Raw genomic sequence first — 72,089 nt, forward strand, 5'->3', positions numbered from 1 at the left:
AATGCTCGAAGAAATGGAGGAACAAACCAAGGCAATCCAAAAGGATATTAAAGCTGCCCAAGATCGACAAAAGCATTATGCTGACAACAAGAGGTCTGAAAGGATCTTCAAGGAAGGAGACAGAGTTCTTCTACGAGTGCGACCCAAACAAAGTTCTCTATCACTTGGGAAATATAAGAAGCTCAGCCCTAGGTATTGTGGTCCTTATACAGTTATCAAGTGTCTAGGTAAAAGTGCCTATAAACTCCAACTCCCAACCCATATCAAAGTCCATAATGTATTTCATGTAAGTTTGTTAAAACCATATGTCCCCAGTCTCGATCATATTCTTGATGATGAACAAGTTGTAATCCCTACTCAAGGAGTCCTTGAATTACAGCCTAGTAGCATCATAGATTCTAGGGAAAGGAAACTCCGAAATAGAACTCTTGTAGAACATCTAGTACAGTGGAAAGGAAACTCCGAAATAGAACTCTTGTAGAACATCTAGTACAGTGGAAAAATTACCCTGAAGAGGATGCAACTTGGGAAGATGAAGCTACACTCTTAAAGGATTATCCCCAATTCATGACGAGATGAGGACATCTCGATTTCTTTAAGGGGGGAAGGATGTAACATACCCATCTTTACTTCTAATCAAGAAATGTCCATGTAATTATGAGTTTTTATGGTATAAAAATCAATGATTTTATTATTTGAGTCATTTCTACTTAGAATCTTCAAATTCTGAGCCCAAATTTAGAATCTACGCGTGATTTTACCCTAATATAGGATTTTACAGCATCCAAAACGGACACCGGATCAAGCCTATACGTAAATTTCAGTCATTTTGGTTAAAAAACGGCGACCTTTAAACCTTAATAAATGCACGACCGGGCGTCCGATTGACGAACTGTCTGAACCCCAACGACCAGAAAAACCTCCCGGATAAAAAAAATTTTCGCTCCCCGGGGCGGTCCGGCACACAAATTGAGGCGGGCACCCCAAATTTGGATACCCCGCCCCAAAATTTGGTCCGTACACACTTACTAGGATGCCCGTACGATGGCCGCCCAAGGACCAAAGGATGGCCGCCCACTATGTGGTCCACACGTACCCTTACGTGGACACCCATGCTGCCCCATACTAGATAAGGTACATGCGTACCACTCCTTTCCCGGACAACTGACACCGTACCTTTCCCCTAGACCCATGCAGGCCACTGATCCATAGCCTTTGACCGTACACCGTCCTTTCATCCTTGCTTTGCGTAGCGCCCGTATCCTCACTCCTCAGCTATATAAACCCCCCAGACAGCACGCATTTCTGTGCAGCGTATGCCCTGTTGTACCGTTGTCTGTACCACCATCTGTTGTCCTTGCTGTAGTACAGCCGTCCCTTGCAGCCCCCTCTCACACCCCCTCATTTGCCTCTTTTCAGATAAGCCAATTTCCTTCCATCCCCCTCTTGCTAGGAGCCAGTGTCCTTAACTCTTCTCCCCTCCCGTGTGAATAGACTTACAGCAGCCCTCTCAGCCCTCTCAGTCCTCTCAGCCCTCCTCCCCGTGTGAATAGACTTACAGCAGCCCTCTCAGCCCTCCTCCACGTTTTTGCCCTTAAGGACATCTCACAATCCCCCCCCCCCATTTGCGTAGACTTTAATAAGGGTTTTTTGCCTTAAGAAAGGGTTCGTGCGTCATACTATTTTGCTCATACGGTGAGCAAACGAATTCAGAATTCAGATCCGACTGAAGCGTTTCGCTCGCAGAGCAGCGCGCTCTACAAGGCGATGCCTAAGATGGCCTCTTCTCGGAGACGTCAAAATATTGCCTCAAGAGGAGCGCGCAATAACGAGATTAGGGAAGATGCTCCCAATGCGGCTCTTGCCCTCCCTTTTCAAGCTTCTCAAGGAAATGGTGGCCAGGTTAGCTTGGTTAATTTTTAAAAGAAGAGATTTTTCTTAAATTAGTGTTAATGAATGATATCTTTTCTTTTTAAAATGACGACATAAAAATTGTATGAAGTTACGAATTATGTGATGCTGTATTCGATAAATTGCATTGAAATTGTTATCTTCACGAATTGTGAATGCTATATTTAATAAATTGCATTGAAGTGTTATCTTTAGAATTCAAGATTTTTTTTGGCTTCAACGCTAACTCCGTTCCGTGCTTGTGTAGCTGGGCGGCGTCGTTAGCAAAGCCCGAGCATGGCCCAAGGTATCCCTCATACCATTAAGAGAATAAGGATCGCCGATTGAGGCGAGAGATTATGAGGCTGCCTAGTTCTGAGGGCCCAGGCTAGTGCGGTAAATAAGCCCACCCTAGTGTGCAGACATCCCTCTGAGGGGTGGGAGGATCAAGCGATGGAGCCTGAGAGGGCGACAGGCCGGCTTGAGTCCTCGCCACCAGCAGCCGCCGACGATGAGGTGTATGGTCCCGTAGGGTTTTGCCCAGCATGTAGAGGCTGGAAGGCCGAATTCTAGATCATCGGTAGTATAAGAATAAGAGAGCCGGTTTGGCTTGTATGGAATTGATTCATGTATAAACTTTTTATATAAATATATCTTATCTTTGGTATGATTGTATTGTGTAAAAAGATTGTTTTAACAAACCTTGTGAAAAAGGGCCTTAATTAAGGAATATGTTTATTTATGTCAAACAGTGTGGTAGGATTAATTAGAAAACAAATTGATGCGTGAGTAGGGTGGAAAGTGGGAGGATGGAATGCCCCGACGGCACCATCCTACGGACGGGTGGACCCGATTAGTCGGGTAGCTTTCCAACAGATTAAGTGAAAGCCCTACGCTAGATAATTAGGTTCTTGGGCAACTCTATTCTAGAAGACTAGGCCAGCGGCTGTGCCTTACATAAGATGAGGAAAAAAGTGTTGTCTCTAGAAATCAAGTCTAGTAGTTGCCCAATTTATGATCAATTTCCCTATGGGTGATTTGATGTTTAGAAAATCATGCTCCCCCTGCGAGATAGAGCTAGGTTATACCTATGAATCGTATCCTTGAATCTCTACAGGGTCAAGGTGTCGATGAATAGGAAATTTTTCCCCAAGATAAGACTTAGTGGACTATCTTAAGTGTTTCCCCCATTTTGAAGGGAGGAACCTTACACATGACATACGTTTGGCATCGGATGGGGATAATGATTGGCACGAGCCTCCATGGTGATGGGACTAACATGCGTACCAAGTTTCACTCCCTTTCGATGTCGAACATGTGTACGCGTGCATTCGGAATGCAACTTCTATATAACGAAAATCCCAACTAGCCCAACAAATACATCAGGGTAAGGCCCTGTCTCTGGGGATGAAACTTGGCAAGTAGGGGTAGGGGACCTAGGAAGATATTCTTACAAAGTCTCATTGCCATCGTACACCGACGAATGGTCAGGATGGGGCGTTATCCTAGCGTATTTTTACCACGTATCGACATGGAAAAATACATCAGGGTAAGGTTCCGTCTCATCGATTTGGTGTCCGATGGGGATGAAACTTGGCAAGTAGGGACAAGGGAACTAGCAAGATATGCTTGCAAAGTTTCATTGCCATCGGATATCGAATGGTCGGGAGGGGTGTTACCCTAGTGTATTTTTACCACGTGTCGACATGGAAAGATTTTTCCTAGTGAGAATTCCACCCCCAACAATAACCTTGAAGTTTAAATTTTCATGGAAGGTGAGTAATATCTCATTACCCCTTGAATTTGTGATATGTACAATTATTAGTTGCCAATCTTTAGGACATGCTTCAACAAGAGGTAGTGGCACAATTAAAACCTCAATCCTAGAATCAGTCAAAGAAGAAGACACCTCAAGCTTGGATTTTAATAGCTATATCAGCTCTCATGTAGGCTTGATTAAACTTGAAAACCCAAGCTTATACATTAGACAATCACCAACCATGTCATTAGCTAGTGGTGCTTCTAGAGATAAAGATCCTATCGGAGATCCTAACTTGATTACGCCAACATTCTAGGTTAATGATCACTTAGGTGCTATTATATGCCTTAGCCCTTTGAATAAGACTTATGCCATGGAAGATTTGCTAGGAATCTTGAAACAAGAAAGCCCATTCTACATTGTAGAAAATTTTGATTGTCAAACATATGCAGTGAAATATGGAATGTTGTTCTACCATACCAGGTCCCCCACAAGAGTGAGCCAATACACTGTCTCACAGAGTTGACTCTTGAATTAGACACTTCCCAAAAGACTAGTAAAATGGTAAACCCTCTTAAGGAGGATGAAAAGGTGGACAAGGCCATGGAGGAGTGAAGGAAAAAAGAGGAACATAAATGGAAACAACAAGAAGGGAGAGGGAAAGAAAAAGTGCCAAGTGATGGTGGATTGCCAGACAAAGTGCCGAGTGATGATGGATTCTCAGATGTCTTCCCATCAAAAGACTCTTGGAAGGACAAGTGGAGACAAGATTAGACAAGCCAATTATGTACATTGATGCTTGCAAAACCTTGTGCCCCACAACAATGAAAGAGGGAAGAGAAATCAATTGCGAATGTCACATTACTTAAGTTCTACATAGCTCATGAGATGATTCTTTTATTTTATTGGGACAATGAGTCACTGCTGTGAATACTTGCCATATCCCAACATACACAAAAAGACCTTACGTATATATGATGAAGCAAGGATCAATTCCTAGGGTGTGATAAAGAGAATCTCATATTAAAGTGCAAAAGAACAAAGAGAGGCCAAGGAGAGATCTAGAGCATAAGAATCTATGTCTACTAGGAACCCACGACTCGTAGCCACAAAACTATTTGAGGATCTGTGGGGAAAAGGATCATCTCTTCATGAGGAGGACATACAATAGATATGGGTGGTATAAGAGGTTACTTAGCCACATTCTACATAGATTGGCCTAGAACTCTTGAATGATCATTTTCAAAAATATAGTTGTCTCATATATGGAAAACCAGAATAGGGGCTAAAGGGATGAAGGGGAGAAATGCAATAATTATTGCCACAAAGTAGGCTTAATGGACAGGCGATTCTACCTTGATTACCTTGAATGTTGATGAAGGAATAACAAAGGCATGTAAGCAAGTTCATCTTGGAGTTCTATTATGTGGGATGCATGCATTGTTGCAAAGAAGAATTTATGATCAATAATACATTAAGTGGCTTGAAATCTTGCAATTGGCACAAGCTTTTATACTTTGTGATGCAAATTTCCAAAAATGCTCCCAATTTGAAAAAATACTTGCCTCAAAAAAGACAAGAGAGCCACAATTTTCAAGATTGTTGTAGTGGTGCGATAGTTATCAAACAAGGAAACAAGAAAAGGTAAGTTGTATGAAGTAATCATCATTTCTAAGAGCTCCCATCTAATAAAAATCTTAACCATTTAAATACAGCTACTTTTTTATGTTGTTGAGATGAAGTTGTTGGTTTATCCATGGGTGATGGATATTGTTCCTCCATAGATTTTCTAAGAGATTGATCAATTAACTGTTTAGAAATGGGGTGGCTTGTAAATGTCACACATGCAATGGCTATAGTTACAAAAAGATAGTGTTGGACTCATTGGGGCAGGCCTCAAGGACCAAGCATTGAGAGATTGATGGATGTGTCCTTGCATGATAGAATCAATAAAAAATTATCTTAAACGCATGTGAAATAGAAAAATGGATTAAGAAAAGGTACAGTATAGTCAAGATTTAAAGGACCCAAGCTTCCTTATAGTGTAGGAAGAGTTGGACAAGTCAAGGGTTGAGAGAGGGTTGCTATGATAAAATGATCTTGCACACACTCCAAAATTTTGTTCTTTGATGCATTGAGCTCTAAAGGTTACTTTCATCCATTGATTTAGCTACTCAACGTTAAAAGACTTGGATCTCCAAGGAGAGTCAAAAGAAGGGTAGTTGAGCCAGAACTAGAGCTCCCACAACTCAACCAGTTGAACCACCTTCTACTCCTAGACAAGGCCCATTAATTGACAAAGATGCAAATATTTTTTAAAAGAAATAAACATTTTTTGGTGATGGATCTAACTTACGAATAGATAGTACTATGACAATGTACGGTGCCATTTTAAGAAACTAACACTATTAAAATATCTCTTGCTTTCTATATCTCTCTCCCTCTCTCTTTATTTCTATCTCTCTCTATCAACTTACATAATTTTAATTTTTTATGCAACTTATAAGGCTTCCAAAATAATAAAACAAGGTGAGAACTAATTCTCACGATGGCCTGCCTATTTTTTATTTTATGAGTAAAAGGTCATTCAATTTTATTTTTTAAAAGGTATTATTTTTTAAGCTCTTAATAGCCAAAATCCAAATTGATTAACAAGGCTCTCTCTCTCTCTCTCTCTCTCTCTCTCTCTCTCTCTCTCTCTCTCTCTCTCTCTCTCTCTCTCTCTCCCCCCTACAAATTATATATATATAAATGGGCATTTTATATTTTTCTTTTATTTCTATCTAATCTTAAGAGATAATATTTCTTTTTTCCTTGAAAATAAAATTGATTAAAAGCCATTTTTTTCTAGTAAATATTGAATAGTCTCTCTCTCTCTCTCTCTCTCTCTCTCTCTCTCTCTCTCGCTCACTCTCTAAATTTTCTATGTATCTGTATAGAAATAAAGAAGATCTATTTTGGCCAGGGGTGGATTAAATCTTGGCATCCGACTTTAAATGTTTTGGCCATGTGTTAATTAGATTAGGCATCCTATAGTGCATGCCCTTGAGGCTTGGAGGCTTTGTTTTGCAAGAATTTTGTGAGGCTTGGTCCCACTACAGGGCCTGGATTTATAAAAAATCAGGTCATGGCCGATACGCATTTATTGCACACATGCAAAAAAAAATCAGCTAGTCATGGCATTTTACTGTGGAATTATATTAAGATAGCATTTAATTGGCCACATATCACATGAATTTAATTGGCCACATATCACATGAATTTAATCAAATGAATTGAGTTGATTTTAATAAACTATGATGTATATGAATTTGATTGAATTTTGTATGCTAAAGTGGATTGTAATGTGCTAAACTGATTTTGATGGCTTCATTTAACTGCTGATACTTTATTTGTGTATGTGTGTGTGTGTGTTATTTTTGTTGTTCAATATTATTCATTTACTAGCCATGCATCTCTTAATGTACTAGTACATGCATATAATTTTTGGTCTATTTGTTGAGTTTCTTGAGTGTGAATGTGTGTGTGCGTGTGTATAGTAATGCATAAAGTTTCTAATATATTTTTATAATTATTTGACTTTCAAATTATATATTATAATTATTCTAATTAATAACAAAATATGTTTAGTGTTCTTAAAGTGCATAATCCTTATATTATAGTATCATATATTTTGTAATTTTGGTCTTTATATAAAAGAATCTCCAAGGTACTATCAAACTTTCACAAATATGAACTTGGGAAATTGTAATGGTTCTCATCGATTTCATTAATAGAAGATTCCATTGTATGTTACATACTACAAGACTACAGTATAAAAAAACTCATGTGATTATTTTTAGATAGAAAGTAAAAGGTGCCTAGACCAATCATAAGAAAATATTTTAATAGCAGAGCAAAAGACTCTCTTTCTTGAAGTAAGGCATAATTTATTACTATTCTGAAAAGCATTGTGAAATGGATCTTTTCCCATGTCCGTATGCATTCTTTCATAATAAGTAAATTTTCTTTCTTTCTTTTTTGTTTTTTTAAAATTATGGATTAAATTTGAGTGATGACTTTATAAACCATATATTGTAAACCATTGGATTCTCTTTTTCTTAGAAAGAAAGCCTTTGACGAAGAGAATATCCCACTTCACCACTCAAGTCCCACAAAGGTAAGGTCCAATTTGCAAAGGACAAGACAACCTTGAGATAGATTTCCAAAGGACAACTATTAGTTCAAAAGAGATAAGCATTCAGAGTTGAGAGTACATACTATAGTGTAAAGTTTAGATACTCAGAGTGTACACTCTAAAGCTTCTGAGACTTTAGTGTACACAGCAAGGCTCAACAAAAAGCTTTTTTGTGAACCCTTAAAATTAAAGGCAACCCTTGAATCCACCTCTTACGTTATGAAATTTTTTAGTGAAATGCAAAAATTAAGCCCATACATGTAAGGGTGCACTAGAACTCTAGCTGGTTTTTTAGAATTTGAACCAGTAATTTTATATGTAACGCGAGTTTTTTTGAGCACTAGCACCATTTTAAAGCTAATGAGAGTTGAGTGTACATACTTAACTATGTAAATTTTAGACACTTTGAGCTTGGGAATACTTTGATTCGCAATATCCTAGAAAGGTATTCATAGTAGAGAATCCAAGTGAAAGTTTGGTAAAGGGAAGAAAATAGGTCAAAGTAAAAAAAAACAGCTTAGAATATGATAGGCAAAGTGTGCTTGTTCTAGTGGCTATAAGGGGGGTTGCTTGTTACCTAAAGGTTCCAAGTTGGATCCCTCACTAGACACCCTATTGTAGCCTTGTATGGGTACATCTCTAATTTTATAGCTAACACATCCTAGTGGAGTGAAGTTAAAACTTTATGTTTTTCTTTTTTAATGGAAAAGATAGTATCCAAGATAATTCTAACACCCAAAGGGTGATGGAAAGGTCTAAGAGAATCTTTCAAGATGCCCTTGGAATCTTCATAATTATTTCTCTATCAACTTTCTCTCTCACCCTTTTTTGTTATTTGCAAGAAATATCATAGAGAGAGAGAGACGCTCTCTCTCTCTCTCTCTCTCTCTCTCTATAGCGTTGCCTCACATAATATGTGTCATCTCTCTGTCTCTCTCTCTCTCTCTCTCTCCCCCTGTCCTTCAAGAGGTAGCACTTTCAGGTTTGCAAAAGTGCAAGCAAGACATGCCAAGGGGGCCTCCACAAGCACCAAAAGAGACACGCAAGCTGTTGACAAGACACAAAAGGTGAGAGAGATAGAAAGAGATAGAGAGAGGAGAGGGAGGCAATAGAGGGAAAGGCAAACCTAAACAAGTGTGAGGCAAAATGAATGTGTGTGTGTGTGTGTGTGTGTGTGTGTGTGTGAGAGAGAGAGAGAGAGAGAGAGAGAGAGAGAGAGAGAGAGAGAGAGAGAGAGAGAGAGATCATTGTTTGATACTCAATCTTTGTTTGCTACTCATGGCGGTGTAGGCTATTGAAAAAAACGTAAGTGTAAAGTACAAGCATTACAAAAACTAAAATTGCACGATATAGGGAATGGCCATCATTCTTCTCCAATTACCACCTCTTAGGACACTCTCCAATGAGAGCTTAATCCAAAGTGAGATGAACTATGATTGGTTCTATGGGGACTGATAAGATAGGGACATCCATTTAAACAACAACTAAACTACAAATGAAAGAAAGGGAAAGCCATAAATACAATGGGGAGCCTCCTCCTAGTATAAGAAAGAGGGCTTATAGCATACAAGGCTACTTGTGCACCTTTTAGTCTTATGTATGCAGAGAGAGAGAGAGAGAGAGAGAGAGAGAGAGAGAGAGAGAGAGGAGATAAATTTCATCGTTAATTTTTGTTGAAGATCAATTTAAACATCCACTTAAATGGCTACATTTCTTATCTTTAGTGGTAAACCAGCCTATATAGAAGAGAAACTTAAGAGCAATTCAAATAGCTCCTACCTTGGCACTCTTCCATCCCTTAGATTATGCCCATTCCAATTAGACTCAAAAAAAGGGTTGATAAAGAGGCAAAGGATGGGGAGATAGATAGACAAATACATAGATGGATAGATGATAGATAGATCTCCTCTCTCTCTCTCTCTCTCTTGGAGGTCGAATACATGGGACAAAAGAAAAACATATGTCATTTTTTGAGGTGGAATCTCTCTCTATGAGCTATTATGGCTGTAATGAAGGTGGCAAGGGAGAGGCAATTGGATTGTTGGGAAAAGGGATGTGTCAATGGTGTGAGCCACTTGAAGTAGGTAAGGGAAGCGTTCATGAATGTGCTCTAAGGTGGGACACTTAAAGGGGTGTGTAATCATGGGGCATAGCATACATAAATGGTGTGCTTCTTCTCTTACACCTGGTTTCATAATGAAGTGTATGTGAATTAAGGCACATAGCCACAATGACATAGATCATTGAGATAGGTACAAGATCTTCCATGTAGGCAGGGGCATGAGATCCTCTCTCAAAGCAAAAGGTGTTCCTATAGGTAGGGGCAATGTGGGTGGTGTGATGGGAGTCCCTTCGTAATCCCATTCAGTGATACATTGTCATTGGAGGAAGGCTTCATTGGCCATGGGATCTAGGGAAGTGTATTGCATCCCATTACGCAAACCACTTCTTTCTGGCTTGCCAACCAGCGCTCAAGATCTTACTCTTGTAGGTTTTTTGTAGCTTGCAACTTTCCTCCTATGTGATGCATGGGAGTGTATGCCATGGTAGTTGTTGATGAGGTATTGCACGACTTGCTTTGTGCCCATAATTTAAATGGGTAGAGCTTTGGATTCCAAAAAAGGTATGGCAAAGTTCGTAAGAAAGTGCTTTTGAACTAGAACAAACTTCTTCCAAGATGCTACGCCATAGAGAAGAACAATTACAATGAACTCACTCTCATCTATCCCCATTCTGACAGACACTCATCAGAAGGAGAAGCATATCACAGGATAGCCCCTTCACCCTTGACTCAAAGAGGGTCATAAAAAGCACATATGTATCAATGATGCTAGCCTATACTCCGGGCTTCACGTGGAGATAGTTTTACAACCCTTGTATTTAGCATACAACCTTCACTCTTTAGTTGTTTCCAATTGGCTATCAAAGCTTCTTACCAAAGCACATGGTTGGAAAAGAACTATTGTCTATTGACTTGTTTGCGGCAATTTAAAAAAAAAGATCTCTATGTTCTCTTTGTTTTCTCTCATACATGAAGATCCTAACTACTCTTATATATATATATATATATATATATATATATATAGAGAGAGAGAGAGAGAGAGAGAGAGAGAGAGAGAGAGAGAGAGAGAGAGAGAGAGAGAGAGAGAGAGAGAGTCACAATTATATTGGCTACAAGAAAACCAACAACAACATGAACACAATCAACCAAATCACATATCATTAACGTAATTCGCAAGAAGGAGGCGGAAGGGGTTTTGGTTTGGGGGGGGAGGGCACTCTTCGGGGTTTTGGAAATAGGCTCTCCTCTAATGAGAAAAGAGGCAATTATTATTGTCAACTTCAAGAAAAAATAGAATGTTTGCATTGACAAGGACATTGAATGAGCACTATTGAAAGTTAAGAATACTCACATACTATACCCCCATTCACATACTAAAGCCCTTGGCATTAATTTAAAAAGGTTAAAGTCTACATCTTCTCTCTCCTCTTTCTATCCATTCTACACACTCCTCTCGCCCACCCTTTTTGGGACCCCTCCTATCTCTTCACACACCCCTACAAGTGCCCACCCCATGCACCATGGCCGTTTCCCCACCTAACATAGAAGACCACAGAGAGAGAGAGAGAGAGAGAGAGAGCGTTGGAGGTCGATGCCCAAATAGAGAGAGAACTACTCGCCTTCACTTAAATAAAAGACTTAACCTTCAAGAACACAAACACGAAGAGAAAAAGTTGAGAGAAGGGAGCTAGAACGCTCCTACACAGAGAGATTCTCGGGCCCCAAAAATCGTGGCACGATTCAACTTTGAAGATGCGTGCGATACTTCTTTCTGCCCACGCGTCAAGTAGCCGTACGCTTCTTTCAACCCACGCTTCTTCATGTTTGCTTCTCACGCGTGGGCCAGTCTTCACATTTCCTTCTCACGCTTTTTCCCTTGCGACTCTACCCACATTTTTCTACTTTCAACACCATGCTACCCTCGTATGCTCTCAGCAGATCTTGCGTTGCTTGGTGACATTAACCCCCTCTTGACATCATAGTCATCCTCGACTGTGGCTTTGTCAGTAAAATTGTTGAGGGTCTTCAAAGAGAGAGAACTTTATGTAACCACTCTTACACTCTTGTAATCCATCTCTTTTTTTAATTTTACCGCTCTAGTTCCTCTACGGACAAGGAAGTCTTCCCCTTGAAGTTACGTAAAGACCTTGTAACTCCTTTGGGCCGAAATCTCCTTTTTAGTGTCAAGTTATTTGAAATTGTCTGATCTCGTCTTCTTCGAGGCTGCTTGAGACTGCCCATCTTTTTTCACTTACATCCCACTGAAATTCCTTTCCTTGGATCCTTTGATTCCATCAAGATTTCCTTGGTCTTCAGAGTACCTTTTTAGAAGTTTATTTCCAAGCCTTCACTTGACCACAATCACCACTGCAAAACATGTAGCGGCTGAAAACCCTAATTTTACAAACCGTCACAATTAAAATTTGTTCACGTCATTAGGTAGATATTGCAAAAAGAAGCAACTTTCCCTTCTGCCTCATCTTCAAATTCCCAACGGTCTAAGAGATTTTCAAGATCTTTTCTCTCTCCCAAAAAGCGATCAAAAGCAGTCAAAATCTTGCTTTTGGATGCAAAAAGCTTGCTTTTTAGCCTCTATATATATAGAAACTTCCTCTTGTCCATACTAAGAGACCACTTTCTATTGCTTTTGACTTTGGTCAAACCTAGTCAAATCTGGTCAAACAATGAATTCTGTTGCTTTTTCTTCTTCTTCTTCTCCTCTTAATGCGGAAACTCAAGGTTTTGATCCGTGAAGAAGGTTTCTCTCTCTTGGATCGAGATTTCTCGTAGAAAACCCCTTTCTCAAGAGGGGATTTTCATGGATCTCCTGTAGTCTTTGCGTGAGATAACAAACAAGTCGAAAGTCTTTATCCTTCACCGCCTCGCTTCAAAGATCCCGCAATCTCTTCAATCTCTACTTGTTATTCTTGCGTTCCTATCATGCTCTGTACTTGTATCAGGGATCTCGATGGAAGACGATCCCAAGCTCTGCTCTGATACGAATGTAACTCGCCTTCACTTAAATAAAAGACTTAACCTTCAAAAACACAAACACGAAGAGAAAAAGTTGAGAGAAGGGAGCTAGAATGCTCCTACACACAGAGAGATTCTCGGCATTTCTTTACTTTCCACAAGCTCGAGTACAATCACAGCCACGTGACCTTGCACCAGTTTGGCCTTTGATCTCCACGATCAATTGGTCTTCACGACCCTCGATCTCCATGACCACTTGATCTCCGCGATCACTAGAGATGCCTGATTACAAGACTGGGGGCTTTTTCCCTTTATAAGGCCACCCTTGTGCTTTTTTAAAAGAGATCCGCTTTGTTACATAATAATAGGACTTTAAAATAAAGCTCTAAGCTTTATTTTACTTTTTTATTTTAACTCTCTCTCTCTCTTACTTTCTTTCTCTCTCTAACTTCAAAGAATAGCTTTTTAATAAATCGTGAGATTCAACTTTGAAGATGCGTGCGATACTTCTATCTGCCCACACGTCAAGTAGCCGTACACTTCTTTCAACCCACGCATCAATCTTCACATTTCCTTCACACTTTTCCCCTTGCGACTTTGCCCACATGCTTCTGCTTTCAACACCATGCTGCCCTCGCATGCTCTCAACAGATCGTGCGCTGCTTGGTGACATATATGCACTCAAAAAAGATTGCCATGAAAAAAGAGGAATCAAACTCAAGACCCTACTTTGCAGAGAGTGGGAGGTTGTCATTACATACGAAGGCATTGAGAAAATGAGGGTGCCAAGATAGAGAAAAGAGAACAAGATTGAGAGGGAGAGGGAGAGAAAGAGAGGTCACACCTGACTACTCACATCGTGAAATCAAAGCTCTCCTACCTTATTTACCTTGATACAACTCTCCCAAGCCACCATCGTCTTTCTGCTCCTCTGTACTTCTCTGCATCACACTGCAAATATACACAAGCAAGCTCCTCTTTCCAGATCCGTCTCCTTCCCCTTCTACTATAAGCAACTCACCTTGATACAACTACCACTATTCTCCTAAGCCATCGCCTTTGTGCTCCTCTGCATTGCGCCTTGATACGCATACCACTCTTCTCCTAAACCATCGCCTTTGTGCTCCTCTGTATCAGACCCCAATGACACATACACAAGCTCCTCTTTCCAGATCCATCTCCTTCCCCTTCTCATACACACACACTCTAAGCCACTCATACACACACATGCAAAGACCATGCACCCTCTCTCCCCACCCCCACTTTCTTTACCCAAAATACACTCCCATGCCAAATAACTTCATGAAAACAAGGAAAAGAAAATTGGTTGCTCGAGAAGAAAGCCAAAGTAAGAATAAAAACATAAGATTGGTTGTACAAGAGCATAGGATTGGTTGTACAAGAGCATAGGAAAAAGTTGTATATGCATAACCTCAATAGTGAGGTGGAAACCTCACTGAGGATGCTATTTAATCTCTCTAGAATTAGTCTAATCTCATCAATTGTACTTTTGAAATCTACTCGTCAAGATCTTCCCCACATATATATTCCATACTATTGTTCTCTCTCTGTTTTTGAGGTTTGTTTTACCAAAAAATTACCAATCACGGATATATATAACTTCTCATATAACCAACAGCAGTAAAAGCAACTTAAAAGAAACAGATATGATATGATGATAAGACTTCTACACGTGTGAATGTGCACACCACACCAACCTATTAGAGCGCCCTGTTACTATAACCGAACTCCCCCCCCCCAAAACAAAAAAACAAAATTCTTTACCATAGGCGCTAACTTCCATTGAGTAAACAGCTCCACTTCAACAAGCAAAACCTTCATCTGCAGAGACGAGCACAAAAATCTTCATCTTGCTCTTCTCTGCAAAGACGAGCTCCCAAAATTCCTAGACACACAAATGCTTACTTCCCAAAATATTAACTCCAAAATTACTAGCCACTAAGTGCAATTGTACAATGCCATTATTGAAAGAGCAAAATTGATTACTCTTTAATAACAAAACCAAAACACTGTGTTGCTTACTCATTATTAAAAATAATAGCCGACTCTTAAGCTAAGCTCTACAACAACAATAGTAGCATGATACCTAATTTTACTTCTATTTCACTCCGTAAGAGTAGAAGGTGATGCACCAAATCCTCCTCCTCCACGTCCAAAACCTGGTCGTCCACCAGGACACCCTGGAAAACACAAAAAGCACATGTGGAATGAGTGCACTTCTTTGCATGAAAAACACTGTGAAACAAAAACAAAATGTTGTAGCAACCACCCTTACACAACGCAGAGAGACGATCAACCAAAAGTGAGAAAGAAATGAATGCAGTCACACACACACGCTGTCGTAACGTGGACGGTGTCGTTGGGAAAGTGCGAGACTTCTAGCTGTGAGAGTAGCTTTCAAATCCAGCAAGGAAACCAAAAACACATAACTCTTCAAGAAGCATAAGACATCTCCACCTTTGATGACATGTACATGTGCCAATTCACTTCAATACATCCCCAAATTCAGCTTGAAGATTGCACATAAATTGTGTGTCAAGAGCGTGACCAGTTCCAAGCATAGATCTCCTGACCCTTTATCCAAGTGCCTCATACATATCACATGTAGGCATAACACAATCTACAAAAGATTTCCATATACATGTGACCATTCACATCACATATTTCATATATTGCCGACTCCACCATTTCAAGATGACTCTTGATCTCATAAAAACCTGCTTTCAGAATCCAAGAAATCACAAAGCAAAAGATGGCATATGGCATATGTACAACATATTCATGTGATTTTAGGAAATTCCATGTCTAGCATTCCAAAATCCAACCGAGTAGAAAAATAAAATTCAAATCCCAGGAATTTCTTTGTATTTTGATGCTTTCTTATTCCAAGGTTCTCAAAAACCATAAAAAACTTTTTCCCAAAACCTTCTCGTTCTCAAAAACCTTAAAGGGATCTTACATTATACAATTTTTGAAATCGTAAGTAAAAAAAAGCACTTATCTCAGAGTAAAAAAAAGAAACGAATTTATGGATTTCGCTATTCCCATACGGCTGCTTCACTGCAGTATGCGCCAGAATCACCATTCGTAGAGCTTTTAACATCATTTCCCTTGAATACTATGAGATTTTTTGAAGAACATGACGTTGGATAGAGCTTTATTTCTTCTTTAATTCTAATCCCAAGATGCCCTAAACAGTAGCGCTCCTCACAGTTTCAGGATCTCTGGTCGATTTGCTCTCTGGTTCTGATTTTCACACACCTCTCTTCCCCGTATGTGCCATCCGTCTCGTTTTTCTCTCTTTCCCCATTTCTTTCCCGCAAGAGAATCGCGATTCTTCGCCTTTTGCAGCTAAAATTTCGAGTTTCCCCCGATTTGAAAATACTGCGCCTCCTTTTCTTTCGTAACTTTGCCACGTAAGCCACCACCTCTTGCCAGTTATTGAACCTTCCATCGTCACGTAGAATCCGACTGTACAGCTGTAAGGATTGCTTCAGTCGCACAACCTCTTCATGCAAGGAGTCATGTTCTGTCAAGTGACAGCTGTACATTGTAAGTACGTCAATAGCAGCATCAGGTCCCACAGACAATGTAAGCACAGTAGAAGAGCAGTCAACTCCTGGGCAATCCTTATCACACGTGTCTTTGAGGCTTAGTCTCCGTCTCATTCCTCTGTTTGAGCTCTTTTCACTCAACTCATAGCAGGACTTTGCTGCACAACAGTTCTTAAGATCAGCTTGAACATCTTCATTGTTGTAGCAACCGCCACCATCACATGACCTCGACTTGCAGCAAGCTGGACCCTCAAAGGTCTTTACCTTTAAGCAACAAGGTTCCTTCTCCGAGCATTTTTTACTGCTCTTTAGGCTCCTTTGACAATGTTCGCTTTTATGCTTATGGCCAAGCTTATACCCTAGACAAGTTCCATCTTCATTTCTTTCTAGCAATTGCATACTATTGAAGATTACAACCAAACAAGTGCCCACATCTACGACAAGTGCACCCCACAGAGATGCGTAGCCTACTGCGGCGGCGAGGACAATCACTAATATCTTGGTTGCAAAAGATAAGAAGATATTTTGTTGAATCTTTCTACGGGCTTTTCGACCAAGTTTCACAACAGTTGCCAACTTTCTGAGATCATTTGTCATGAGGGCAATGTCAACAGTCTCCATAACAATAGCAGTACCAGCAACACCCATAGCAATGCCAGCATCAGCAGCAGCTAAAGCTGGGGCATCATTAATCCCATCACCCACCATACCAGTCAGAGTTACTAGACCAAGCTCACTCACATTCATCTCTATTACGGTTCCTTTTGTCATTACACCAAAAGATGTGTACATGGAACCATTTGGATTCTTTTTCAGCCCGATTATCTCCAAATTGAATGTGCACTTTAGTTCAGAATGAGTAACATATGCTTTGGTGAAGCATAGCCCAGAAGAAACGTTCATAATGACATTCCATCTTCAACCATATTATCTAATCCCTCTTTGTTGTTAGCCCCATAAGGAAGTGATGCTGGCTTTGGTTCATTGATAATTTGTACTACCTCAAGGTTTACCTGGCTCAGCCTCAGCTCGTCTTATTGAACCTCATTTACAATATGAACATATGTACTTTGACATCATATAATGACTCAAGTCATGGCACTTAATCCCATGCATCTGGATTTGCATTTAATGGCCGCATACGCATGGTTTCACACCATAGACGTGCCATGGCACGACATCCACCCCCTCTAAACCTACACATCCTCTGGTATGTGCCAAATCGTCATCAAGATCCACATATATCTGGATGTCGTCTTCATCTTCTACATTATCAGGGAGATCATCCTCTTCCTCTTCAACCATATCCATGCTATCACTATCAAGCCTCTCATCCTGAGTCTCCTATGAATCAAAAGGATCACTGTCATGCCTTCTTTTAAACATCTTGATCCTTTTGCCTCCTACAAGATTCTTTATCTCTGTTCCATCAAGCTCACACAGGGTATACGTGGCATTTCCATACACATGCTTGACAATGTAAGGGCCAAACCATCTTTTTGCAAACTTCCTTTGCACAGTAAACTGGTTGTCAAGACTACTATCATATATTAGAACCCAATCACCTTCTTCAATAGGTTTTGGCCGGAGTCTGTGTCTTCTATCAAATCTTTCTTTATTTTTCAACCTTGCATCTTTCAAACGAGCTTTAGCAAGCTCTACATCTTCAGGCCTCCTCTCCAACTGTCTTATTCGCAATGCAAGGAGATCTTCTCTATTCAATTCTTCCACCCAGGGTAATACATTCCAAGTTGGAACTACTTCTTCAACTGGCATTACTGGCTTCTGACCATACATTAATTCTGCAGGCATGTATCCTGTCACTGAGCTATGAGTTGTACGGTCAGCCCACAAGGCATATGGTAGTAGCCTTGGCCACTCTCGCATTCTTCCTCTGCATGCCTTAGCCAAAGCTTTAATGATTGGTGGATGTCCTCGCTCACTTTTACCATTGCCCTCAGGGTTGTAAGCACATGTTAGGGATAATTTGATGCCAATTCTAGAGAAGAATTCCCTTGCTTCTTCAACATCTAGCTCACCTCTGTCAGCTGTTATTTTTCCAACACAACCATACCGGCAAATCACATCTTCCAAGAGAAATTTGCATACTGTTTTCGTACTCTATGTTTTAAGAGCACGCCCTTCCACCTGATTTGTCAAATCTTCTCTTGCAACAAGTGCTATGTACCGCATCTGCCAAATTCCCAAAGGCATTGTAACTAGATCCACTACCCATTTGTAATGCATTGTAGGTGGGTAGGTTGGTTGTAAGCCATCACGATGTCGCACATTTGAGTACATTTGACATACCATGCATGTTTCCACATATTGGGAAATATCCTTGTACATTCCTTTCCACCAATATCTTTCCTTTGTTTTGGTAAAGGTGGCCCACACACTTCGATGTCTAGCCCAGAGACTCTCATGGAATTCTTTCATGAGCTCCCTTTTAGTCTCTTTATCACATATGACTCTCTGTGGCATAGCATTCCTCTGCTTAGGATGCTTCCACAGGTACCCATCCTTTAGAAAATACCCATATGCCTTTCTGCGGATCCTCTTAAATTCTGAGTCAGACCAATTTTCCTGTCTTGTCAAAGTACTCAAGTATTGACCAATAAGCAACCAATCTCCTTCATACATTTCCTCAGTAAAAGACTCAAGTGCATTTGATAAGCAAGTATGGTGCCCTTTTGCATATGCAGTAGTATAGAACTTTGTACCTACATCATCAGTGTCACTAATCATCCTTTCTTCATCTTCATACCTGGCTCTTGATAGCATATCTGCAACTGGGTTATCTTTTCCTGCAATATGCTCAAACTCAGGATTTAGTGACTTGATATAAGCAATCCACCTAAGCATAGCGATATCTGGAGTGGTGCAGCTTGCAATCATCCCAAGGAGTGGCAAGCAATCAGTTTCCACAAGTACAGATGCCCCAATAAGATATTCCTTTTCACATTTTAGAGCAGTGACTATTCCCCATAACTCCCTCTTGATCTGCGGATATTTTCGCTGACGAATGCTTAATACCTTTGCTCCAAATCTGATTACATACCTGTGATCATCCTCATCATCTTGCCCTACTGCCCATCCTATCCCAATAGGACTAGTATCAACTGTAACAACCACAGGCCTGCCACACTCATAATCTGCCTTCCTTAGAGTAGGTGATGAGATTGGAGCAGATATTTCAGCTCCCGCATAGCTTTAGTATGTGCTGCATTCCACAAAAATTTTTGATTTTTCCTCAAAAGTTGATAAAGAGGATCTGCTACATGTGCATAATGTGGGATCCATATAACATAAAAGACACATGCACCAAGAAATCTCCTTAGCTCTGTAACATTAATGCATATCTCTTTCATTCTTTGTATTGCATCTATCTTGGCTGGACAAGGTCGACGTCCACTAGTACTACAAAGATGCCCCACTATTAGCACTTCACCAACCCCAAACACTAATTTCAATCCAGATAAAGTAAGATTCACCTCTTCAAGCCTGGATAGAATCATATCACAATCTTTTATATGATTCACCACAAACTTGTGGCACCCCCTCGAATCCAAATCCCCATCTTTATTTTTCTCATCACAGCCTTTTATTGGCACATCATCCAGAAAAGGCATAGTTATTTGTGGTATGAAGTCTCGCAAGACTTTATTCATTCCATTCATCATATGCACCACTGAGTTGGTGGCTCCCTCTGGTAAGGTACACATTCTTACCAATCCCAAAGGAGTTTTCATTGTGGTCAAGTCCCTGCTTTGTATATCCAGCTGAAACTGATCATATCCCGAATACAGATCACCCATAGAGTATATAGCTTTCAAATGCTTCTGCAAACTCGTCCACAATCGAACCTGCTCCCACATTCCTGATTGTGACCTTGTTTACAGGTTGCATGTCTTGAATGAAGCGCAATGTTCTATTTTTCTTTGACACGGTAAACCATCTGTTGGAATATAGCTTTCCCTGCAAATGCTTCTGCAAACTCGTCCACAATCGGACCTGCTCCCACATTCCTGATTGTGACCTTGTTTACAGGTTGCATGTCTTGAATGAAGCGCAATGTTCCATTTTTCTTTGGCACGGTAAACCATCTGTTGGAATATGGAGCGCATGATGGCTCCAAAATTCCCATCCTGATCTTTTCTTTTAGTAATTCCATCAGCTTTGGCAAGAGAGCCTTTGGTACTGGAATCGGCCGCAGGTTCCAGGGCACATGTGGAACAGTGAAGATCACCATTGGCGCTGTTACACTTGGATCAACACAACCTATCTCATGCGACTGAAAAGCAAAGGCTTTCCCATGTTTTACAAGCATCTCCTCAAAGCATTCCCTTTCAACTGGCAACAGAAAATCCTTTTCACCAATCTTCAGCTCTTTTAGGGTTTCCTGTGTAAACTTATGCCCAATTTTCTTCGGATCTCTGAGATTCGGTTGCATAGAGGCTTCATCTATTTTCTCCTTGCTTCCTGGTGGCAAGGGCACGGCAACTGGTTTCACCTTCTTTGCAACCGTTTTATACTTTGTATCAACATGAGCATTTGTCTCACAATTCATGTTTTTACATTCCATCCCTTCAAATTCCCGGATTATATCATACATCCCCATAGATGACACCTCTATCATCTCATTTCCACCCTGTAAGCATACTCTTTCCATAGCAAAAAGCACATCCATAGTATCCACAAATGACACCTCATCAAGCACCCCTGAAATAAACTCATTCTTCTCCAAAAGACCACACTGCTCAAGACTTTTTTGTTCATTTTGTACATGTCGACGCATGCCACGCTTCAAATCCTTACTTTTTACAAAGACCAGTGGCCCATAGCTAGAAAATCCCTGAAAATTTGCTGAAAAGTTATTTACATTGATTGAGTCCTGCGAGAACTCATTTTCCCTTGTACCATTGGAATCCCGCTTTACAATGGCACCTGGCCAAAATCCCTCATCTCCCTGTAGTTCATGAATTCTCTATTTATCTTTGGGAGTGATTGTGCTCGAAGAGACTCACGGTTCCTTTCATGATTAATGCAAACTGTCAAGAACTGAACAGCTTTCTTGCCATCTTTACTCCTTATTCTTGCATATGCCGAGCCATCATCCAAAACTTTTGTTTCCATCCTCACAGCTGTAATGTAGGGTTGCCCAAGGATGAGGGGATACGATGACATCTCCTGAACAAAGAAGTTCTGATCATCTTTCACATCCCCTATAGTTACCTTTACATTTGGACATGCTGCATAGAGCTCTCCAGATGAGTTATTAGCTGCTTTAATCATCCACCCATGATCTACATCCATTGGCCACTTACATTTGTTGTAGAGATTTTTAGCCATAAGATTTATTTCAGACCCATGGTCGATTAGAGCGACATACGGCTCTTCCAAGTCACCTATCTTGACAAGGGTTTCAGTGGTGACCCTTTCCCAATGGCTCCTCGAGTAATGACTCTTTGTAAGAACTTCTTTTTCATCATCCTCTTCCACAAAGCGCACTTGTCGTGCCCCTTCAGCAGAGTGATTACATTCCACCACATTCTCTCTTTCTTCCTTTTGCTGTACCTGTATTCCATGAGTCTTGGAAGTGCTTGTCTCCCCTTGTGATGGAATAGATTCAATTATGGACTGCCTTTTCCTTCGTATAATATCAATTATCTCATCATGGAATTCTTTCTTTGCAATCCCCAAGACTTCCCCTAGTGTAAATTCCACCCTACTGTTTAGAATCCTCTCTTCAAGCACCTTTTTGAGGTCTGTTTGCGGCTTCAATATCAGATTGAAGCTTGTAGAGTGGACTTTTCCCTTTACCCTTCTCCTTCTCATGCTTCATTTTTGCTGGCACTTCTTCCATTGATACTTCCTGTGGAGGTCTTCTATGCGGTGGAGGCATATGTGATGGCCTAGGATCCTTCTTTTCACTACCACGAGTGACCCTTTTTGATGGCCCTCCTTCCTCATTTTCCCTCTTACGCTTTTCCTCTACCTATGCCTCATTATTCTGGCATTTTGCAATGTAGGCATGAACAGATAAAGAATCCACAGGCTCTTCCCAGTCAGTCTCAAGACGTATACAGTCACCTGCCTCATGTAAAGCCTGCTTAGACACCTTCTTTGATGCAATTAGTTCCATTGTTGATGGCCAAAAATCTTCATTCTCATAATCTTCATCATTCTCAAATTCCTACTTTGATTGACCAGCCTTTAACCCATAGGTTGCTGCCTCAACCATAGAGATGGCATGGCTAGCAGCCATATCCTCAACCAGCTTTTTCATCCCTCCTTTCCCAAAGTTTGTGCTTAATGGAAGATCAGTCTCTGTAAGGTGGATTTTCCCATCTTTGAAAAACACAAGTTGATTTCTGAGGGCTTCCTTATAGCTAGCACAGTCTTTCTTTGCATGTTCTGGGTCATCACACCATATACATCTGAATGTAAACCCTTCTTTGCTTTGAGGCCTTTGCATAGAAGCCTGCCCTAATGGTAGCCCTTTTTCTTCAATCCTGGACATCTTCAATTTTAGGTCTCGCATGCCCTTAATAAGCTCTTCCATCGGCCCTTCTACCTTTGGGATTGCAGCAGCTGGTTTTGGTAGATTCTCAGGGGTAATAGCAGTTATAGGAGTTGCCGAGCTCATCACCATTTTATCCCTCCTTCGCTGCCGCTTTGCTAGCATGGTGACCGCATCCTCGACATCATTCCAATCACTCTTTAGTCCCTGCTCTGTATCCTTATCCTCAAGGAGGATTTCCAGTTTCTCTTGAAGAACTTTCCCAGCTGCTTGTAAGAAGAGCTCTGTTTTTTCCCTGTCCAAAGTTGTGCGCTCTATCCTTGACAGCTGGGCATAGCGCTTCTCAAACTCTCTTAGCAACTCTGTGGCAGAAATTCCCATTTTGGGTTTTGTGACCCATTCCAAGAAAGTTCGTTTGGTCACCCGCTCGGAATCCTCCATGAAATATTCATCCTTCAAGGCAAGCTTGAACTCCTCCCAATTTCTACCACCATGTGTCTGTAATCCTCTTATGCGCTCTCTTATTTTAGGAACACATACCAGCTCAAAGCTTCGAACCATATCCTCCTCAGTCACCCTGTTTAGCTCCATTTCCTTTGTGTAATTGCGCAGGTACTTTGTGATGTCCTTACCATCAAATTGATCCACCTTTTTCACAATTGACTGCAGTGCTTTAGTCGTGGAAATTTGCCCCCTCTCAGCAGCTTGCTGCTGTTGCATATACATAGTAAACAGCTGAAACATTTGCATAACCCCGGGGTCAAAATGAACCCCCTGTCCCTCAGGATTCTCAGCCATAGCTTCCCTGTGTATTTCACCACACTCTCACCCCAGCGGTTTCACGTCGGGTTCACCAAAAAGCTGTCGTAACGTGGACGGTGTCGCTGGGAAAGTGCAAGACTTCTAGCTGTGAGAGTAGCTTTCAAATCCAGCAAGGAAACCAAAAACACATAACTCTTCAAGAAGCATAAGACATCTCCACCTTTGATGACATGTACATGTGCCAATTCACTTCAATACATCCCCAAATTCACCTTGAAGATTTCACATAAATTATGTGTCAAGAGCATGACCAGTTCCAAGCATAGATCTCCGGACCCTTTATCCAAGTGCCTCATACATATCACATGTAGGCATAACACAATCTACAAAAGATTTCCATATACATGTGACCATTCACATCACATATTTCATATATTGCTGACTCCACCATTTCAAGATGACTCTTGATCTCATAAAAACCTGCTTTCAGAATCCAAGAACTCACAAAGCAAAAGATGGCATATGGCATATGTACAACATATTCATGTGATTTTAGGAAATTCCATGTCTAGCATTCCAAAATCCAACCGAGTAGAAAAATAAAATTCAAATCCGAATCTCTTTGTATTTTGATGCTTTCTTATTCCAAGGTTCTCAAAAACCATAAAAAACTTTTCCCCAAAACCTTCTCGTTCTCAAAAACCTTAAAGGGATCTTACATTATACGATTTTTGAAATCGTAAGTTAAAAAAAATCACTTATCTCAGAGTAAAAAAAAGAAACGAATTTATAGATTTCGCTATTCCCATACGGCTGCTTCACTGCAGTATGCACCAGAATCACCATTCATAGAGCTTTTAACATCATTTCCCTTGAATACTATGAGATTTTTTGAAGAACATGACGTTGGATAGAGCTTTATTTCTTCTTTAATTCTAATCCCAAGATGCCCTAAACAGTAGCGCTCCTCACAGTTTCAGGATCTCTGGTCGATTTGCTCTCTGGTTCTGATTTTCACACACCTCTCTTCCCCGTATGCGCCATCCGTCTGGTTTTTCTCTCTTTCCCCATTTCTTTCCCGCAAGAGAATCGGGATTCTTCGCCTTTTGCAGCTAAAATTTTGAGTTTCCCCCGATTTGAAAATACTGCGCCTCCTTTTCTTTCGTAACTTTGCCACCTAAGCCACCACCTCTTGCCAGTTATTGAACCTTCCATCGTCACGTAGAATCCGACTGTACAGCTGTAAGGATTGCTTCAGTCGCACAACCTCTTCATGCAAGGAGTCATGCTCTATCAAGTGACAGCTGTACATTGTAAGTACGTGAATAGCAGCATCCAGGTCCCACAGACAATGTAAGCGCAGCAGAAGAGCAGTCAACTCCTGGGCAATCCTTATCACACGTGTCTTTGAGGCTTAGTCTCCGTCTCATTCCTCTGTTTGAGCTCTTTTCACTCAACTCATAGCAGGACTTTGCTACACAACAGTTCTTAAGATCAGCTTGAACATCTTCATTGTACGTCAATAGCAGCATCCAGGTCCCACAGACAATGTAAGCGCAGCAGAAGAGCAGTCAACTCCTGGGCAATCCTTATCACACGTGTCTTTGAGGCTTAGTCTCCGTCTCATTCCTCTGTTTGAGCTCTTTTCATTTAACTCATATAGCAGGACTTTTCTGCATAACAGTTCTTAAGATCAACTTGAACATCTTCATTGTTGTAGCAACCGCCACCATCACATGACCTCGACTTGCAGCAAGCTGGACCCTCAAAGGTCTTTACCTTTAAGCAACAAGGTTCCTTCTCCGAGCATTTTTTACTGCTCTTTAGGCTCCTTGAACAATGTTCGCTTTTATGCTTATGGCCAAGCTTATACCCTAGACAAGTTCCATCTTCATTTCTTTCTAGCAATAGCATACTGTTGAAGATTACAACCAAACAAGTGCCCACATCTGCGACAACTGCACCCCACAGAGATGCGTACCCTACTGCGGCGAGGACAATCACTAATATCTTGGTTGCAAAAGATAAGAAGATATTTTGTTGAATCTTTCTACGGGCTTTTCGACCAAGTTTCACAGCAGTTGCCAACTTTCTGAGATCATTTGTCATGAGGGCAATGTCAGCAGTCTCCATAACAATAGCAGTACCAGCAACACCAATGCCAGCATCAGCACAACAGCTAAAGCTGGGGCATCATTAATCACATCACCCACCATACCAGTCAGAGTTACTAGACCAAGCTCACTCACATTCATCTCTATTACAGTTCCTTTTGTCATTACACCAAAAGATGTGTACATGGAACCATTGGGATTCTTTTTCAGCCCGATTATCTCCAAATTGAATGTGCACTTTAGTTCAGAATGAGTAACATATGCTTTGGTGAAGCATAGCCCAGAAGAAACGTTCATAATGACATTTTGCATGGATCCATCTTCAACCATATTATCTAATCCCTCTTTGTTGTTAGCCCCATAAGGAAGTGATGCTGGCTTTGGTTCATTGATAATTTGTACTACCTCAAGGTTTACCATAAGCATAAAACTCCATGATTCACACCACACTTATGTACATAGGCTTTGAGACCTGGCTCAGTCTCAGCTCGTCTTATTGAACCTCATTTACAATATGAACATATGTACTTTGACATCATATAATGACTCAAGTCATGGCACTTAATCCCATGCATCTGGATTTGCATTTAATGGCCTCATACGCATGGTTTCACACCATAGACGTGCCATGGTTTCACACCATAGACGTGCCATGGCACGACAACGCACGCGTGGTGAGACGATTATGAAGGAAAGAACGCCAAACAAGGAACCAACAACTGAACCAAAACAAGGCATGTGCAATACTTATACCCTGAATGAAGGTTGGAACCCCTCGGCGGGTGCTCCCCCATTGTCACCAAATCCACCTGGACTGCGTGGAGGGCCACCGCGATACCCATCCCAGTCTCCATACCTTGGCATGTCACCACCTTCACGGGGAGGCCCTCTGCCCAAAACACAAGAGTTCAAGATGTGCTGGAGAGAGAGAGAGAGAGAGAGAGAGAGAGAGAGAGAGAGAGAGAGAGAGAGAGAGAGAGAGAGAGAGAGAGAGAGAGTGAGTGAGAGAAAGAGAGAGAGAGAGAGAGAGAGAGAGAGAGAGAGAGAGAGAGAGAGAGTAACATCAAAACCCAAAGATTGGTGAAAGAAAATTAGCACAATGGTATATACAAGCGAATAAAACAAGTAAAAACCCAGTCACACACCTTGGTCGGTCACCCGAAGGTCCACCCATAGGCCTGCCTGGGGGCCTGGCAGACTTCTTCAGAGTAGCAGGAACGATTTCTGAAGGCAGGTTGAGGTAGGTTCGAAGGTACTCAATGCCATCATTAGTCAAGTACCAGTAATAGTGCATCCACGCAAAATTCTCTTTCACATACTCCTTGGACTTGAAGCTCTGCATAAGCTTTATAACTTGCAAGTTCGGAACATCACTGTCAGGATGCTTGGGCAAATTGAAGTCCTTCTTCACATAGAGTACCCCCTCTGGACACGCATAACATTAGAGAGTTGGGTACGTCACAAAACCAAATGTATTCTTGAAAAGACCAAAAACTCAATACGACAAGAGACGTTGGTCCATTTTTAATAGCCGATATTTGTACCTTTGAAAAGGTACTTGTAGACTTCCACCCGATTTTTCTTGGAGATCAACTGTCGTGCAACAAGCAGATAGTGCGTAAGTCTACCATGTTCATACAACTTGAAAGCAACTCAAGCTCCAGTTCATCACATACCTTAACATTTTGATTCATCAAATTGTCTACCTAGCCCAAAAAAACCAAGACTGCACATGTTATCTGGCATGAGAAAATGCCCAAAACTTCTTATGTAATATGAATGACAAGCTTTAAGTCTAACCGAACATAATTCACCACTCAGACACAAGACAAAATAGCAAACCTAAAAAGGAAATGACACATGCTTCTATATTTACAAGACTAATTGCTTCATACAAGAAAACTACTATATGAAATATAAGATCATCCATGACATGGACAAGGTACTCCCATCATCACTTCCCGAGATCAGGAGCAAATTAAGTCAAGAAATAGGACACACAAGATGTACTTTGCATGTCCCCTTCGACACAAGCCATCCCTATACATAACTATTACACATGATACGATCGGGTTGTAGAGTGGCGAAGGTTGGCCTTGTGCTAGTCTGTGTTGTCCTGCCTTACAATAGTTAAGAGCATGTCTATTTGCAGCCTACAAGTGCCTGCCAACGTATCCACCAGCCATAAAATAGAGTAGTAAAAGGCTCTTACAAAAGTGGTCTCCTGCATTCTGGTAAATCTCAACAATTAAGTGGTAGATAGGTTATTATTCTTGCAAGGTTGTCAAGCAAGTAGTTTGCTTTTGTTTAAGATGTAGCTTTTTTATTCTTGATGAACAGCTCCACACATAGTGACAATCACAACATGAACCCCTAGCCATGCTGGGGGCAAGCACGTCATCCTGATCAAAGTTATTTGACTATCCAAAATGGTGGTATTCAAGAACAAAGCCACAGACAACTAATCGCATTGATGTAACAGCCTATCTCTAACAGCTAAAAACACTCTAAACAGCCTGTCTCTAACAGCTAAAAACACTTTTCCCCCCAAAATTCAAATTCGAATAAAGTAGCCGTTTTGAAGCTTCTAATTAGAAAACGTTTCTTCTTAAGAGAAAAGGTTTGACTCCTTAAACTGCCAAATAAAAGGGCCCAAGAAGACTCCATTGAGGTCCTAATGTCCTTTGGAACCTTCTCATTTAGGTGACCGATTAATAAGATGAACAGCTGTATTGACAGCATCTGCCCAAAAACCATTAGGTAATCTAGCATTGGACAGCATGCTATGAATCCTCTCTTGAATCGTACGATTCATCCTCTCAGCTATGCCATTCTGTGGAGGATTATATGGAGCAGTCAACTCTCTCTTAATGCCCTTCAAGTCACAAAAGTCCTGAAAGGCTTTAGAGACATACTCTCCACTATTATCTGTGTGTAAGCACTTACGCTTTTGGCTACAATAATTCTCCACTAGTGCAACAAACTTTTGAAAGGCTTCATCCTTTCACTGAAGAGGATACACCCACACCTTCCGTGTGTAATCACTTACGCTTTTGGCTACAATAATTCTCCACTAGCGCAACAAACTTTTGAAAGGCTTCATCCTTTCACTTAAGAGGATACACCCACACCTTCCGTGTGTAATCATCTATAAACGTAGCAAAATATGAAGCACCTCCCAAAGACATAGTAGGCATAGGCCCACACACATCAATATGAACCAAATTTAGAGGCTCACTTTTCCTCTTGCCACTTCTTTTATGTGTTGACGTGGTTTGTTGCCAAACAAACAATGATATAAATAGAAAAATCTGAAAAATTAAACTCAAGAATATAGCGGAAACGAGACAAGATTTTCATTCCCTTTTGGCTCATATGGCCTAACCAGAGATGGCACAAAGAAGTAGACGGCTACTCGGTCATTGCACAATGATATGATTTTTAACACTAGACACATGTACCAGACTTAGAACCACAAGCTACAACAAAAGAACCTTTGGATATCTTCCATGAACAATCACCAAAAGTAACATGATATCCACCATCATCAAGCTGTCTAGGTGCTAACCAAGCTATGGCACATGTCTCACTTTCTTGAGCATATACGAAGAACCATTGGCAAATCTAAGATGCACATCTCCCACTCCAACAATCTCATAAGCATAGTCATTGCCTAGTCATACGCATCCTTTCCTACTTGCATCATACAAAACAAACCACTCTCTATGTGGAGTAACATGAAAAGATGCACAGGAATCAATGATCCAATTTTGTGACAACAAGAAATGCATAGTCAAGTGTAGAGGCATAGCAAATGTCACCATCATCACTGCCATGGACAATAGTGTTTACCTCTTCAACCTTTGCCTTGCCTTTGTCATCCTTCTTGGCATCATCATTCTTTCCACCCAACTTCTTTTGCTCTCTTTTCCACTTGTAGCAATCCTTTTTAACATGGCCTTTCTTGCCCGCAATGATAGCGCTCAATGAGTTTGTGACCACAAGACTTGCTATGAGATCTGCCTCTCTCAATAGATTTCCCCCTTGCATTAGATCTTCCTCTAACACTAAGAGCATTGCCACCTTTTGAAGCATCAACATTCTTGCGGGCGGTTAACTTCCTCAGTGAGTAAAGAACTAGCAACATCTGGCATTTTCAGTCCATTCGCGGCTACACTATTACTAATTGTCATCCTGAAAGTGTCCCAACTCTCTGGCAAAGTAGTAAGTAGAAACATAGCTTTCAACGGATCTACAATTGGAACCTTCTGTGCATGTAAGTGACTAAAGATCGCATTGAATTCATTCAATGCGATCATTCAAATGATCTGAGACTATCGTCCGTCCCTTCATTCGACAATCCACAAGTTTCTTTAGCCAATAGACTTGAGATGCAGCACTCTGCTTCTCATATGCACCACCATCTACTTCTTCGACATTGAAATAGACTGATTTTGACAAAGAAAGTCTAATGGTAGACTTTGCTAGCTCATCCCAATTATCTTCAGACATATCTTTGGGCTTTGCTCCTTGCAACTTTATCGGCTTAATCTGCATTTTCTGCACTAGAACATCCCAAATTTGCTTCTTCCAATATGAAAAGTTGGTGCCATCAAACTTTTCAAAGTGTTCTTTGACGAAGAAGAGGCCATAACTGCTGCTTAGAAAACAAGATGTCTAAGCAAAATTCAATAGAATTTGGCAGTATATCGACAATACAAACCATAAAACGATCAATGCCAAACTGAGAATGACTGCCAAACTCACTATTGTCAACGCATCATGAAATCAAATGCATAAACTCACTATCTGTGGGAAACAACTCTGATCAGTGAACGCATAAGTTGTATGATATCAATGCCACATAGCAAAACTAAGCACATGCATACCATACGTTGTCCTATCCACATAATACATACATCCGTCATCCCATAGCCATAAGGCGTATGAGGTCTTTGGCGAGGCTAGTCAAGGGCACACTCTAGTACCTAATCCACCCCAGAGGGGCTTCACACAAAAACCTCACTCGGTCCTCATAGATGGATGCACATTAAGATCAGGTACATGGTCACCACATAAGATATACATTTAAACCACAATGAGAAAATGTTGATGTAATACCGCCTAGTGGTTGTCCACTAGGAACCCACAATGAACATACATTAGCTGTCAATCAATGTCTGCCTACAAACCACTGTGTGCATGAGGGAAACCTCGCGGGTGAGCCCGTCAAGAAATGGGGAATAGTGCCACGCGGGTGTGGAACCGCCGAGACGTAGAAGACTCGCTGTGTGTGTGCTCACCGAACGAGCACACACTCATGTATACGTAGATATAAAACCAAGAGTATCAATGCTCCCACCTGGACTGAAGATAATAGGTTAATTGAGACTTGTGGAGCAAGTTTATCCACTCTCTACCTTATCCCACCCCTTGGGCCATGTTCCCCCGCTCCCGGGTGACTTCTGACACTTAATTAATATGTTTCGAGGTCGTTCCTAGGACATTTTGATTCTCGTAAAACATGTTGGAATCCCTAGGTCATTAGCTAATGGCTTATGAATGTCTTTAATTACTTCTCGTACTTCATGTCCATTCACGTTGAGCTCTAGCTCCTGTTAAGGTCTTCTGGAGTATTTTCTCTCTCTAGGTCTAGAGAGAGAAAATCATTGTAACTAGCAACATATGAATGTGCATTACTTAGCTAGCGGCTTATGAATGTCTTTGAGCTGATCTAGTGCTCCATTGTCATTTTCGCTGCATCCTAGCTCCCCTTAAGGTCTTATGGAGCATTTTATCTCTCTAGGTATAGAGAGAGAAAATCATCGTTTTAGCTTCATCTAACAACTTATGAATGTACTTCTGCTCTTATGGCCTTCCATAGACCAGCATTACATTCTTGTTAGTTGCCTTACTTTGTTAGAGTCCTTTCATGTACTTTCTCTCTTTAGATCTAGAGAGAGAAAGTCATCTTTTATGAGTCTCACTTTATTTTGATGACATGTATGCATTGTGTGTCCAGCAAAATAAAGTGCTGAGGTCATAAAAATATTGGTAATGTATCAAAATGATAATTTGATGACATTACCCCGCCCTTAAATCATAGTCGTTCCTCAACTATGCTTCGTTAAAGGTGCCTTAGCCCATCTTGCTTGGGATCCACATTTAAGCAAAACACTTTCCACAGTAGATGGCTAATCTACTCGGTGCTTGAGAGACACAGCCTGCCGCAAGCTTGTTCTTTCTTATGTAGCCATGACACCATCCCGCAGTAGATTGTTAGTCTACTCCGTCAGTGCTTGAGAGACAGAGTCTGCCGCAAGCATGTCCTTCATGCATGCATGTCCTTCATGCATGCACATTAAAACATAATGAAGACAAGAGAGACGAGAAAAAAAAACATTTCTTCATTAACATTTTTATACATCGATGTCTTGAGAGGCACTCAACCCCTGGGAATGAGCTGCGGCTCCATCATTCCTTTAGAATCGTCAAAATGATCATTTTTAAACTTAATCAATACTTACGGAGCACCTTACCATTTCGCAACAACTTGTCCTTGTGCCTAAGGATTGCTTCAGGCTACAATATCTCCTCAAGCTCATCAAATTCAAGAGGATCTTCATCGATTGGTTTCATAGGCAGAACACCTTTCAAAGGCTTCAAGAGGCTAACATGAAAGGCATTGTGAATTTGCCAACCATCCTTCTTTTGCACTAGTAACACTGGAGAGCAGAAAGGAGATGAGCTGGGCTATATCATCCCTTTCTCCAATAGTTCATGCACTTGAGTCATAATTTCGTCCTGCTGGGCAGCAGGAGAGACTCGATAAGGTGGCTTGTTGGGTGGTGCGCTTCCTAGAATAAGCTCTATCTTATGATCATCTACCCCTCGTGAGGGAGGTAGTTCACCTGGAATAGAGTCGGTAAAACAGTCTGAATATTCATCTAGAAACAACTTTAAATTTGTATCTACTTTGATGAATCACTTGTTTCAGACAAGAGAGAGTTATCAACTTTAGAAGAATCTTTGACAAAAATCGTATACACAGAAATAGCAAACTTTATTGATTTATGTAAAGCTTCCTTAGATAGATAGAATAGGAATCATATGTCCCTTGTCGTCATTAACTTCTAAGTTAGTCTCTCTACCTTTATGCTTAATAGCAATTACTCTTTCTGGGAACTTAAGATGAGCTGCCATCCTATGAAACCATGGCACACCCAACAAAACATCTTGGTTCTTAAGAGGGGAAATGAAGAAATCCTCTTGATCAACATAGCCCTGCACATGCAGTCGGACCTTTCCAATGAAGGGAGTGACTAGGACTACTGGACTATCAAAAGCACCATCAACATCCATAGTAAGACCCATTTCATGTGTGTGGATGCCCAACTTCTCCGCTAACTCCCTTGATATGAAGTTGCGATTTGAGCCTGGGTCAAACATGATGAGACAATCTTGATCACGTACTTTGCCCATGCATAGCATTGGCGTGATACTTTGTCTTCTTTGGCCTCTTGGTTCTCCCGAGTGAGAATCATGGATGCTTAGGGCTTATCCTTTTTAGCCGATCTCGAAGGACAGGCTCGATAAAAGTGACCTTGTTCCCCACATCTAAAGCATCGATTCTCGCTTCGGTAACGTTCCATCTCTTCGAGAGAGAGGCGGTTTTGACCTTTATAGGGGCCTTTGTCTTTCTTTTTGTTGCCTTTGTTACGCTTGCCATTAGGAGCTTTATCTCTTGATTGAAATCTATCTCCTCTGTCCTTGTGCTTAGACCCCGACTTTGTAGCAGGAAGAAAAATCTTGGTTGCTACCATCGTGTGGTGTATAAGCTCAGAGGTAGATTTGGGCTTCTTTCTACAAGCTCAATACTGCTGAAACCATAGGTACCCTCCAAAGAGGTGCAGTATTAAGATAGGAGCTCCCCCCAATCTCTAGCACAACTGGAAGAAGGGTAATAGCTCCCAATACTACTAAAACCATAGGTACCCTCCAAAGAGGTGCAGTATTAAGATAGGAGCTCCCCCCAATCTCTAGCACAACAGGAAGAAGGGTAATAGCTCCCAATTCCTCTTACTTTAGATTATGTACAGACCTAACCTTTCATGGAATACCTGAACTGTTCCTTTCTCCAAAAAGAAAGAAAGCCTAAGCTCTGATACCAATGTAATCGTATTTCTTGGCAAAGACTTAATTTAATCAATAACTGTGAAAGAAAAGCTAATGATTCACGTAAACATTTGCTAAAAGAAAAGATTGCAACAAGAACACAGTACTGAGGGTTTTTGAGGTCGCCCCCCCTCGAAAGGAACTTGTATTAATTTCTCCAATCGGAGAGATTGATTTTTTATTTACTTCTTAAGTGAAAAGTATACCAAGTATTGACTTTGGGCTTAGTTTGCCTTTTTTCCCTCCTGTAAGAGCAGTTCTTTACCAAAAAGAAAAACTAAATTTCAATATTTCCAAGGTTTAAATTGTATCATCATGAACGATTTCCAAGGTTTAAATTGTATCCAGTTGGATATAAGCTAGACTTGATATAACAATCGCATAAATTGTATCCAGTTGGATATAAGCTAGACTTGATATAACAATCGCATACATGATGTTTTCCGATCTTTTGAAAAAACCATGGCCTGAATCACATGTGTACGACCTTATTCCCCCAAGCAGTCCGTATAAACAAGCCTAGGCTAATTAGTTAGCATAAAGCATGGCCTTGAGTGGACCTTCGTCTTACATAAATCTACCACAACTTTTTTTGTGCAACTGCAAAAGAAGTGTTGTAGTTGTTGGCGAATCACAACGCAGACGGGGGGAGAGAGAGAGAGAGGGCTTATTTGTCTTGGGCAATAGGTGGAGGAGATGAAGAGAGAGGGGGCCACTACACAAAGCATCCAGCTTTTCGTTTAGAAATATGGTTCACAAAGCAAAAACAAAGACGAAAAACAAACAAAACAAAACAAAACAAACAAAACAACAAAAACTAAAAAAAGAAATTTTTTTACAAAACAATTACCTAATTGAAGGAACCTTCCAAAAATAAACATAAACACACACACACAATCATACAAAGACTTGATCATTAATAAGAACTTAAAACTACTCTACTGAGATACTAATCAATAACGCAAAACAGCAAAACAAAGAACTATAAACTCTAGTCCTAGAGCACTTACAAGAACAAAACATTAAGCTAAACTTTAAAAAGAATAGGACTCGAAAGTGCAACCTTTAACTCCAATGTTTGTCCAGACATGAAGTGTAGGTTCATCAACTCTATCATGCATAGCGTGGACGATAAGCTACGACATCCCCACTCACGTCATCAGTGCCCAAGAGTAGGTGCAGGTTTGTATAAGGTTATTTCAAAAGAATATACTTTATAAAACCAACGAGCTGAGTTTCTATCACTCTCCAGAGGTGATGGGCATACTCAGTCATGATAGAGTCTAGCACTCCAAGACTACTCTATGTCAACAAAGAAACACAAACATAGGAAAGAACTAAACTAATTCTATAATCAGTTGGAGCAAGAAAGAGTTACAAATCAAACTTAAAAGACTAAACAAAGTTTACTTTGAGTTAGAACATCAACCCCTACTTTAAGATGGAACAAGCCACATTTACAAAAAGAGCCTTGAACTAAGAATTAAGTGGGTTTTTCAGCTCCCCACTTCTATAAAACTTACTTTGTATCATTCTAAACGTTCCAAACGCTGAAATACCAAAGATGAACTTACTTTTTATCATTTTAAACATTCCAAAAGTTGAAATCAATCATGATGATGTAGAAAACACTGCCAACATCCCAAAATGAAAGCCAAGTCATACATATGAATGATTAAATAAGCCTATAACAAGTGAAGCCATCAAATCGCACCACGTTTAACATTATACCAAACATCCAAGAAAGATGTCAAGCTTGATTGTCCCAAGGATATCTCATTGAAATATCTATCCCAAAAAAAAAAAACATGTGCAACCCAAGGAGACACTGAGATATCTATCCCAAAAAAAAACATGTGCCAGGGCAAACTTACATGCATCACACATTGAACTATATGTGCTCTTCCACTTCATGCACTCTTGTTCCCTTTCTCCTCTGCTGGTGTCTCACATACACCACTCACACCGGCTCAGCCTTAACTGGTCCTTCTGTCTGATATGAAGGGCCATAAGCCTCATATGACTTATTAGACATGCACTCTTGAATTTTCGCAATCCTCTCCTTTGCCGTCACCAGCTTTTGTTTTTCTGTCACCAGTTTCTGTGACATATCTGAACGTTGCCAAAACCACAGCCTTGCGACTCCTGCAGAGAGCCTTGCGACTTCTGCAGAGATTTCCAGGACCTCCTTTCCATAGGCCTGAAGCACCAAATCGGCATGCATTTCCCGGCTGCGGCCGGAGATAAAGTACACCTTTTGCTTATAATACAGAATGCAGGGTTCAGACAGTACCATGTCTAGGTCAGGGACATAGTACTTCTGGAGAGCCACCAATGACCTGTCTTCCACCAATGACACGCCATTAGACCCTGCCACTAAAAGCGTGAACCAAAAACCTACATCACGGAAATCCCTGCGTTGCCTCTCAAATCTGGCATGCTTTTCTGTGAACTGCTCCATTAAATACTCTTCTGTGGCGAGGAGGTCGTCATGCCCATACTCAGTTGGGCATGTCCCTCGGAGGTAGAGACACTCCTCAACATCCAGGTTATACTTATCTGGGTGGGTACTCATGAACTTTCTCAGAGCCTCCCTTACCTCCTGAGCGCTTGGAGGATAACACATCACAAGTCGACCTCTGGTTCTGGTATCAGAGTTGGAAATTAGCCTGGTACTCTGCTCAGACCCCACCAAGATTACCGTGACGCGCTTACCATCAGCTTGCCTCTTCGCCCATGAAACTAGCTGTAAAACATCTGCTTCAGCCAGCTTATCAATATGGTCAATTATGAAGACCAGCTGCTTTCGTCTAAATAGTTTGACCCAGAAAGCCAATTCGCCAACGATTTCCAGTCCTGACTCAGGACGCATCCATGACATGAAACTGAGACGAAGACTTTTGTACCTTTCATTGATAGTCGCCTGTATGGCTTTGAAAGACTTGTGTGCAGCCCCGTCAAGATAAATTGCTGCTCCCCTATCCCTTGCAGCATCACATAACTGTCTAGTCTTACCGATTCCAGGACATCCAACCATCATATAGAAACGTCCACCTGGGTCTTTGTCCAGCAGAGCTTTAGTATCCATATTCGTAGAAGGGATCCACACACAGTCTTCCCCATGAATCATGCTTGGGGCATCTCCCCGGCATGCCAGATATACACAGTAACCCTCATTCGCAACCACCACCGTGAAAACAAGGCCCAGAACTGAACACCAGAACTTCAACCTGGAAGGGGAAGATGAGAGAGGAAGGCCTGCGGAGGAGGATGGGGTAGAGGAAGATGTGAGAAGTCGACGGAGAGAGAAGGCATCCCTGTGGTGAAGCATGCCTGTGGTGATGTGGGGCGCATCCCGGAAGCCACCCCCCTGTGGTGAAGCATAGGTGTGGCGGGCCGAGGATGAGAGAAGCCGAAACTGGATACGGGCACTGGAGGTTAGAATCCGCCTCATATTCCCTGTACTTTATATGGATTCGAGGGGATATGAGATGACGGGAAGGCCTCATGTAGGGCATATATGTGTGCACCTTAGAGCTGGACCCAGTGTTATGTCCTTGCAATCAGTGCAAATGGGCAGTGCTACGATGACGTCGTGTAATGATGCAGCATGTGGAGGAATACGGCCAGTTTGATCCCACCATTATTGATCAAGTGGTTGCACAATATATTTCATCGGTAAATTGATCGTAGTACGTGGATGTCTAAAGACTGTGTGTATCTTTAAATTTATATGTGGGCTATGCTTCTCACAGGACTCCAACATTGGGGAAGCGACAAGAGTCCTGCAACCAGTTAGGCGGGTTTGCATGCGGTCCAAGCAAGTGGCGGGCACTAAAGGTTTGCAAAATGCTATGCCTATGGCTCCTGATGTGAATGCCAATAAATATCCACACGTGGAGATGCTCGAACAAGAGATGGATGACATGCTCCAGGCAGTTTTTGAGGCAAGTGATCCTGTGGCCGAGGGTATGAAGCAAGAGGCTCGTACACCCTTATATGAAGGCTCGAGGATTTCCCATCCTGAAGACAGTTTTTACGTTGCTAAATCTTCAAGGGTCATTTGGTTGGAGTGATAAAAGCGTCACATAGCTATTCAGGTAATGTGTGTGCATGTTTTAAACAAACGGCTGTTGCATCTTTACAATGCTTGCTCGATGTTCAACGTGGTGTGACATGTAGGCTTTTGAAGAATCACATATTGCCGTCTCAGAATACAATGCCGAGCTCCAGAGATGATGCAAGAAAGATACTCCGAAAGTTGGGCGTAGACTATAATTCCACACATGCTTGCCCCAACGACTGTGTCCTCTTTCAAAGGGAGTACAAGGACTTGGAAAAATGTCCAAAGTGTGGTGCTTACAGATATTGTAAAGATCTTTGAGGGGAAACTATGCCGGAGAAGGTCTTGAGGCATTTTCCACTAATACCACGCATTCAACACATGTTCAGGTGCAAATCAATTGCAAGCCTTATGTCTTGGCACTCCCAAAACCACTCCACGGATGGTGTGCAACGCATTCTTGCAGTTTGCATGGCATAGAAACACATCAAAGAGACTTGGCTAGATTTTGCAAAAGAGCCCTCGGTATTTGCGGCTTGCTTTAGCAATGGATGGAGTTAATCCGTTTGGTCAGCACTTGACAACATATAGTGTGTGGCCCCCCGTAGTTGTTTGTGAACTACAACATTCCACCATGGTTGACGACAAAGAAGGGGCATTTGATATTCAGCTTGCTAGTGCTTGGTCGTTACAAGGTCGTTACAAGGTAAAGAATATGGATGTGTATCTACAATCGCTTATAGATGTGTATCTATAATCGAATAGATGAGCTAAAGGACTGTGGTCCGACATCAAGGTGGAAGACAAAAGCAGGCACGTATTAGAGGCATACTTATGTAGAGAGAGAGAGAGAGAGAGAGAGAGAGAGGCTTTTAACGTCGTAGGAACAATCCCAAGAGACCACAATGATCTATCCGACGAGAGGTGAGATTTGAACACAAAACGTGCCAAATCTCACTTCCATGAACCTGTACAAAACATTGCTTCAAGATCAAGGATATTACACAGGGAAAAACTTTAAATTAATCTTCTTCATGTTGGTGGTTTACCAAGATTGACCCCTTGCTAGGATCCCAATAGTCTCCCACCCCAATTGCATGCCCACCCATCTACATACCAACAATCAATGTGAGAGAGATTAGCATCCCCCACCCTCTTGTCCAAACATGAGAAGGAGAAACTCCGAAAGGTCTCGCTAAATCCTTCCACATGCCAAGCATCTAAAATCCTTAAGGCAAAGCATAGTATCTCCCAAGTTGCTGGCTTAGCACCCTAAATGGCTAAGCTACCACCCCGCCTATCCTGTAGCACGTTGAAGCATGCCTGTGGTGATGTCCGGAAGCCACCCCCCTGTGGTGAAGCATAGGTGTGGTGGGCCGAGGATGAGAGAAGCCGAAACTGGATACGGGCACTGGAGGTTAGAATCCGCCTCATCACTGGATACTTTATATGGATTCCCGGGGATATGAGATGACGGGAAGGCCTCATGTCGGTACTTTATATGGATTCCCGGGGATATGAGATGACGGGAAGGCCTCATGTCGGGAATACATGTGTGCACCTTAGAGCTGGACCCAGCGTTATGTCCTTGCAACCAGTGCAAATGGGCAGTGCTACGACAACGTCGTGTAATGATGCAGCATGTGGAGGAATACGGCCAGTTTGATCCCACCATTATTGATCAAGTGGTTGCACAACATATTTCATCGGTAAATTGATCATAGTACGTGGATGTCTAAAGCCTGTGTGTATCTTTAAATTTATATGTGGGCTATGCTTCTCACAGGACTCCAACACTAGGGAAGTGACAAGAGTCCTGCAACCAGTTAGGTGGGTTTGCATGCGGTCCAACCAAGTGGCGGGCACTAAAGGTTTGCAAAATGCTATGCCTATGGCTCTTGATGTGAATGCCAATAAATATCCACACGTGGAGATGCTCGAACAAGAGATGGATGACATGCTCGAGGTAATTTTTGAGGCAAGTGATCCTGTTTGGTGGCCGAGGGTATGAAGCAAGAGGCTCGTACACCCTTATATGAAGGCTCGAGGATTTCCTGTCTGAAGACAGTTCTTACGTTGCTAAACCTTCAAGGGTCATTTGGTTGGAGTGATAAAAGCGTCACAGAGCTATTCAGGTAATGTGTGTGCATGTTTTAAACAAACGACTATTGCATCTTTACAATGCTTGCTCGATGTTCAACATGGTGTGACGTGTAGGCTTTTGAAGAATCACATATTGCTGTCTCAGAATACAATGCCGAGCTCCAGAGATGACGCAAGAAAGATACTCCGAAAGTTGGGCGTAGACTATAATTCCACACATGCTTGCCCCAACGACTGTGTCCTCTTTCAAAGGGAGTACAAGGACTTGGAAAAATATCCAAAGTGTGGTGCTGAGACAGATATCGTAAAGATCTTTGAGGGGAAACTATGCCGGAGAAGGTCTTGAGGCATTTTCCACTAATACCGCACATTCAACACATGTTCAGGTGCAAATCAATTGCAAGCCTTATGTCTTGACACTCCCAAAACCGCTCCACGGATGGTGTGCAACGCATTCCTGCAGTTTGCATGGCATGGAAACACATCAAAGAGACTTGGCTAGATTTTGCAAAAGAGCCCTCGTCGGTATTTGCGGCTTGGTTTGGCAATGGATGGAGTTAATCCGTTTGGTCAGCGCAACATATAGTGTGTGGCCCGTAGTTGTTGTGAACTACAACATTCCACCATGGTTGACGACAAAGAAGGGGCATTTGATATTCAGCTTGCTAGTGTTGGTCGTTACAAGGTAAAGAATATGGATGTGTATCTGCAAACAATCGCCTAGATGTGTATCTATAATCTCTTATAGATGAGCTAAAGGAGTTGTGGTCCGACATCAAGGTGGAAGACAAAAGCAGGCACGTATTAGACGCATACTTATGTGGACTATGCATGACTTTTGTAGCTATGGGGAGGATTCAGGATTTGTCACTAGTGGCTACCATGCATGTCTAGTTTGTGGGCCAAGACTGGATGCACGGAGGTCACATGCACTTAAAAAGATGATATTCCAGGGCCATAAATGTCATCTCTCAAAGCCACATGAATTGCGTGGAGGATTCATCGGGCGTCGACCTCCACATATGGTCGCGAGAGACATTGGCAAGCCATGAAGACGCTTGATGAAGGGCTCCCCAATGGGATGAAGAGGTATTCTATTCTATTTCAACTACCTTATTGGACAAGTCTTTGCATCAACCATCTCTTGGACCCAATGCATATCTCAAAAACGTCGAAAGTTTGTTGTGGGACCACATCAATGGTGCAAAGGATTCACATGCAGCAAGAGCAGATCTGCAAGAGGTTGGAATCATGGAGCCACCATCTCTGAATTTCACTTTGTTGCCCCTCTTTGGCACCTTCTTAAATCATTTTAACCAGTCACTGTCTCTAAAGTCTGCCTCAGTCAATATTCATGCATCCACTCCAGAGTCGGTAAGGTCATATACTTCGAGTGCTTGGGCTTTGTTCATGCAAAACATGGCTTTGTTGCCCCTCTTTGGCACCTTCTTGATCATTTTAACCAGTCACTGTCTCTAAAGTCTGCCTTCGTCAATATTCATGCATCCACTCCAGAGTCGGTAAGGTCATATACTTCATGTGCTTGGGCTTTGTTCATGCAAAACATGGTCTTCCTCTCAAAATGCACATATGGAGGACACCAACACATCTTGCCCTGCAAGTAAAGAAACCATACATCAATGCATGGAGACGTAGCCAACAAAAATAAAGTACATGAATGCATGGACACGCCAGTAGCCAACAAAAAAAAACCATACATGAATGCCTGCACAAGTAGCCTTTCACAGTAAAGTACATGAATGCATATACAGGTGGCCTCTCACAGTAAAGAACATGAATGGATGTACAGGCATCTTGTCAATGGATGCATGCACGCACAGACCTATAGCCTCTCACTATAAAGCCAAAAAAAGAAAAAACCATACATGAATGCATGTACAAGTAGCCTCTAACTGTAAAGAACATGAATGCATGTACAGGCATCTTGTCCATGGACAATGTCACCCAAGTTACCTGCACCTATATTAAATCATCTTTTTCTGTATGATTATTAGGTAACAAGACTTTTTACAGCTAAAATTTCATAAAACAAATGATTTAATTCAATGAGGGAAAAAATATTGAAATACCATGAACCAAAAGCACGTTGCGGGGATGAAGAGGTTAAGCTAAAAGTAATGGATGGGTTTATGGTTGGTGAGGTAGAGTGAGGTAGATGGGGTTTAGATACAAGTTCTTGATAGTGGCACAGTTGGTGGTGAATCTGTGAGTAATCTGTATGCCTGCACAAGAAATTAAAAGAAGGTATACAAGTGGTTTGCTTTCAATACATAGAAACCAATTAGTCCGGGCTCTCATCTTGACACACATATATCAATAGTTGATTACCTTGTGAGCGCAGAAATATATGATAGACAAAAGCACGTAATTCAAATTAAACTAGAATTAAATATTACAATTATAAAAAACTGAAAGAACATTAAAATAGAACACTGCACAAACGCAATTTGTTCATAATTGACAACGATACAAAATTTTTAAGAAACGGGATCTTGTCAAGTAAGCATAATGGAATTAATTAATTATTTTTATGTATGTGCTACAACCTTAAGGGTTAGATAGTCAGGAAAGGTTTTCATTGGGCACTATTGAGCTCTAATATGTTAATTATGATTTTTGGTGGATTTGAATGCATGAAAGGACTTATTTTAAGTGATACAATTTGTCTAAGCCTAAAAAAGTAAAAATTAAGTCGCTTTTATAAAAGTCACATTTACGGCTATTTGGAGCATAATTTTGCAGTTCTACTAGACCTATTCTGGTTCTTTTGAGTACTTGGATGACCCAATTCGAAGTTGGGATGAAGAAGTTATTGCCAAAACAAGTTTCTGCCACCTTCAGGATATCACGACTCTAGACAGCACAACTCTGTAGTTGATTAGGGAAGTTTTTATGTTGATTATTTCTTAATTTACTAGAAAAGCTATTGGCCCTCTACTCCCTTTATTTCTTCTGAGCCTTCTTTGAAGGAGTGGCAGATCAATGGAAAGTTGATTGGCCCTCTACTCCCTTTATTTCTTTTGAGCCTTCTCTGAAGGAGTGGCAGATCAACGGAAAGTTGATTGGTCACAAAGTCAAGATCAAGAGGGTGGAAGTGAAATGGCTGTCTAGGATGGTAGAAAAGTGGAAGAGGGCAGATTGCAGGGTGACATTGTATTATTGCAAATTGAACAAAAAGTTATGGAAAGCTTCAGTGTCTGGAAGACTCAATTTATTGCTGTGGAGGATATTGCACCACAAACTACCTATCAAGGAGCTTACTGCCAGATGGGGGGAAGGTAATCCCATGTGCCCTTGGTGCAAAAGTGGGAAGGAATCATTAAGGCATTGTTTGTGGGATTGCAAAGTAGTACATCATGTATGGAAAAAGGTGGAGAAGTTCCTATCCCAATGTGGAGTACTTGATAAAATTAATTGGAGGCAGGCACTACTTGGCATGAGGGTCTAGCTTCCCCCCATATTACATGATATGTATATACATCTAAAAGGGGGGAAGTTGCTGTGGGGGCCCAGGGACATCGGACCACATTGAAGTTTTAAAGTTAAAGATTAATGGATAATACGAGTTAATTAGAGGCAGGCACTACTTGGCATGAGGGTCTAGCTGCCCCCCATATTACATGATATGTATATACATCTAAAGGGGGGAAGTTGCTGTGGGGGCCCAGGGACATCGGACCACATTGTGAATGTATATACATGATCGGACTGCCAAACCCTAACAAAAATTAGCTTTGCGGAATCAGAAAGAGAGAGAGAGAAAGTGGAGGGGCACACACACACGCATGCACGCACACACGCACACAGCTTACCGAGATAAATCTCACCAAACGCTCCGCTTCCGATCTTGCGCACAATTCTATACCTGGAGCCTACTGTCGGATCCATGTCTATCTCTCAGTTACCTATTGTGGTGGTTTTTAAGAGGTAGCAACATATAGTACGTAGTGGGATTCCAACACATGTCGATTTGGAGAATTAAGATGATCTACCAGGGATATGATGGATCACCGAAACCCAAAAAGAGAGGCGGTGGGGATGAGGGAGAGACTCTCTCCCTGATTTACGTAAGCTCTACAATATTGTAGAGAGAGAGAGAGAGAGAGAGAGAGAGAGAGAGAGAGGCTTTTAACGTCGTAGGAACAATCCCAAGAGACCACAATGATCTATCCGACGAGAGGTGAGATTTGAACACAAAACGTGCCAAATCTCACTTCCATGAACCTGTACAAAACATTGCTTCAAGATCAAGGATATTACACAGGGAAAAACTTTAAATTAATCTTCTTCATGTTGGTGGTTTACCAAGATTGACCCCTTGCTAGGATCCCAATAGTCTCCCACCCCAATTGCATGCCCACCCATCTACATACCAACAATCAATGTGAGAGAGATTAGCATCCCCCACCCCAATTGCATGCCCACCCATCTACATACCAACAATCAATGTGAGAGAGATTAGCATCCCCCACCATCTTGTCCAAACATGAGAAGGAGAAACTCCGAAAGGTCTCGCTAAATCCTTCCACATGCCAAGCATCTAAAATCCTCCCAAGTTGCTGGCTTAGCACCCTAAATGGTGGCTAAGCTACCACCTCGCCTATCCTGTAGCACGTTGAAGTCTTGTCCCATGCACCAACACTCAGATGTGGGTAAGGAGTCTCCAATCAGCATCCAAATGTTAATTTGGCCACCTTACCGGCACATTAGGAGCATATACATTAAGAAATCCAACCTTGTCCTCTCCTATGCACATAATCATCCACTCTTTTCTCTAGGGCACTATGATGCCTTTGTCCTTAATCACAAAGCACAAGGTCTCCCCAATAGCAATACATACACCTCCCTAGGCACCAGATGTGATGTCCTCGCGACCTAGGTACAGTTGCAAAGATTACATATCACGTGAGATGTGTGTACGTCCTCGGTGACCTGATCTTGTCGATTTGAGCCGCCTTTGTCCTTACCGTTGTCGTGCTCCCTTTCCATGTTCTGTCGTGCGCCCATTGACGCCACCGTCAATCGGGCCCCCTTTTCTCCCTCGCGTCCTAATCTTGTCGATTTGAGCCGCCTCTATCCCATTCTCTTTGCTTCCCTGCCGCCCTCTTCATCCCTTTCTCCAACTGTGCACACACACACCTTTCTTGCCTCTCTCCCTCTCTCCTCCTTGCGCACCCACACATACAAACACACACATAAACTCACACATACACACACACACACACACATCAGTGTCATTCATGCAAATTTGTCTTCTTGGCGTGTACTCTCATCATCATCCTCAAACCACTAATCTCCCGTCGCACTTCAAGGTTAGTGTTTCCCTTTTGTTGATGTGTCTGTTTACTAATGAAGTCATTGATTGCTAATCAATCTAACTACACACCACTTAACCTTCACATTAATGCACTAATACAAAGAAATATTCATTTAAATGCACTAATTACCTACATAATAATTAGCATTCTTATTAATGCACTAATCCATACACTAATCTCATATTAATGGAGTAATTCAAAAAGGATCATTACCAAGAAATGGAAACATAAACAATGAATAGTACCTTGTACTTTTTTGTAATAATCCTCTTGGAAGAATTGAAAATCTCCTTGATTGCTCAAAAATCCCTCTAAAATTCAAGCTTGAATTTTGAATTTGTGTAGGAATCCTCCCACTACAAGTTTGAATTTAGAAAATTGAAAAATTTTAGAAAATGAAAAGATAACTAACCAAGATTGAATTTTGAATTTTTCGCCTAGATTCGAATTCAAATATCTTGTTTAACTTTCAAATTCAAATTTGGGGGGAAATTCAAATTTCAAATTTCCCGCCCAAACCCTATGTAGATACTCTTGAGAGGCATCCTATAGGTTGCCCTTCTGAAGCATCCAAAGGTTTATAGGCCCTCCCTCTCAAGCACTTTTCTAGGTATATTCATATGCTCTTCCTTTCGGCATAACTATGCTTGAGAAGCATGCTTCTGGCAAAGGCCAACTAGGCTCTTCATGTTAAACCTTAAGAGGCACCCTATGGCCACATGGCCATAGGTTCCTCTTCCCAAAGCATTCTTCGAGCTAGACTTGCATACCTTGACATGTTGCTTCAAAAATCTATAGGAACTCTTTGGAAGCAGGCAATGGCCACATAGCCATAGGCTCCCACTCCCAAGCATTATTCTATCTAGCATAGACTCTTTTTTGTCACTCTTGAGAGGTAGCCTATGCTAAGACATCTCATAGCATCCCCCTTTCAAGAATTCTTTATGTGGTGAATCACCTCCCCATAATCACTCTTTCATCCTTTTTTAGGGTCATCAACCATCCATAACTTTAGAGGAACCCTATGGCCATAGGGCCATAGGCTCTCCTTTTAAAAAATCCTTCTAGCTATATGTGCATCTCTTCACAGGGTGCATCACCCCTACATATTCCTTCTTTAGGAGGTAGCCTATGGCTAGAGGGCCATAGGCTCCCCTCTCAAGCCTTCTTCTAGCTTGGCTCCTAGGTTCTTCTTAGTAAGTCTTCAGAGGCATCATATGGCCACAAGGCCATAGGTCCCCCTCTCTAAAATTTGTCTACCTAGATTTGCATCCCTTGACATGGTGCTTCACCACTCGACAATTCTTGGCTAGAGGGCTGTAAGGCCCTCTCTACCTTTCTTCTAGCTGTTTCATTGGCATCCCCTCTCCATATTCACTCTTTACATGGTGTATCATCTCCCCTTATTCACTCTTTGGAGACACCTTATGGTAAAAGTGACATAGACGTCCTCTTACAAGAAGTCTTCCTCTTGGATCTTCATCTATTTACATGGTGCTTGACACTTGTATAATCACTCTTGAGAGACACCCCTATGAAATAAGGACCATAGGCTCCTGCTATACCAAGCATTCTTTCCACTAGATTTGCATGTATTCACATGGTGATTCACCTCTCCATAGTCACTCTTTGAGAGGCACCCTATGGCCAAGGAGCCATAAGATCCCCTCACAAGAGTTCTTCCAACAATCCCCTAGCAAGCACTCAACTTTCCATAATCATTCCTATGAGGCAATCTATTCTCAAAGAGAAGTACTCTCCCTATGCATTTTTCTACCTAGATTTGCATTCAAACACAGGGTGCATCATCCCACCATAGCTATTTTTGAGAAGCATGCTTTGGGCATAGGCTCCACCTCTAAAGCGTTCTTTAAAGTATATGTGCATCCTTTAGAGGTTGTAGCACCCCTACATAATAGTAACTCTCAAAAAGACCCTATGGCCATAGGGCCATAGGCTACTCGTCTCAAGAATTTTCCTAACTAGATCTAAAGGCTCTTTGTAGAGGTACGCTACGGCCAAAGGGCCATATGCTCCCCCTAAAATCCATTCTTCCAACTACATTTACATCCCTTTACTAGGAGCCTCACTTCTCCATTGTCACTCTCTATAAGCACCCTATGGCCACAAGGCCATATGATCTACCTTTTGAAAATGATTCTAGCTAGCTAGTTGTGCATCCCTTTATATGGGCCATCAACCCTACATAGTAATTTTTGAGAGGAACTCTATGGTTGGAGGGCCCTCTCTATCATTCTCTAGCTAGGTCCATTGCCTCTTCATGGTAAGCCTTAAGAGAGGCACCCTATGGTATTATGGCCATAGGTTCCTCTTCTCAAAGCATTCCTCCACCTAGACTTGCATACCTTGACATGATGCTTAACCAATTCATAGTAACTCTTGGGAGGCACCCTATGGCCACATTGCCATAGGGTCCCACTCTCAAGAGTTCTTCTAGCTATAGTCTCTTCTTGGTCACTCTTGAGAGGTAGCCTATGAAAAGACATCCATAGAGTCCAACATTTCAAGCTCTCTTTACATGGTGAATCACCTCCCCACAATCACTCTTGCATAATCGCCTCCCCATGCTCACTCTTCCATCCCTTTGTAGGGTCATCACCCACATATACATTTAGAGGAGCCCTATGGACACCGGGTCAATAGGCTCTCCTTTTCAACCATGCTTCTAGATATATGTGCATCCCTTCACATGGTGCATCACCCCTACATAGTCCTTCATGAGAGGCACCCTATGGCCAAACAACAATAGGCCACCCCTCTCAAGCATTCTTCTAGCTAGCCTCATAATCTCTTCATAGTAATTCTTAAGAGGTATCATATGGCCACAAGGCCATAGGGTCCCCATCTCCAGGATTTTATTGCCTATATTTTAATCCATCTACATGGTGCTTCACCACTCCAATTAACTCTTGGGAGGCACCCTATGGCTAGAGAGCCATAGGGTCCCCCACTATAGCTAGGTTCATGGGCATTCCCTCCCCATATTCACTCTTTATATGGTATATCACCTCCCCATATTCACTCTTTATACGGTATATCACCTCCCCATATTCACTATTTGGAGATACCTTAGGGTAAAAGGGACATAGAATCCCCTTCACAACTATTCTTCCTCTTGGATCTTCTTCTATTTACATGGTGCATCACATTTTTATTATAACTCTTGAGAGACACCCTATTTAGTAAGCACCTTGGGCCAATCAATCTTCCCACTAGATTTTTATTTATTAACATGGTGATTCACCTCTCCATAGTCACTCTATGAGAGGAACCCTATGGCCAAGGAGCCATAAGATCCCCTCACAAGAATTTTTCCAAGGATCCCCTTATAGGAAATAACCTTTAAATAATAACTCCTATGAGGCACCCTATTCCCAAAGGGAAATATGCTCCCTTGCATAAGCATTTTTCTACCTAGATTTGCATTCAAATATAGAGTGCATCATCCCTCCATAGCTATGCTTGAGAAGCATGCTTTGGGCATAAATCCACCTCTAAAGCATTCTTTAACCTAGATGTGCATTCTTCATGGGCCACACCACCCATACATAGTTGCTCTCAGAGGGAACCTATGGCCATAGGATGTAGGGCCATAGGATGCTCCTTTAAATAATTCTACTACCTAGATCTAGAGACTATCTGTAGTCACTCTTCAGAGGAACCCTATGGCCAAGGGCCATATGCTCCCCCTCAAAACCATTCCTCCCACTATATTTGCATCCCTTTACTAGGTGAATCACATCTCTAAAGTCACTCTTTATAGGCACCCTATGGCCACAAGGCCATAGGCTCTCCCTTTTCAAAATGATTCTAGCTAGTTAAATGTGCTTCCCTTTATATGGGGCATCACCCTTGCATTGTTATTTTTGGAAGGAAGCCTATGGTTGGAGGGCTATGGGATCCACCTCTCTAGCATTCTTATAGCTAGGTTCATTGCCTCTTCATAGTAAGTCTTAAGAGAGGCACCCTATGGCCACATGGCCATATGTAGCTCTTCTCAAAATATTCATCCACCTAGACTTGCATACCTACACCTAGTGCTTCTTTGATCCATAGTAACTCTTGGGAGGCACCATATGGCCAAATAGCCATAGGCTCCACTCTCAAGCATTCTTCTAGCTAGGTCCATAGGCTCTTCTTACGTACTATTGAAAGGTATCCTATGCTAAGACATCCATAGCATCTCCCTTTCAAGCACTATCCATGGTGAATAACCTCCCCACAATATCTCTTGCATAATCACCTCCCCATATTCACTCTTGCATCCCTTTGTAGGGTCATAACTTTAGAGGAATCCTATGGCCATAGGGCCATAGGCTCTCCTTTTCCAGCATGCTTCAAGCTGTATGTGCATCCATTCACATGGTGTATCACCCGTACATTTTCCTTCTTGACAAGCACCCTATGGCCAGAGGGCCATTCACTCTTGCATCCCTTTGTAGGGTCATCACCCATCCATAACTTTAGAGGAACCCTATGGCCATAGGGCCATAGGCTCTCCTTTTCCAGCATGCTTCAAGCTGTATATGCATCCATTCATAGGGTGTATCACCCTTACATTTTCATTCTTGACAAGCACCCTATGGCCAGAGGGCCATAGGCTCCCCCTCTCAAGCTTTTTTCTAGCCAGTCTCATAGATTCTTTATAGTAAAGTCTTGAGAGGCATCATGTCCCGCTCTCTAGCATTTGTCTACCTAGATTTGTATCTCTTGACATGGTGCTTCACCACTCCATAGTAACTCTTCATAGGCACCCTATTACTTGAAGCCTAAAGGCTACCCCTCTCATGCATTGTTCTAGCTACATACACTCAATAGTCACTCTAGAGGGGTACCCTATGCCTCATGAGCTTTGCACTAGACACCAGGTTAGACAACAGGTGTTAGAAGCAGTTCCCTACCTTTGTTTTGGAGGACGAAAACATTTCTTCAAGGGGGGGTAATGTGAGGACAAGGGTCCTAGTGCTAGGAGCCCTCCATGCATGTATAGGGGCTATATATAGAAGGTGCCAAGGGCCTATATATAGGAGGTTGGGTGGAGTATTCGCATGGTTCATTACCACCACCCTTTCATAAACCCTATGAGAGAGTTTATGTCCTATCCAATCTAATTGCTTTGCAACTCATAAGGTAGGGACAAGGAACTCTCGATAGGAAGGATAGTGTCAAGCCCAAAGACTAACTCAAATGGTCCTTGGCCATAGGGTGCCTCTCAAAGAGTGACTATGGAGAGGTGAATCACCATGTGAATACATGCAAATCTAGTGGAAAGAATGCTTGGTATAGCAGGAGCCTATGGTCCTTGTTCATATGGGTGTCTCTCAAGAGTGATTATACAAGTGTTAAGCACCCTGTAATAGATGAAGATCCAAGAGGAAGACTTCTTGTAAGAGGAAGTCTATGTCACTTTTACCATAAGGTGTCTCCAAAGAGTGAATAAGGGGAGGGGATGCCAATGAAACTAGCTAGAAGAAAGGTAGAGAGGGGGGCCTTACAGCCCTCTAGCCAAAAATTACCTCCCAAGAGTAACTATGGAGCAGTGAAGCACCATGTCAAGGGATGCAAATCTAGGTAGACAAATTTCAGAGAGGGGGACCCTATGGCCTTGTGGCCATATGATGCCTCTGAAGACTTACTAAGAAGAACCTAGGAGCCAAAAGAAGGCTTAAGAGGGGGGCCTATGGCCCTCTAGCCATAGGCTACCTCCTAAGAAGGAATATGTAGGGGTGATGCACCCTGTGAAGAGATACACATGTAGCTAGAAGGATTCTTGAAAAGGAGAGCCTTTTCAAGAATCCAATAATGGTACTAATCCAACTTCTCAAATTGAACCTCATCTAATTGCAAGGGTTCTTGAGTTTTTGGATCATATGGCATTAAGTTTGCAGTATTGGAATTAGGTCTGGAATGGCCAACAAATTGCTTTACCAAATACTCAACATATTTATCTGATAATGGTGTACATTTGTACGCCATTAGAGAAATTTCACACTGCTCCACTAGGATCAATGCTATGAACTACACACCAAACTTGAAGTACTCTTCAATACCCATGTATCCATCAAGACCATTCTTAGAGTTCTTTTCAATCTGCTTGTCCAACACTTCTTCCTCAGGTTGAACTATAGTATCCAAAAATGCATGTGGAGTAGGATCCACAAGAATTGGAGTTGGTGACAGTCAATGCAATTGATAACCTGTTTCAGCCACAACTAAGACTTTCTCTACATTTTCCTCATTTGCATCTTTCTTTTTCTCCTTTTGTTGATTTGATGTGTTATTATTCCTATTTGGAACCTTCAAGTAAAAGAAAACCCTGCACCTTTGCAAAAGCCTCCACAAATTTTGTGTCCCCTCACAAGAGTTCTTCCAACAATCCCCTAGCAAGCACTCAACTTTCCATAATTATTCCTATGAGGCAATCTATTCTCAAAGAGAAGTACTCTCCCTATGCATTTTTCTACCTAGATTTGCATTCAAACACAAGGTGCATCATCCCACCATAGCTATGTTTGAGAAGCATGCTTTGGGCATAGGCTTCACCTCTAAAGCGTTCTTTAACGTAGATGTGCATCCTTTAGAGGTTGCAGCACCCCTACATAATAGTAACTCTCAAAAAAGACCCTATGGCCATAGGGCCATAGGCTACTCATCCCATCTTCGATACATGAATCTATTTATATGGATTCAAGAAGACATATTGTCCTAAGACCGGGATGCATCAAATTTATGAAGATTATATTAGAAAGATTTAATGATGGGATTTGGTCAATGGCGCGACAGAGAGTAATGTTCTTCTAATATTGATAATGTTACAGAGTAGGAGAGATATTGCATTGTTTTGTAGTTTGCGCTCAAGATGCTTGCTACATTTGTGAAAGTAATAAACTAGTTAGACCTGATAACCCAACAGTTCAGGCAAAGTTCAAACCATTGGCCAAAATCTCTGTATGCTTTGAATGTGATGCTTAGAGAACGGTTCTTATTGATGACTCTCCATATAAGGGATGTGTTTCACCTGACAACAATTGCATATTTCCTATAAAGTTTGATGAAGAAAAGATGGTCGAAAATATTTGGAAGAGTTGCTCCCATACTTATTGCGGCTTGATGAGAGCGAAGATGTGCATGAGGTCATTGGCTCTCATCGTTACGAACAACCCCGAATATCTAATGAAAATGAATACAAATGCGCCAAGGATTTTTGGAAAGATCGCAACTTGAAATGGTCATAGAAGACAATCAACATAGATAGGCTACCACTTGCAGAGAAGATACAAAAGCTTGTTTGTTTGACAAATAGGAGGCATCAGCTAATGTAAGAAGTGAAAATGAAAACAGAAGAGAATAGATAAAAGAAATAATGGCAAAAGAACGAATCAGTATTGATAGCATGAAGGGACCACAAATGATTTCTTTAGCTAGAAAATTGGGTTGTTTTCTAGATCCACCACCTGTCCATTCTAGAATTGTGTTATATGAGTAGGAGGATTTCTAGACTACCACCTGTCCATTCTAGAATTGTAGGACATGAAGAGGGGGATTTCTAGATCCCACCACCTATCCATTCCAAAATTGTGTAACATGAAAGGGAGGATTTCTAGATCTACCACTTGTCCATTCTAGAATTGGACAATATAAAGAGGATTTCTAGATCCACCACTTAGCCATTCTAGAATTGGAGAGTATAAAAAGGAATTCTAGATCCACCACTTGGCCATTCTAGAGCACAGAGGAGGATTTCTAGATCCACCACTTGGCCATTCTAGAGCACAAAGGAGGATTTCTAGATCCAACACTTGACCATTCTAGAACTGAAGAAGATTTCTAGATCCATCACTTGTCCATTCTAGAATTGCAGAGGATTTCTAAATCCACCACTTGTCCATTCTAGACCCAGATCCGCGATGTGATCCACCACTTGTCCATTCTAGAATTGAAGAGGATTTCTAGAAACACCACTTGGCAATTCTAGAATTGGAGAGCATGTAGAGGATTTCTAAATCACCCATTCTAGACCCAGATCCACCACTTTGCCATTCTAGAGTACAGAGGATGATTTTTGGATCAACCACTTGGCCAAAAGACGAGACTAATTTTGTTGTGTTTTGATTTCAGATCCCAAACAAGGAAATGTGTTACTTTTAGAGTGGCATTCTTCTTTAGAGTGTGAACAACCACATCCTGAACCTCATAAGGGGCTTCCTCCAAGTCATCAACCACCCCTAGACAACTACCACCTCTACCTACTCTTGAGTAACAAAGGAGAGTACTTATCTTGGATATAGAGGGTTTACTACTTAAGTTAGCTAAAATGCAACATGGCGATCTTATGCCATCTTGGGCTAATGACGTGAATTGTGAAGGATAAAGATGACATTTATCATGTGGTGCGCCCAGACATAGAAGTTTTCTTAGATTTTTTCTTTGAATACTTTGAACTATGGATATGGAGCTGCTACAACCTAACAAAAGCTCAACATATCCATTGAATCATGCTTTCGTTGACATTCGAGATGTTTTTGGGCAATAAGAATTGCCAAAATCAAAATATTATGATAGGTTATAAAAGAGTTTATCACAAAAATTTACCTTTTTTGGGAGATGTTTGATGATTTACATGCAGGCAACACTTTAATTTTTGATGCTACGTCCGTGGCAGTGATGCGGGTGTTAGCGGCTCGCCATGATAGATATCATAGCATTGCTTTCAAGTACTAACACATATGTTGATACGAGGGAAGGGACTCCATAGGCTTGTCCGCAGTGGCACTACGGTATCAACACCAATCCATGCAAAGATAAGGCAAAACACATGAGTACGCACTACTCTAACCACAAAGAGAACAAAGATTATCTCATCCTATGGGCACACAAATGCTTAAATCAATGCTTGAACTTGTGTGGTGGTTGATCGTTGGGTTCACTCTTTGTACACTAGAGGGACGCTTGAGAACACAATGGGTATGCTAAAACACATAAACTAAGGGAGGGTCAAAACCATGTTTTCATCCGAGCAGCCCACCAAAACAGTCAATATGCGACATAGGACTCAAGAGTATGCTAAAACAACCACTATCAATACAAGAAACACTTTGGAATCAATCAAATACACAAACAACAAGCACGAATACACTCAATGAGCTTGAGGGCAAAATGGTGTATCCATTTGTTCCAAGTAACAAAACAGAGCATTCAAAGCAAAAAAGACACCATAAGAACTAGGAGAAGCTTACTCTTCATTCAGTAGAGGCAAATGTACAATGTGTGGAAGCTATGGAAATCTTCACCTTCTTCACAACAAAGAGGCTTCTGTGTGTGTGAGAGCTCAAATGCACGTATCCAACTTAGAGATAATCCCCATACAAATTAGCTAAGGTTGGCTTTTATACCTAGGGTTCAAAACCCACATCAATTACAAGGCTTGTTCCACTCAATTAATTACATTTCCACTCAATTAATTACATTTCCACTGGGTAAATTAGCTAAGGTTGGCTTTTATACCTAGGGTTCAAAACCCACATCAATTACAAGGCTTGTTCCACTCAATTAATTACATTTCCACTCAATTAATTACATTTCCACTGGGTAAATTATAAGGCTTTGATCTCATAAATGAGATATACGAGAAATATGATAAATGTGAAAAATTAGGAATCCACTTTAATTATTTGCCTTGTTGCAACCACTTCGCCAAAACGTGCTGCTTGTGTTGCTCCTATTTCCTCTGAAACACTAGGTTTAATAAAACCTTTATCTATATAGTCTTTCAATTGCCTATCTATCTCTAAGTGTTGTGTCTCACTTAATCTATAAGGTGTTTTACAAACAGGTCTAGCATATTGTGAGGAGCGCGGTAATGACCCATGCCATTAACCACCCAACCATGTCCTTATATAGCCCCTGGTCTAGCATATTGTGAGGAGCGCGGTAATGACCCATGCCATTAACCACCCAACCATGTCCTTATATAGCCCCTGGTCGGCGGCCCCTGGCCCTTTCACACTAAGGACGCCCACTTAACTGCATGGCCGGGCACCTTTCCGAGGACCCTGTCCGTAGGACCCTTGTCCTCACATTACCTCCCTCTTGGAAAAATATTTTCATCCTCAAAAACAAGGGTAGGAAAATGCTTCTTAAGCATGGAGACATTCTCCCAAGTAAAACCTTCTTCAAGTCTATCTATCTTAGTGCAAGGCTCACGAGAAAAATTCTTTCTTGTTCATGAGAAATGCCTAATGGTTCAATAATGTTTGATAACACACGTGTCTTCATCATTATCAAAAATTCCTCTTCGGTTCATAACCGACACTGATCCCACAACTTGTGCAGATCATATGTACACTCTCGCACCTTGGGAGAGTTAGTCATAAAATTATGCATAGACACTCTAAAGAAGTGATGCAAAAGTTCTCAGTTAGTAATACAAAAATTGGGGTAGTGTATCAAACCTACTGCCCTCCTGGACTCCCATCTTTAGAGAGTGGTGGAACCTTAGCTCATAGTAGCTAAGCTAACTGAACTTGAGGCACATAGCCCTCCTTCTAGAGACTTACTATCCTATCTTGATAGTACTCAACAGTAACCTCGACCATGTCTTTCGTATCCCTGATACTAGCTAGCCAAAAACATACTAGAACAAGATGCATAAAGTCTTGCTCCTGGTCGATAACTCATGAATTCTCATGCCGCCTCAGACTTGTTTTTGTTGAGCACTAGTGCGCACCCGAACAAAAACTTGTCCTAGCCTATAGAATTCCTGATATTAATCTAGATCGCTTAAAGGGGGACATCCACCAATCTAGAAAAATAGAAGTGTATACACTCTTAGATGTGGGTGAGCAACACTAGGTGCCATACCACCAAACAAGTGTCTCACTGAATGCTTTTAAGAGATTTTGCAGTACTGCCTCATTTTAAACCCTCCTTGAATCTCCTTAAAAGTCTTGACTCTCATCCAATCCCTTGCTTCTGGATCTTTTGAGTATTGATGCTTTCTATCAATACGAAGGTGAGGGACATCTTCCAAGGAAATACATCCTGAAACTAAGGCTGAGTGATGTCAAGATAGCAAGCCTATACTCTCTTACCCCAAGACGACGATGTCCAAAGCGCTCTCCTATCCGTAATACAAAGAGAAGGCATCCTAGACCTTCCTATAGCCCTTCTTTCTCCAGTGAAGGAAGCAGTGATAGGAGGAATCCACGACAAAGAAGAAGGAGGTCTCCAACTCCTCCATCTCCACCTTCTTATTCATCAAGTTCCGATGCGGCTACACCAAAGGCTAAGCCCAAAAGAAGGGGGCATAGGTGTGTACATCCAGCATGGAAGAGGTCTCACCACTTGGAAAAGTTCAAAGAAGGAGGGAAGAATGTCACCTTCCTCTCCTATGACGGAACTTATGGAGCTACGGATAAAATCCTCGAATTTATCCAACCAATAGTTTGATTCAGCTTTTGGAGGAGAGCACTTTGACGAGCGCTCAATCAAAGATAAGGCATGTTGCTATGTACTTCCAAAAGTCTGCAATGCAATGGTGGGCTAGCTTAAGAACCCAAGGCATCGCTCCAACCACTTGGAAGACGTGTAGAACTGCTATCATGAAGCAATTTCTCACTGAAGAAGCTGAAGACGATGTCCTTAGGGCATGTGGAAGCCTAAAGCTTGAACAAGCAGAAACTGTCCAAAAGTATGTGGACAAGTTTTGGGATGCACATCTCAAAGCCACTATCTTCAAAAGGATAGATTTTCTTAAGCAAAAGCAACAGTTTTGTGCTGGTCTTCCTGAAGACATGAAGATTTATGTCAATGCACAAAAGCCCCAGACTATCTCTGGAATCATTCATCATACTTTGGTAGCATCCAAGATCTTTGCTACAAAGTCGGTGAATAAAGTCCAGCAAGGAGATAAGTCCCAACATGGTGCTAAGCCTTCTTTTCATAACAAGAATCAAGGTGACAAGAAGAAGGACAAGGGTGTCTACAAGGGTAGCAATCGTCTCTCTCCCAAAGAGATGGAGCGCTATCGCAAGGAGAACAAGTGTTTTACATGTGGGAAAAAAGGTCATGTTTCTAGAGCTTGTCCTAAAAAGATAGGTAGAAAGACAATCCTCAAGCAATATGGTTCTCACAGAGCACGCGGACGATCCAGAAGAATCACGCTTATTATATGCATGGGGCAAAGTATGAGACCATTATAGTCTCATATTGTTTGACACTGGCTCTACACATAACTTCATATCAACGGAGTTAGCCGCTAAGTTGGGCATACATGAGCATGAGATGGGTCATGCACTTGATGCGACAGGTGCTTTCATTGGGCAAAGGGTTCCGGTGACCCCTTTGATTGGAAAGCTCCATATTCATGTGCAAGGATATGTTGACCAGGAGGACTTCTTTATTTCTCCTCTCCAACATCAAGATGTTTTGCTTGGAATGCCATGGTTTCACAGGATGAGAGCTAAGCTTAGTCTCCCAGATAGAGTCATTTCTTTTAGACATCATGATCGAGATATTAGCTTAAAGGTTGACGATAAGGGACATACAATCCCTATTGTATCTCAGGTTTCTATTCAAAAATCAATACAGTCTGCTATTTTCGCGTATATGATTTTTGTAAAGGACTCACCTGAAAGTGCTAATTCTCTCTTATTTGAATCAAGTAACTCATATCAAGAAGAAATAGATAAGGAATTTCTTAATGAGTTTTCAGAGTGTTTCACGGATTCTATCCCAGGGAAACTACCTCCTTCAAGAGGAGAAGATGATCATAGAATTGATCTCATCCCAGGCATTTCAGCGCCTAACAAGCCGCCTTATAGAGTCTCTCCTATGCAGCAGGAAGAGATTATGGCACAAGTTAATGAGTTCATACCGCATGTGTGTGGACAATCGTACGCTAAACAAGAACACCATTAAGAATCATTTTTCGATTCCAAGGATAAAAGATCTATTAGATAAGCTCCAAGGATCTTCCTACTTTAGTAGGATAGACCTCAAGAGTGGTTATCATTCGTACGGTATACCGGAAGACATTCACAAGACTGGATTTTGCACTACATTCGGTCTCTATGAATTCCTTATGATGCCTTTTGGGCTCACAAATGCTCCAGCCACATTCAACCGAATGATGGAACGGATCTTTTGTAAGCATCACGCTTACACAAGAGTATTCTTTGATGACATCATTATATACTCCAAGACTATGGAAGAACATAAGAGCCATCTAAGGGTTGTTTTTCAAGAATTACATGATAACCGGTTGTTTATCACGGTTGTTTATCAATGGTAAAAAGAGTGAGTTATTTTTACAATAGATTCGATACTTGGGTCACATTATCTCCAAAGATGGTATCCGGATGGATCCTGAAAAGTAAAAGATAACTGAGGAATGGATCCAACAAGGAATCTACATGAAGTTAGAAGCTTCATAGGAATGTGTTCCTATTATAGAAGATTTATTGAGAAATTTTCTATTATAGCGGGACCATTACATGATTTGACTAAGAAGAACATCAAATTTCAATGGACAGCTAAAGAAAATGAGGCTTTCATGAAGTTGAAGGAGATGCTAATGACATGTCCAGTGTTAGTGCTTCCGGATCTCACTAAGCCTTTTGAGGTCCATTGTGATGCAAGTGGTAATTGCTTAGGTGCCATGCTTTTGCAAGAAGGGCATGCTATAGCATATGAAAGCCGCTGCTTACATCTTGAAGAGCGAGTGCTAGGAATCTATGAGAAAGAGTCACTTGCAGTAATGCATGCTCTAGATTCATGGAAGCACTACCTAATGGGGAATACCTAATGGGGAATCCTTTCATCATACGAACGGATCATCAAAGGCTCAAGTACTTCATGACGCAAACGAGGCTGTCGGACAAGCAAATGAGGTGGGAAAATTTTCTTTCGCAATTTCATTTTCATATTGCTCACATTCCTGGCAAGCAAAACTTAGTAGCAGATGCTCTCTCATGTAGACCAAGAGAATGCTGTATCAATATCATATCACAAAGATCTTACCAGTATGGTAGATGCATATGCTAGTGATCTAGATTTTGCTAATGTTATGTCAGCTTTAGCCATTGGGAAGAAACAGGATCCATATGAGGTAAAAGATGGATTTCTTCTCTATGACTCAAAGCTATGTGTAACTCAAGAGTTGAGGGAGAAGGTTATGCTCGAATCACATGCACCACCTTATGCGGGGCATCGTGGCATTCAAGCAAACCAATGCTATTGAAATGTACTTTTATTGGCCGTCAATGAAGAGGGACATTCAGGCATATGTTTCCCAATGCTTGACGTGCCAAAAAGTAAAGTATGATAGGGGAAAGCAACTGGGCTTGCTTCAGCCCATTACCTATACCAGATGCTCCTTGGGAGAGTATTTCCATGGATTTCATTTTTGGGCTCCCAAAATCAATTCATGGCAATACAGGTATTTGGACGATAGTTGACAGGTTTAGTAAGCAGGCACACTTTGTACCTGTCAAGAAGACTATCAAAGCACATCATATGGCTAACCTCTTCATTTCACAGATATTTAAGTACCATGGCTTGCCAAAGTCAATAGTCTCAGATAGAGATCCTCGTATGATGAGTCTCTTCTGGCAAGGGCTATTTCCTCAAACGGATGGTCAAAGCGAGATAGTCAATTCCACTATGTTGGATCTACTTAAGAACTATGTTAATGATGTAGATCATCGCAACCAATGGGAAAGATACCTACTGTTAGTAGAGTATCCATACAATAACACGGTGCATAGCTCTACCAGAAAGTCTCCTTTTGAGATCATCGAAGGTAGACCAAAAGTTCCACCAATTTTGAAGATGCCCATTCACTGCGGATGAGTATGTGCGTGATCTTCAAATGTCTTTTGGGAAGATAAAGGACGCCATAAAGGTATCGTAGCAGAAGCAAAAGAGCACTGCTGATAAGCATAGAAGACCCCTTGAATTCAAGGAAGATGGCTGGGTTTTGCTCAAGTTCCCAAAGGCTCGATTAAGGCAAAAGACGGGAAAGACTGGCAAGGAAGGCACTCAGGTCATCAAAAGTACTATGCCAAGCTAGCATGTCGCTATCATGGACCCTTTCAAATTCTGAAAAGGATAAACGAAATAGCTTATAGGCTAAAGTTGCCAGCCCACTGGCATATTCATAGCGCCTTTCATGTAAGCTTGTTAAAGGTTTATCAGGGTACTCCTCCTACGGAACCTCTTATGGAAGACCCACCAGAATTTGATGAGCTTGAGGAAATTCTGCAACCAGAAAGTATCCTTAGGCATGAAGCTGCTACGAAATGGTAAGCTACTTCGTAAGTATTTGGTTAAGTTTAAGAATTATTCATTAGATGATGCTAAATGGATGGTTGAGCCGCAGCTTAAAGATTCAATGGCTCTTGTAAATACGTATAACCAAAGTCAAGGGTTATAAAAGTTACAAGACAAGGTAAAACCAAGTAATGAAGAAACGGTAAAGTTTTCCCATATTCTTTTCTCTTCATTTTGTTTTTAAGTTAAAAGTGCATGCATGTATGAGAGAGAAGCTTGCAGTAGCCTCGTCTCTCAAGCACCGAATAGACTAGCAATCTATTATGGAAGGATGTCTAGTTGCTACCAGATATTACACGCTTGTGGGGCAGCTGTGTCTCCCAAGCACCAGGTAGACTAGTTCTATTCTGGAATGGTGTAATTTGCTAAAAGTGGATCCAAAGCATAAGTCAAGATGTTAAGGCCTTCCTTAATACGGCATAGTCGAGGATGACTATGATTTAAGGGCGGGGTAATGTCATCAAAATTATATTTTATTATATTTTTGATGAGCTTCACAAGTTTTCTCTCTCTAAAAGTGGCCATCTAGAGAGAGAAAACAAAGGAAGCAAGACAAGGTTATGCAAGAAGGTATATTAAGGTAGGAATAAACCTTCATAGGTGCATAAAATAAGTTAGTAGCTTGAAAAGTGATATTATCTCACTAGAAACATGATATTTCTAGAGAGGGAATATCAAATAAAGCTAAGGCTATGTAGGAAGGTATATTTGGGCATTAGCGAAAATGCCAATAAGAGTAATAAACCTTTAAAGGTGCATAACACAAGTTAATAGCTTTAGAACGGATGTTCTCTCACTAGAAACAGGTTATTTCTAGAGAGAGAAGGTCAATAAAGCTAACAAAATGACATGCAAGAAGTGCATTCGGGCAATGGGAAGTGCCCATAGGTGAATGCTACTTCAAAGGTGCATTGGAAAATTTTCCAAGAACTCACCGTGATTTACGAGAAGTCAAACGGTGGAGGACCAAAAACGGACAAAATATGGCTTACGGGAAGGAAATAAGGCTGGGACCATGTGTTGGAGGGCTCAAAAGTGTGGGAAAGTGGGCTAGAGAGTGGGAAAAGGGGCTGGGGTGTCCCGCAAGCCACCTCTTAAGAAGGCGCCTCCCAAAAGTGAGCTCCCCATGCTAAAAAGTGGGTGCCCCACCTTTTTCCAACTAAAAATAGCATCTCCTTTGCTTTTTGCAAAAGTTGAGCTTCAGAGAGCCACAAGTCTTGGATGCAAGCTCGGTTTCATGCATGGAGGGGCCATATAGAAAGCTCTCACCTAGCTCTACACTCATCTCTCCACAGTTTCCCATAATTTCATCTCGCTTATGCTGCCTCCTTGTTGGTAGCTAGTTATTTAGTGTATGAATCTCTCCATGAAAGCTTCCATCTACCACTACATACACTCTACTCCTTCTCTCTGAAAGTACTCCTTGCTCGTGTGGTATTTGAGTGCTTTAGAAAAGGAGAATGGTACACACAAGCTCTCTTAAGCCATCAAGTTGTCTTGGTGATGGAGTTCCTAGGATCTAAGGTCCTAAAGATTGTATTTTAGCTCAAGCAATGACTCTTGGAAGAGCTTGAGCACAAGATAATACAGAGCCTTTCAAGGGGGGGCCGGCCTCACAAATTGGCCCTCAATACATGTCGATTTATCTTTTTGTTTGTTGATTATTGAATTGTTAAGTGAAGATCTAGCCAATGAATTACAATTGTTACAAGCATACACACATGCTATTGTCATTGAATAATGAACAATTGTTAAGGAGTTAGCATAATAATTGCTTACAAATGAGAAAAGAAAATGTTCAAAAGTTAGTTACGTTTGGCATGTAGATGATCCAGATCCAATGAATTGAGGCTTAAAATTTTGGGAATGGGACTAATAATAGTGGGATTTGAGTCATGGATTTACCATTAAGGTAAATGAGATCCACAATTTTCAAAGCATTAGATTTTTTGCATTTGGATTAAGCCGTGGGGAATCATTGTGCTCTTGAAGAACATGGCTAGCAGGTATTTCTGGTACTGTACTAACATGGAAGCTATTACCATATTACATAGCCAAAGCATAAATGTGATGAAATGAGGTTAGCATGCATGGAAAAGTGTTAGTAGCAACCAGTTTATGAAAAGAATTTCTAATGACTAAGTTTACTATACCAATACTTACCGATGTGTAGCATATAGGTACCTCCCCATGTTGGAGCAGTGTGGGTAGATGTCACGTGAGCTTTGAACTTTTGGTTGTCTTTCATGAAGCTCACTTGTTGGTGATAGAGACTTTGTTGCTTGGAGAATTCATCAATCTCAATATTAGCTGCATTGAGTGAAGTAGCTTGGCGATTTATTTAGGGTTGTACATGAGAAATAAAAACAACTTTGGTGCTTGACACCTGATTTGGCCGAGGGAAAAAAACCTAGTGGGAAAAAAGTATACTGGCTTGTCGATCTTATTGAGTATGTACATCTGCTGGAGCTTTCTTCAGATTGTGTCTCATGTGGTGATAGTGCATGGATGGAAGCAAAAATGGTGCCTAATGTATGTTTCCAAGGGTAAGACACCTTAGTATGCATACACAAAATATGCAGTCAAAACAATATGATGTGCAAGAGAAGAGTTATGATGGATGCTCTTAGAAGTAAATGTAGTACATAGAGCACTTGGGAGCACTCTAATAGTTGCCATTACTCCTAAAAGGGCATTTTTAATAGCTCAACTCTCTAGCTTAAGCATAATTCCATGCCAAATGAAGAAAAAGAAATAAGCTTTAAGCACATGCAAACTATGTACACAGTGTAGCTATGACTTGAAGCATTGGGATTGATGCCTTGCTCATTTGTTTATGCCTATCAATACGTTTTCATTGGTGGCGACTTTGGACTTCTTTGATTGTGTCTTGAAGTACACAAATAGAAAATATAGTACCTTGAATAGGGGTCTCCTTTTTTAGACTGGTTGACTTTGAACTCCCCTTCATTTTGCGATGTTTGAGGCATAGCGCATGCTCCAATGCAAACACCTCCTCTGCAAGTTGATCCAAGTTTAGAAGTAAAAGGCATTGAAATCTACAGTAGATGTTGAGGGGTTTGGATCAAACATTGGATTTACAAATGTTGCAAAATACGAAGGAGTTGAGGCTAACAGTGTAGCCTTATCTGATTCAACTAGTTTGACATTAGTAGAACCTGTTTTGGGAACCCACTGTAGACCTTTATTGGATATTGTTGTTGAAGAGATTTGGGATTCTTCTAAGGCAATGAGTTTCTTTGGAACCCACTTCACTTTGTTTGACTGAATCTGTGATGTGGTGGCCTTGTAACTTGTGGTTTTGTTTGTATCAACTTCTTTTGGTCTCCATTTATATGTAGAAGTTGTGTCTTTAGGTTGATTTCCATTGGAGACATAACTACTTCTTTTAGTTTGTGCCAGGACTTTTGGTAAACACATTTGTGATTGTCCTTCATAATATCCCTGAGCAATGATGAGGTCTTTTGAAATGATCCAGTCCTTGTAGGCCTTTGACTTTATGCTCGCTTGCATGAATTTGGACTAAGCTTTTGCTTCCATTGGAAGATATTTGAGCCAAGTTGTCTTTAGGGATCCATATCTCCATAGAGATTCCTTTTGTTATTGTCCGTCTAAAGGCGGAAGTTTTGCGACTGTCATTTTTGCTTTGATTTCCTCTACTTTCGTATTGATCTTTCAGTGGTTGTCCTAATTCTTTGAGGTTCACTTGTCAAGGTTGTCATCTCGGAAGGCACTTTGTAAGCAATGAACTCCAATTTTAGCAACCATAGCTCTCTATTGCCATGGCAATATCCTTGTGCTTCCATTGACTTTTGCGTAGAAAGCCATCCCATTGAATTGATGCTTTGTGTGGCTTAGTGTTCTATCCACTTATGCTGGTCTCTATCACTTAATCTATGTGCCTGTATCCTTTGTTTGGGCTAAAACTTATTGAGGTTGTCGTTTGTGTGCTTTTGGTGAGGGATACTTTGGTTGGTAGACCTTGTTGCATTGATGGGTCCTTTGTTTTGTCCCTGTTCACAACCATGATAGCCGTGAGCAAGGCTCACAAACTTTGGCTATCCCCACAAGCTCGGGTTAGAGATCTCAGTGGAAAACTGCTAACCAACTTTACAAGCCAAGTCTAATCACCCTGGTACCTTGCGATGCTAGCTCCATGCTCTAGACCTCATATGGCTTATGTGTGTCTAGCATGCACATGAAACTTCCAAAGAGTCTTTCCACCTTTTTCCTTCCTTTCCTTATGCGGTAGAATTTTCTCAAGCTGCAAAATTTCTTCCATCTTGTCCACTTCTGGTGGATCCTCTTGAGCTGGCTCTAAAGGCAATGGTCCTAGGTTTGAAAAGGCTCACATGGAAGGCATTATGAGTCTTCCAGTGCTCTGGTAATACTAACTTGAAGGCCACATCATTAATCTTTTCTTGAACGTGGAATGGTCCATAATATCTTTGAGACTGTTTAGGGTTAACCATAAAGCAGTTGTTGCAGATAAGCATAGAAGAAAGGTTGAGTACAAGAAGGGCGATTGGGTATTACTAAGGTTTCAGAAGGCAAGATTGAGACAAAATATAGGTAAGGATTGGAGAGGCAATCCTATAGGGGCTTAGAAATTTTACCATGGACTTTTCCAAGGCTTGCTTCACTTTTGAAAACACTGTTTTCAAATCTCGCACATACTCATCTGCTGAAAATATTTTGTCCTTCGTCTTGGGAATAGGAGGCACTTTAGGCTTCCCCTCCATGATTTCAAAGGGTACCTTTTCCTGTGGAGCTATGCACTGTGTTGTTGTAGGCGAGCTCCACGAGTGGAAAGTACTTTTCCCACTCCTTATTCTGCTCCCCCACATAGCACTTGAGTAAATCTAGAATAATGGAATTTATTATCTCACTCCTCTGACCATCTATTTGTGGATGATAAGAAGATGAAAACTTTAACTTAGTTTCCAAATTCTCAAACAAAGCTCTCCAGAATAAATTGGTCATCCTTGGATCTCGATCCGAAATTATGGAATTAGACATTCCACGATACTTGAAGATCCGAGATATAAACAGTCTTGCCATGTGGTCTCCTTTGATCGTCTTCTTGACTACAATAAAGTGAGCTTGTTTACTGAAGTAATCTACTGTGGACTAGATTCTTGTATTACCATTTGATGACTTAGGCAAATCAAAGATAAAATCCATGGTAATACTTTCCGAGCATTGCTTAGGCATAGGTAGTGGCATCAACAATCCTGGTTGCTTGCCTCTGTCATACTTGACCTTTTGACATGTTAGGCAATCTGCTACAAATTCTTGGATATACTTCCACATATTGGGCCAATAGAAGTAGGTTTCTATAGCACTGCTTGTAGCACTAACTCCTCTGTGCCCCGCATATGGAGCCTGGAGGCTCATGAGACTTGGTCATCGCCTTATGCCACAAACCCTTAGTAACACATAATTTTGAATCCATGACTAGGAAGCCATCTTGATGGCAAAATGCTCTTTCTCTTAGACATCCAACAATGCTCGCATAATATCCTTGAAGTCCTCATCTTCAAGATAAAGATTTCTCATTTCATCGAGCTCTTGAATGAAATGCTATGATCATTGGATTTACTCTGTGGCCTTCCTTGACAAAGCATCCGCTACCGTATTCTACTTCCCTGGAATATGAGCTATATGAAAGTGGAATAAAGATAAGAAATTAGCCCATCTCATTTGGTTTTCTGAGAGTTTAGTCTGCGTCATAAAATATTGAATACTTTGATGATCCGTCTTGATCACAAGTTCCAAGTACAATAATATTTCCAGGTGCTGCTGAGGGCATGTATAACTGCTAATAGCTCTTTCTCATAAACTCCCAGAGCGACTGCTCGTTTGGACGCAACCTATCGCTCTCATAGGCTATTGCATGTCCTTCTTGGTTAAGAAATGCTCTAGTGCTATCTCCAGAAGCATCACATTCCACTCCGAAAGGCTTGGACAAGTCGGGTAAGATAAGTATTGGTCCCGATATAAGCTTCTTCTTCAGAGTCTGAAAAGCATATTTCTCTACTTTGTCCCTTGTAAACTTAGCCTTTTTCCGGGTCAAATCATGAAGTAGACCTACTATGACTGCAAATTTCTCAATGAGTCGATGGTAATAGGCACATAATCCAAGATAGCTCCTCACTTCAGGCTGGGAGTGATGGTAATAGGCACATAATCCAAGATAGCTCCTCACTTCAGGCTGGGAGTGATGGTGTGAACGAGAGCTGGCACTCATGTATAGGGAAGTGCCATGCCCTATGTAGATCAATCCACAAAGGGAAGCAAGCCCAAAGCTTTGTGAAAAGCTTCAAACTTCTCACGAGGAAGTGCCTTTGTGAAAAGATCGACGAGGTTGTCCTGTGTTGGCACATAAGCCAAGCTGATCTCTCCTGCTAGGTCTCTCCCTGACATAGTGATAATGCACCTCAATGTGCTGTGTGCGAGCATGAAAAACTGGGTTCCTCGCAACTACCAATGCGCTCTGACTGTCAATGTAGATAGTGGTGCCAGAATCCTGTCCAACACTCAAGTCAGCCATAAGCCACCTGAGTCATACACACTCAACCGTAGCTGCTGCCCTGTACTCAGCTTCACAACTAGAAGTGGCCACAATAGGTTGTTTCTTGCTCAACCAAGATATGCATGAGCTATCGAGCATGAAACAAAAACCACTGGTGGACACTCTTGTGTCATAGCAACCAGCCCAGTCTGAGTCTGAAAACGCATGTAAATCTGGCGGCAATGATCCCCCCTTGGGATAAAACAACCCAAGATGTATAGTGCCACTAAAGTAACGAAAGATCCGTTTCACTGCCTTCCAATGCTGAGACCCTGGGCAATGCATAAACCTGCTCACCTGGGAGACTGCAAACTAAATGTCCGGCCTCGTAATGCATACATAAATGAGGCAACCAATAACTATCTGATAGATAATGACATCAAAATGATCTCCAGCATCATGAGTGAAGACTTAGCTTCAAGCCTGGCTCCATAGGAGTAGCCATAGGCTTACAGTCTTCAAGGCCGAATCTATGCAACAATATCTCGATATACTTTGTTTGTACACAAAGCAATCCCTCCATCACACTGCTTAAATTGTATCTCCAAATAATGATGCAAATGCCCCAAATCTGACATCTCAAAAGATGTATTCAAATCAGCCTTAAAATCAGCAATATGAGTCTCATTCGGTCCAGTGAGCAGCATGTCATCGACATAAAGTGCAATGATTAGATGTACATCATTCGCACATTTTACATACAAAGTGCTCTCAGTTGGACTATTCTGAAAACCACGTGTACTCAAAAAGCATGTATCTTCTCATACCAAGCTCGTGGAGTTTGCTTTAAGCCATACAATGCCTTTTTCAACCTGCACACTTTGTTTTCCTACCCTTTTTGAACAAAACCACGAGGCTGCGTTACATACACCTCCTCATGCAAATCACCATTCAAAAACGCAGTCTTGATGTCCAACTGATGTACATTCCAACCATTATGATCCACCAATGCACAAATGCTACGAATGGTAGTCATACGACAAGTGGGAGCAAAGGTTTCCTCATAATCAAAACCCTTTTCTTGGGCATAACCCTTTGCAACAAGCCTCGCTTTATAGCAGTCAACACTGCCATCAGGCTTTTGTTTCAACTTGAAAACCCACTTACATCTAATGGCCTTTTTACCAATAGACAAATCTCATAAAGACCATGTTCCATTCTTCAGTTGATAGCATCATATTCATTTTGCATTGCAGCCAACCAATTTTTTGAATTTTGTGCTTCATCAAATGACAGTGGCTCTTCTTCATCACACAAACTAGACACAACCAAAGCATAGCAATATGATGCATAAGAACCATGTTGGAAACCTGAACGAGTATGACTAGACATAGGTGTATCTAATTTACTGTCACGCAAAGTCTGCACCAGCCACCTTGGCATATTTCTAGCCTGCTCATTTTCAGCCATGTCCTCATCAACTACATGCTGTAAATCTACATCAGAAATGGGTTGATCTGTGATGTCATTTGAAACCTGCATAGGCTATACATGTGCCTCATTAGGACTTAATTACAGTTGATGTTCCACCTATAAATAGAGGCAACTAAGTATCAAATACATCCCGTGAATACCTGTCTCTTTGTTGGTACTTACATGATAACAAAGGTTGCACAACATCTTCCACAAAAACAACATCCCGACTAATCAAGATACGCTTTGATTGTAGATGATATAACCTGTACCCCTTGCTCTCAGCACTGTAACCAACAAAGATACATTTGATAGCCTTGTCATCCAATTTGTGACGTTGTTGCATAGGCACTAGAGCATAGGCCAAACAACCAAATACACGCAAGTGACCAATCGATGGCTTCTTGCCATGCCAAGCCTCATATGGAGTGATAGACTACAAAGCCTTAGGAGGACACCTGTTTAAAATATATGCTGCACACATAACAGCCTCAAGCCAAAATGCATGTGGCAACTGTTGGCTTTTAACCATACATCGTGCCATTTCCATTAAAGACCTGTTCTTTCTCTCAACAACACCATTTTGTTACGTAGTATATGGCACTGTAAATTGGTATTTTATCCCACGACCAACCAGAAATGCATTAAACTCTTTAAACATGTACTCCCCTCCTCGATCAGAACGGAGGGGACCCACAGTATAACTAGATACATTTTCAACCATTAGCACAAATTGTTTGAAGCACAAAAACACTTCGGACTTTGCTTTCAATGGATACACCCATGCATGCCTGGAGTAATCGTCAACAATGAAATTCATGAAGTACAAGTGTTTACCAAACGATGCAGTTTGCATAGGACCACATACATCGCTATGTACAAGTTCCAATTTGCGAGTAGTCCGCACAGAACCATCCTTTGGAAACGAAGAACGCTGCATTTTGCCCAAAATACAGCCTTCACAAACATGTTTCAATGGTGCCTCAAAAGGGGGCAACGAAGCATATCAGATTTCTGCAAACGCAGCAAACTAGGAAAATTTAGATGACCAAAATGACCATGCCAAAGTTTTGCATCTGAAATTGCTGTCTCATTAGAAATTGCATTTGCTGAATCTTCCACACACTTGTCATATGAATTGAGCCTATATAGCCCACGAAACAAAGTGCCAGATGCAATAATTGTATCACCAGAAGTCAAATCATGAACAGTACATCTGTCATCCACAAATTTGACTACAAGTTCAAGTCTAGCAAGCGCAGAGACTGACAAAAGATTCTTCTTAATCCTTGGTACATACAAAGAATCTGCAAGTGTGAAAGAGTTGCCATTTGCAGCAGTAAGCACAATTTTACCAATGCCCTTGACGAGGTAAGAAGCATTGTTGCCACATGTGATAGTATTTCCATTAGGGACAGCCTCAAGACAAGTGAACATATCACGATGCGAGGTAATGTGCTTAGTAGCACCACTGTCAAATACCATACATAAGAGTCATTAGAAACTGCCAAACATGCATTATGTACAGATGGGTCATACTAGCAATACGCACTACACGCCCACTCTGTATCCTGCACAATATTTGCTGAATCTGAATTAGTAGAAGCATCCGCTATGGTGGCTACATTAGACTCTTTCTTCTTAGCCTCTTTAGCCTTAAGCTTAGGGCAATTCTTAATTACATGCTCCGCCATTTTCGACTGTTTCGAGCTCCGTTTCTGCATCAGAAGCTTTGCACAGGTGTTTTCGTTTTTTGCAAAATTTTTGATAGTGCAGGTTTCTACAAAACAGGCATACGTATACTATTGTGGACCATGCTACATAGCATGTGTTGTATTCTGTTCAGTTCTTGTTGTTACAGGCAGCTTTTGCATCAGTTTCAGTCACACCGGCCATGGCTGATAATAGTAATGATGTATTCCGCATGTTGTCTCCTGATGACAAATTGGATGGGGATAGCAATTACCCACTGTGGACATACATGATGCAGCATGTTTTGGTTTCAAAAGGAGTGTGGAACATTGTGTAGGGTTTGGATATACGTCCAGGTTCTGTGGATGCAGGATCTGTTAAGGATGTTGCATCTCCGGGTAGCTCTACTGTTGCTTCTATTTATAGGTTCACGCAGCACTGCTGTGCTGCTGCTGTTTTACCCACTACTGAACAAGCTTGTTGGGATGGTAAAGATGCGCATGCTCATGCCTTGATTGCACTTTTTGTCAAACGGAGTATCACCCCACACATTCGTTCAGCTAAAACAGCAAAAGAGGCTTGGGATTCTCTAGCTCATTTGTAGGTCGTAATGAGACAAAAATCTCATACCTCCGTAAAGAGCTAGAATCGAAGATTATGCAGGAAGATGATGACATGAATGTTTTTCTTGCTGAGATTAAAGATCTTAAAGAGCAGTTGAGCTGCAAGTGAGAATATTCCAGATCATTCTCTTGTACAAACTGTTCTTGATGCATTACCAGAGTCGTATCATACTTTTGCTTCCACTTGGAGACTTGTTACTGAGGACAGACCTGATGCTGTCAAGTATGATTCATTGGTAAACAAGCTTTTGCAGGAGGCGCAATATAGGCAAAACAGGGCTAGGCAGCATGCAGTTGATCAGGCATTTGTTGCTGCACAATAGAGAAGAAGTGGCAAGTCTGCCAACTCCAATATTTCTTCTCCTTCTAGCAAGCCTACTACTGTATCTTCTTCTGCAGGTAACAGCAATAAGTCTGAGAAAATAGGTAACAAAGGCAAGAAAAAGATCAGGTGCAATTATTACAAGGCAGCTCATCATGTCGTAAAGAATTACCCTAAGCTTAAGGCTAAAGAGACTAAGAAGAAAGAGTCTAATGCAGCCACCATAGCGGATGCTTCTACTAATTCAGATTCAGCAAATGTTGTGGAGGATACAGAGTGGACGTTTAGTGTGTATTACTAGTATGACCCATCTGTACATGATGCATGTTTGGCAGTTTCTGATGACTCTTATGTATGGTATTTTGACAGTGGTACTACTAAGCACATTACCTCGCATCGTGATACGTTCACTTGTCTTGAGGCTGTCCCTAATGGGAATACTATCACATGTGCCAACAATGCTTCTTACCCCGTCAAGGACGATAAAATTATTCTTACTGCTGCGAATGGCAGCTCTTTAACACTTGCAGATGCTTTGTATATACCAGGGATTAAGAAGAATCTTTTGTCAGTCTCTG

At 41.3% G+C, this 72,089-nt stretch overlaps 2 protein-coding genes and 2 pseudogenes across 2 annotated transcripts; 2 read left to right on the forward strand and 2 right to left on the reverse strand.

Annotated features, from left to right (window-relative positions):
• Positions 1-26,582: 26,582 nt before the first annotated feature.
• On the reverse strand, positions 26,583-29,936 carry LOC147618003 (small ribosomal subunit protein eS10z-like). The gene is made up of 5 exons (XM_086775541.1): positions 29,688-29,936; positions 27,512-27,541; positions 27,380-27,428; positions 26,981-27,260; positions 26,583-26,724 (listed from the first exon to the last, which is right to left on the reverse strand). Exons 1-5 carry the CDS (start codon positions 29,934-29,936, stop codon positions 26,583-26,585), a joined length of 750 nt encoding a protein of 249 aa, XP_086631667.1.
• Positions 29,937-35,708: 5,772 nt separating this feature from the next.
• On the reverse strand, positions 35,709-37,482 carry LOC147618004 (uncharacterized). Its single transcript, XM_086776257.1, has one exon. It carries the CDS (start codon positions 37,462-37,464, stop codon positions 35,971-35,973), a length of 1,494 nt encoding a protein of 497 aa, XP_086632383.1. The 5' UTR covers positions 37,465-37,482; the 3' UTR covers positions 35,709-35,970.
• A 59-nt stretch (positions 37,483-37,541) lies between these two features.
• LOC147618005 (uncharacterized) lies at positions 37,542-38,783 on the forward strand (annotated as a pseudogene).
• Positions 38,784-39,611: 828 nt separating this feature from the next.
• On the forward strand, positions 39,612-40,865 carry LOC147618006 (uncharacterized; annotated as a pseudogene).
• Positions 40,866-72,089: the final 31,224 nt, after the last annotated feature.

This window comes from Cibotium barometz, chromosome 36 (assembly GCF_041138505.1).
Source record: "Cibotium barometz isolate CiBa-2024 chromosome 36, ASM4113850v1, whole genome shotgun sequence".
Lineage (NCBI taxonomy): Eukaryota > Viridiplantae > Streptophyta > Polypodiopsida > Cyatheales > Cibotiaceae > Cibotium > Cibotium barometz.

Excerpts from the sequence above, each read along its gene's own strand:
- LOC147618004 (XM_086776257.1), bottom strand. The coding sequence starts at position 37,464 with ATGAGGCGGATTCTAACCTCCAGTGCCCGTATCCAGTTTCGGCTTCTC.
- LOC147618003 (XM_086775541.1), bottom strand. The coding sequence starts at position 29,936 with ATGTTGATGCTTCAAAAGGTGGCAATGCTCTTAGTGTTAGAGGAAGAT. Across the intron at positions 27,542-29,687 it reads GCAAGGCAAAGGTTGAAGAG|GTAGACAATTTGATGAATCA; the intron begins GTAAACACTATT and ends TTTTTGGGCTAG. Across the intron at positions 26,725-26,980 it reads CCTTCGGGTGACCGACCAAG|AGGGCCTCCCCGTGAAGGTG; the intron begins GTGTGTGACTGG and ends TGTTTTGGGCAG.